This window comes from Lytechinus variegatus, chromosome 5 (assembly GCF_018143015.1).
Source record: "Lytechinus variegatus isolate NC3 chromosome 5, Lvar_3.0, whole genome shotgun sequence".
Lineage (NCBI taxonomy): Eukaryota > Metazoa > Echinodermata > Echinoidea > Temnopleuroida > Toxopneustidae > Lytechinus > Lytechinus variegatus.
This window is the reverse complement of record NC_054744.1, coordinates 12,110,005-12,182,093: the sequence shown is the minus strand read 5'-3', so window position 1 is coordinate 12,182,093 and position 72,089 is coordinate 12,110,005. Positions and strand designations below refer to the sequence as shown.

The 72,089-nt window shown below is 35.4% G+C and overlaps 2 protein-coding genes and 1 long non-coding RNA gene across 3 annotated transcripts in view; 1 reads left to right on the top strand and 2 right to left on the bottom strand.

Moving 5' to 3' along the window:
• LOC121415363 (homeotic protein spalt-major-like) overlaps positions 1 to 1,842 on the bottom strand; it is a 17,216-nt gene extending 15,374 nt beyond the window's left edge. Inside the window, exon 1 of the mRNA XM_041608545.1 lies at positions 1,731 to 1,842. The gene's annotated coding sequence lies outside the window, so the exon portion shown is untranslated. The remainder of the gene's footprint in view (positions 1 to 1,730) is intronic.
• Positions 1,843 to 15,526: 13,684 nt separating this feature from the next.
• Positions 15,527 to 56,060, bottom strand: LOC121415361 (deleted in malignant brain tumors 1 protein-like). The gene is made up of 32 exons (XM_041608544.1): positions 55,875 to 56,060; positions 52,488 to 52,556; positions 51,710 to 51,830; positions 46,093 to 46,297; positions 43,053 to 43,237; positions 42,660 to 42,827; positions 42,070 to 42,488; positions 41,769 to 41,904; positions 41,082 to 41,219; positions 39,251 to 39,292; positions 34,383 to 34,525; positions 32,712 to 32,864; positions 31,688 to 31,876; positions 30,354 to 30,494; positions 29,540 to 29,627; positions 28,863 to 29,042; positions 28,006 to 28,299; positions 26,951 to 27,167; positions 26,331 to 26,449; positions 25,634 to 25,883; positions 25,041 to 25,218; positions 24,323 to 24,618; positions 23,701 to 23,960; positions 22,942 to 23,129; positions 22,307 to 22,493; positions 21,499 to 21,678; positions 20,873 to 21,178; positions 19,949 to 20,215; positions 19,306 to 19,447; positions 18,478 to 18,605; positions 17,705 to 17,971; positions 15,527 to 17,218 (listed from the first exon to the last, which is right to left on the bottom strand). Exons 3-32 carry the CDS (start codon positions 51,798 to 51,800, stop codon positions 16,875 to 16,877), a joined length of 5,901 nt encoding a protein of 1,966 aa, XP_041464478.1. The 5' UTR covers positions 51,801 to 51,830; positions 52,488 to 52,556; positions 55,875 to 56,060; the 3' UTR covers positions 15,527 to 16,874.
• LOC121415362 lies at positions 47,416 to 48,645 on the top strand. The gene is made up of 2 exons (XR_005970003.1): positions 47,416 to 48,138; positions 48,586 to 48,645. It is a non-coding gene; the product is annotated as an uncharacterized LOC121415362 (long non-coding RNA).
• Positions 56,061 to 72,089: the final 16,029 nt, after the last annotated feature.

Genomic DNA, 72,089 nt, shown 5'->3' with positions numbered 1-72,089 from the left:
ATCTCGAGAGACTGCCGAAAGATCATAGAAAGACTAATAAGAACTTTGAAAGTTCATTGAAAGACCACTGAAAGGCCAGCAAAAACAATTTTCCTGTAAGACCGCTGAAAGACTGTTTTGAACCGTTTCAAAAGGTTTTGGACTCACGAGGATCACAAAGACCATTGAAAGATCTATCAGGAATCGTGAAAGACATCAGAGATCTTTAAAAGTTCGTTGAAAGATCAAGCAAGTTTTATGGTCTTACAGCAGTCTTTCAGAGCTCTTGGTCTCTTTGGAATGAGGGTTTAACTGTTTGTATGAGAAAAATACAAATTTCTGGGTTGTTTTTTTCATCAAGGATGCTCATAATTATATATGCAAATGATGTAGATTTATTTACATTTTTTTTATTTGAAGAATTATTAAATTTGTAAAGATTATCATAAACTTCCATTCAATTTATATTGTTTTCCGCACTTGATTTCCAAATTTGGGATTATTTTCCTCATTTGCAAATTTTTATGGCTAATTTGCATAAAATGAAGTTTGTGATTTTCCTATGCTTGTCTATTTAATGGCTTTAATATGGTGTTAACTTCCTGTAACTTAAGGCATTGCCATATTCAAATTTCAATAGATAATCTACTTGCATTTTTTAAGGAATGTATCACCAGTGTGTTTTCTTGAATATTTATTACATACTTATTTGCATAATATGCAAATGACACTACAGAAACTAAGCTTAATATGAATCTATTCAACGTCCTTAGTGATAGCAGCATGTAAATTTCAACATTATTGAAATTTTCAAGCAGTCAATGAGAGAAAACTCACAATATCTTGACAATTTTCCATATAAGGATGCTTATTTGCATATTATGCAAATGAGGTAGATTTTTTTGCACTTTTGATTAAAAACATTGATTAAAGTTATTTATCATGAATTTTTGCTCAAATAAAATTGTTTTGGACACTTAATTTGTAATTTTTGGACTATTTTCCTTATTTTTCTAACTTTTTATGGCTAATTTGCATAATATGCAAATTTCATAAATTTCCAGTGCTTGGATTTCTTGGGACTTTTAGTATGTTGTTCAGGGGACCTTCCTGGAAAGCATTGCAGTGGAATATCCAGTGTTGCAATTAGTGGTGGGTCAAACCCTATATTGACTGGACTAATCTCAAAGACAAAAGTCGAATGTTTTGTTTTTTTAGTCAGAGAGAAATTTATTCTCAATTTCTCACAAAACAGTTTTGCTGGACCTGGTTACAGTCAGTAATAAACTAGATAGGCCTTAGGAGTTAGGTCCATATTACAAGACCGACAGTTGATTCTTATTATTAATTAGGCCTTTCGTAATAATTTAGAATGCAAACTAACTTGGTCAGATCTAAATAGCCTACTTGACTTGACACTCAGTCTCACATTGCACTCACTGCGTCTTCTCGCTGAACCACTGAGTACACAATACACAGCGTGTGTGTATGCGTGTAGAAACAGCATGCATGCATGCACACTCGACTGCAGTCATTCATTTCCGCTTCCACTCCTTTCTCCTCCACCTCTTCTCTATCACATACAAAGAACCCTACGTTCACCACTAGCGTGTGTTAGAAATGGCAATCAGAGAAAGGCAACTAGAGAAGAAGTCGCAGCTTGCATGGATATTTCGACTATTTCTCATCTGCAAACACCAATGCAATACACACCATACGATAGCTTGTTATCATGCTAATTGTAAACTTACCTGCATAATTCTATAAATGAGCTGGATCAAGTGGAAAGACAAATAAATACGCTATGTTGTGATTCTCTCCACTCGGTTTTCTTCCGCCCGACCTGTTAAATTCTTTTTTCTATCTTTCCTCATCGCCAGAGGGCGCCAAAGTTTAACATCGAAATCAAGAGGAATACAAATTATAATTTTTTTTTTGTTTCTTGGGCGTTCCCGGGGGATTGTTTACAGACATAACAGTTAGAGTATGTGCTTTTATGCTATCTTTATCCATATTATGTAATACATACATCCTCCAATTAAAGGGGAAGTTCACCCTGAAGAAAAATTTGTTGTAAAAATAGCAGAAAAAATAGTAAAAAATATTGGTGAAGGTTTGAGGAAAATCCGTTAAAGAGTAAGAAAGTTATTAGAGTTCAAAGTTTTGGATTTGTGACGTCATAAACGAGCAGCTGCCCCATGTGTTATGTATTATAAAATGCATGAATTTCAAATTTTGTATGGTTCCTGATGACTTAATTTTGTTTTCTATTCATGATCGGGTGTGAAATGATTTGTCTATTGACATACAAAAGGTACAGTGAAAACCGGCCATTTTCAATTTTCTGAGAAAATGACATTTCATTGATTTTTTACCATTCGCTATGTAGGATTGCTGCTCGCATATGACGGCACATATCAATTTGTTGTGTACAAAAAACGCTCCTTTTATAAGGCATAGAAATGGGACGTTTAACGCACAGTCACTAATACGCGCCGCTGTCTTCGCATCGTGCAGGCAATCTACGTGTATAGTGGCGGGCTGCTACATTGCGGTGCAGGGGTGTTCAACTTACATATCGTGAGCGCACTGCTCAGCTGCGTGTTTTCACTTCTTCTCCTTTCTCTCCTTTTCTTGTCATTTTTCCTCGCATTACTTGTTTTCATAAATTTCCCTCTCACTTTCCTTGTTTTCTCACTCCCTTCAGTTTTGTAACTCTTCTTGATCACTTGCATTCATTGGCACACCCCCCGGTCAAAAATGGTACGGTCCTATCCAACATACACTCAAGTCGTCGCTGTACGAATAATGAAAACGTGCAAAATTCTTCACGCGCTGCGTTGCCTAGCTATGCGTGTGTACTGTGTACACACAATGCCATCGGCTGAACCCGCCAAACTATAGTGACCAATTATTGCAAAAGCTTTTGCAAATGTGAAAAGTGACAGAGGTTTTTTTTATCCAATCAAAATAATTCTTAGGTATTCGCAATCTACAGCATTTTCTGCAAAATGTCTTTTTTTGATAGGGTCTATTGTGACGTATATATTTTTTTACAACAATGTGAAGTCGCACCAAACGTTTCGTTTCCTGCACTTGCCCATTGGCTCATGTACAAATGGATTTCCAAAATCATCAAGAAAGGTTCCAAAAACCTCAAAAGTGACAGAACTTAATTTGACTAAAATTAAATGAAAATCATATCATGTTCAAGGTGAGAATTTGCTCTATTCTATTCTGTTTTGATAGATCACCTTGTTGACGCGTTTGGGAGATATCTTAGCAAATCCGTCAAAAAAGGCGTATTTTTCTATTATTCTCCATAGGGAAATAATTTAACACGCTACGCACTGCAAAAAAGGAGCGCAAACAAATTGATATGCAAATCAAATAATTGAAATTCTAATAACTTTTTAATTACTTGATGAATTTTTCTCAAACCTTCGGCAATATTTATTATTATTTTTTCTGCTATTTTTACAATAAACTGTTTGTCAGGGTGAACTTCCCCTTTGAGACAGAAATCAAACCACTGTACGGGAACACATCGCAGACAAGTTCAAGTCATTTTTTTTTCAAATTTGCCCACAACAATCCATTTTTTCTTATGGTCCACGGAAACTTACCCCTTGATCCCGTAACTTGGTGTTCTTCTTTGATGATTTAGGATACTCCACCTTTCCTTTAAACCCTTTACTTATATCCTAAGTGGACTTTTGGGTGCTCCAACCAAAAACAAAACAATAGTAGGGATTGTTTAACGGTTTCTGCAAAGAGAAGCGCCCCCCCCCCCCGCCCCGACTCCCTATGCGCAAGCACCAAAATATAAACAAAACTGCACAAATTTGTAGCACTATGTGATTTCAACTTGTTTTTGTTATTGGCCCTTTAGCAAGGACCTACTATGATTTTGTTAGGGCTTGACTCTTTTAGTAGAATCCCAACATAATCGTCAAGTTGAGTATACTGACTGCAATTTTTTTTGCTGGAAGTTGTAGTATAGGGTGTCTACTCCAAGAATCCAATGGGTGCTACCTGGGCACCCTTGGGAATTTTTGTTTTACTGACGTCATAGGCCACGCCCACTTATAACTCTTAAATATGATTTTCATATTTACGGAATAAACATATCGTATTTGGTATCAAATTAAAGCTAATGAAATAACAAATGCAAATATATGGATTAATGGGCATTCAAATCACATAGGTGAGTTAAATGTTATTTAAGGTCAAATTGCCTTACAAAATGTAAGTAACACATATAATGCGGAACATATGCTTTAAATATAAACAAGTTAGGTATTGTATGCATGTTTGCAAAGGTTAATTTTGAGAGTGTGCATATTAAGAATCCGATGGATGCTAACGGCTACGGCATCAGTGAGGATTTTTTTTCTGACGTCATAAATCACACCAATTAACTTTCAGTTACATTCCTCTTAAATGGACTTTTTTCTATTTAGCGGAATAAACATATCCTGTTTGAAATCACATTAAATAAAATGCAAAATAAAATCCACGTAATATAATATGAATCGCTACGCATTTAAGACGTGTCCAGTGCTATTAAAGGACTTAAAAATTTCTAATTGGGTCACAAATGATGTAAGTAATTGTGGAATATATCATGTTTGGAATGCAAACAAGTTGGGCATTGTTTATAGGGGGCGGGTTTGGCTGAAAGTTTTGCTGAGGCCATAATCTGACAAAGGCTACTTTGGCAACCTTCATGGGCAACGTCATTTTCTGACGTTATAAACCACTGTGACACTATCCTTTTCACATAGGTCAACATCTTAATTATGACTTATCTAGTGAACAACATAAACATAAGTAACAAATTAAAGCTCATGGAAAATGGGATGTCCATTTAAAGGTTAGTCAAAAAATGAAGCACATGTAAAGGCGACCTTTAGGTCTTTTACACGCATGAAAGGTTGATGATTGCGCGAGTTTAACAGGACTTTAAACAAAACTCTTACTTTATATATCATTTTGTATCAAATCATTTAATGTGATTCAAAATAATCTACACTGTTTCAACAATTTGCACCATGTATTCCTTTCATAACTACCCTCTGTATCATACTTAATTCTTCGACCAGATGCTCTTAACTATGATTTCCCTTCACATCACCAACAATCTCAACTACAAGCCTCTGCCAGAGCTGTGTTACTTCACAGTTGCAGTATGAACTATATGAAATATATGGTTGGACTACCCACCAGCAACTGCATTACTCCTTAAAAGTTATAGAACAGGGTGACGCTGACTTGTATCGACATGGAAATTCTTTTAATTCCTTGGGAACAACCGCTGTGTCATTGACAGTACGGATAGGCCCAATGCCCTCTTCCATGTACTATCAGCTATCTTCTGAAGATGTAGAAGCATATAATTTTTCTCTGACGACACTGACATTTCTGTTCTACCAGTGTTCCCATTTTGGGTTTACAAGTCTTTTGCATACTAATGGAAAAGTAATTGACGTTAAAGGTACAGCATTGAAGTTTGGAGAAAAATGCCAGCTTTGCACAAATAATTCCCTATCAGGTTGTGACACTATGTTGTGTTAATATGGCAAGGGGAATTTTCCCACTCTAAACTTGCTGCTCGAATAAGATCTTAATCTACAGAGGTTGATCAGAAGAAGTGGACTGGCTCAATAAAAGGTATAATATTTATACTTTTATCTTTCTTAACTAATATAACAAAATGGTCTCTCTAAATAGCACTACACATTATTTAGGAAGAAGACAGCTGCTTCAAAGATCATGAGCCTAGTACCCCCAACTGACAAGTCAGCAAAAGAGCATGATTATCAAAGGTGCTCTTCCTCAGGAGCTTTATCTGATCTGGAGAGCTCCTGATCAGAACGACTCCCCTGTAACTTGCCTCCCCTCACACACTCTTAAAAATTATGGGTAAAAGTGCTCCATGAGGGTAATAATCAGTGGCGTACCGTGGGTCACGGCATTGGGGGGGCACCAGCAAAAATTTTGAGTCACTTAGTGAGCGTGCGACTGAGCGCGCCCAGTTGCCAGGTATACTGACCTAATAGAGACATTTTAAGGACAGTGCCATTAAACGGATATGTATCTCACTTGTCAAATAATGCGAGCGCGAAGCGCGAGCTTAAAATTTTTGATATTCAGACCTAAAAAGGGAAATTATAATCAATCTTTTGTAACCATGATACGTACCTGTCTCGCTAAATAATGCGAGCGCGAAGCGCGAGCCGAAATTTTTGTAAATATTGACCCCCAAACAGGAAGATTTTAAGGACTATATTTTAATTATACTTGCTTATATAGCGCTTAACACTTACTTTGTCAGAAGTCTCTAAGCGCTCTACAGTATATGCAGCATAATTACTTTAGGAATCCAATAAGAGTATACACATCTCACCATAGTCATTCAATGCGATTGCCAATAAGCACTTGCTGATTTTGTTAGAATTATATCTAAATATGCACATAAAGCACTTGCAATCGTGATTAACAAACTAATCAAATCTTGCGAGCGCGAAGCGCGAGCTGAAAATTTAGGAAATTCAGACCTGAGGAGAGGCAATTTAAGGCTTGTTTGTAGGAATTCACGAAGACCATACGTAGTTCATTAACCAAATGATGCGAGCGCGAAGCGCGAGCTGAAAATTTTTGATATTCAGATCAGAAAAGGGAAATTTTAAGGACTGATTCTAGCAATTCTTGGAGAGCAGACATATTTCACCAATCCACTACTGCGAACGTAATCACGGACAGGAAATGTTTTATATTAAGACCTTAAAATAGGGCAATCACTTTAAGCAGTAATGAAAAAGAAGCATACTATTGTACATAAAAAATAACTCGAAGTGCGAGGAAATATATTTGGCAGTTTGGTGTATATGACTTGAAAACGGGAGGTTTTAGTATAACAGGATTATATATCTCGTTAAACAGACAATGCGAGCACCAGGAGCAATGGAGACATAGGCCCTCATAGGCGGATCCAGCTTTTGGCGAAAGGGGGGGCGCACTGCCGAGCGGCGCACATATTTTTGCACTTCACCGGCGCCATAAAAGAAAATGTTGAAAAAGAAAAAGGGGTAATGCCTGACCCTGTCAAAACACGCACACGCACACACACACACACACACACATGCATATCTATATATATATATATGACTCATATCATATAGATATACATGACTCATGAGATAGAGACACATATTTCACCGACAAATTAATGCGAGCGCGAAGCGCGAGCTGAAATTTTTAAAGTATACTGACCTGAAAACAGGAAAAAGGTGCCTGTTTAGGACTGTTTGTAGTAACTCATGAGGAGGATACATATCTCACTACACAGATAATGCGAGTGCCGAGGGCGAGCTGAAATTTACTTATATTCTGACCAGATAGCTTGATATTCTAAGCATTCTTGGTACCAATGATTAAGATGGGTATCTAAAAAAAATGCGAGCGCGAAGCGCGAGCTTAAAATTTTGATATTTCGATCTGAAAACATTACAGTTTAATGTACGTTTTAATAAAGAACAAGATTATATCCAACAAAAGATTATTGCAAATCGAAGCGGGAGTTCTTTTGAGGTTCAGAACTAAAAACGGGACATTCTATTCACCTATTTAATCATGAAAAGTATGGGGTTTTGCTACAGAAATGATGCGAGCGCGAAGCGCGAGCTGAAAATTTTTATGTTCCAATCTGATAATTTGAGCACGATTTTTAATAAAGAACGAGTTGTGTAGCTCAATCTCGTTTGCTGATTTCTGTGTAACATTACCATCTTGTTGTTTTTGCACATGCGGAATTATTGGGGGAGGGCAAAACGATCATTCTTGACCGCGGCGCCGATCTAGATTTGGTTAGCAATAGGCCCTTCTTCATTATTCTACCGGCACTTATTTATTGAAATCAGGGGACGCTGATCATTCTTGACCGGCGCCGATTTAAATTTAGGTGGCGCCGGTTAAGACAAAGGCAGCGCCGATTTGTCTTGACCGGCGCCGATTTAAACAAGTAGTACTGATTATTTTTACCGACGTTACGTAAGATTCAGGCAGCGGCAATCCATAATCGACTGGCGCCGATCTAGAACCAGGAGGCGCCGATTATTCTTGACTGGCGCCGATTTTTAACCAGGTGGTGCTGATTATTCTTGACCAGCCCCGATTTAGATATAGGTGGCGCTGATTATCCTTGATCGGCGCCGGTTAAGAACTCAGGCAGCGCCGATTTTTCTTTACCGGCGCCGATTTATAACTAAATAGCGCTGATTATTCTTGTCCGGCGCCGATTTAGATTAAGGTGGCGCTGATTATTCTTGATTGGCGCCAGTTATATGCAGGCAGCGCACTGCTATACCGGCGAAGTTGTTGGGAAAAGGGTAGTTAAAAGAAAAAATAAGGAAGATGATATGATTACGCTTTGCTGGGGATAGTCTTTCCTTTACTGTTGCTAATGTTATATCAGTGTATAATTTTTTTTAAGCAGCGCCTTTTCCCTTTCTTTCCTTTATTTTTAATTTTTCAAGCGGCGCCTTTTCTTTCTTTTACTTTTTTTTATTTTCTTTATTTTGAGCGGCGCCTTCGGCGCCGCTCAAATATTAGGGGGGGGCGCGCGCACCCTGCGCACCCCCCCTGGATCCGCCGATGGCCCTGAGCAAATTATGTTTCATTAAGTTATGAAAAAAATGTTTCTTATGTAATATAACATAACATAATTATGATATAATATAACATTATAATGAACAATAATGTCTTCTTTCCCACAATGTTTCTCTTCCTTTCTCCCTCTTTTTTTCTCTTTTCCCCGGTTTTTTTTTTTTTTTTGGTCAGCCGATTGGGGGGGCACGTGCCCCCCCGTAGTTACGCCACTGGTAATAATGTATCCAACTAACATTGGGCATTTCTTTTGGGCAATCGGTTGGACAAATTACCCTTGTGGTGGTGAAAATGTTCACTTTATCTCTCTACACAGATAATGCGAGTGCCGAGAGCGAGCTGAATTTTCTTTATATTCTGACATGAAAGCTTGATATTCTAAGTATTTTTAGTACCAATTATTAAGATGGGTATACCTAAAAGAACGCGAAGCGCGCGAACTGAAATTTTTTATATTTCGATCTGAACAAAATTGACAGTTTATTGGACGTTTTTAATAGAGAACAAGATATATGCAGGGGCCGCGGAACGGTTTTCAAATGGGGGGGGGGGGCTGAGCCAAAAGTGGGGGCTGACTATGCAAAAAAATAACAATCATATAGTCGTTTTTACGTGTTTGTACACGGTTTTGGAAATAAGTGGGGGGGGGGGGCTTCCCCTCCCCCAGCCATCCCGCTTCATCGGCCCCTGATAGGCCTATCTAATAAACGATTATTGCAAATCGAAGCGGGAGTTCTTTTGAGGTTTAAAACTGAAAACGGGACATTCTATTCACCTATTTAATCATGAAAAGTATGGGTTTTAGCTAAATGAATGATGCGAGCGCGAAACGCGAGCTGAAAATTTTTTATATTCCACACTAAAAGCAGACATTTTGGGCACGATTTTAAGGAAAGAAGGACTTCTGTATCTCAATTTTACTTGTCGATTTCTGTGTAACATTACAATTTTATTTTTACACATCCGGAATTATTGGGGGGAAAACGATATGTTTGCCCCCCCATATTTTTATTAGTGTCCCCCTTCCCCCCCCCCCAGGATCGACGCCTCTGGGATAGGGATATCAGGCCCCCATATTATATACCCCCTCCCTGTATTTCATGTGGGGAAGACCTGTGTTATCCCCCGACCACGCCCCAATAATTATGACATCATAACAATAATTATGACGATCATGATGATCTGTGCATGGTGATGAAGATGACTATCGATTAGTTTTTTCCGTAATTTCATTACATGTATTGCTATTTTGATATTGAAACCATTCCCTTTGGAAACTGTTAGAAAGAGGATGGAGAAATGAAAACAAATAGATCGACCATCCAAAAGTCTTACGACTAAGAAAAAGGTGAGAAAGGATATAGGAAAAGTTAAGAAAAGGAAAAGAATATTATGTAACATATTAATATGTCACAATCTAATTTTACAAAATCAGATTTTTGTTGTAAAAAAGTTAAAATTTGTACTCGCTTGCTTCGCTTGCTCACTTTTTTTAAGGGTAAATTTGGCCACCTCAAAGTTATGGCTAATTACATCACTGACACCGAACCCCTTGTTACACCCACAAATGTAATAATCGCCCACAAATGTAATAACGCCCACAAATGTAATAACACTTTACCCACAAATGTAATAATTTTTGATCGCCCACAAATGTAATAACGCCCACAAATGTAATAACACTTTACCCACAAATGTAATAATGCACTTTACCCACAAATGTAATAATGACTTTACCTACAAATGTAATAAAGTTGCATTGATTTTGGCGAATTTGTTCTAAACTAATATCCTATAGTAATGCGTTCATATAGCACAAAAGTTCAAAGTCTTTTTTCCAGACCCGGTTAATGAAATATTACAGTACAAGTCCAAGTCTTTTTCCAGACCCGGTTTTTCAAAATTATAATATACGTCCAAAGTCTCTTTACCAGACCCGGTTGTTTCAAAATTATAATATACGTCCAAAGTCTTTTTTCCAGACCCGGTTAATTCAAAAATTATTATGCAAGTCCAAAGTCTTTTTTTCAGACCCGGTCGTTTCAAAAGTTATAATATACGTCGGTGAGGGGTAAAGACAACACTCTAAGCCCAATCATTTTAAGTGGGTTTAATTTTGAAGATTGGTCTCAGCTGTCATTTTTTTCAATATTTCTTTATCTTTTAAATAACCGGGTCCAGACGAAAGACTAAGCATAATACTCGTGTTATTCCACAAGAATAAGAATATGAGTCTTTTGTTTTTAGGATGGTTTAAATCATTTTTAAATCACCGGGTCTGGAATAAAGACAACGCTCTAAACATGTGCTTTTCTACATGCATGGTCTTAATTTGGAGGATTGTTGGTTCTTAGATTCGTTGTTGGGGGTTGAGTTTTATTGATTTTTTATTCCTGAAATAATTGTGTCTGGAGGAAAGTCGATCTTCGACAATCGGTCTTCATGTTGTTCCACAGTAATTAGATTATTGGGTATTCGTTTTAGAATATTTGTAAAAACTGTTTTATTTTTCAAATAATAACCAAGTCTGGAGAAAGGATGTCTGCTTTACCCACGCGTTATTACAATGTTTTGTAGGGGTAGTAGTATTATTTAAAAAAAGACATATTTTTACTGGGTGAAACTTTGGAAATTTGGTCTTAGATTCGAAGTTTTTCAGTTACTTTTTTTTAATAGCCGGGTCTGGAGGAAAGAGTACGTTTTAAAACTCGTGTTATTCCACGAGAATAAGAATATATAAGGTCTTATGTTAGAAGATTTTTTCGTAACTGTTTTAGGTCTGGAATAAAGACAACACTCTAAACCTCTTTTAAAACAGGTTCTTAGGTTGAAGGTTTGTTTGGTCTTAGACTTTGATTTTTTTTAATTCTTACTATTAGCGTTTTTTTTAAGAAAAAAATGGTCGGGCTAAAAGACTACGCTATATCCAGCATTAATAAGATTATGGGGTCTTTACACTGTTTTTAAACTGTTATTCATAATGTTTAAATAACAGGTAACCGGGTCTGGAGAAAAGACTACGCTTGATTCTCAATTTACTCTTAGTGCATATATTCACAATATACACCGTATAAGTTGAAACAACAACAAAGACATTAATTCCACCAGTTTTAATTAACTGGGTCTGGAGAAAAGACTAAGCTCGATTCCCATTTTTTCCACAGGAATATCATTATCGTATCTTAGTTTGGACTTATATTATAAATTTTGAAATAACGGGGTCAGGAAAAAGACTTTGGACTTATTAAAATTCTTGAAACAACCGGGTCTGGAAAAAAGACTTTGGACTTATATCACATTTTTTTAAACAACCGGGTCTGGAAAAAAAGACTTTGGACTTTTAATATATTTTTTTAAACAACCGGGTCTGGAAAAAAGACTTTGGATTTATATTTGTACTTTGATGTTTTATTAACCCGGTCTGAAAAAAAGACTTTGCACTTTTGTGCTATATGAACGCATTACTATAGGATTTTAGTTTAGAACGGATTCGCCAAAAATCCCTTCAAATTTATTACATTTGTGGGTAAAGTCATTATTACATTTGTGGGCGATCAAAAATTATTACATTTGTGGGTAAAGTGTTATTACATTTGTGGGCGTTATTACATTTGTGGGCGTTATTACATTTGTGGGTGCAACACCCCTCCATCTCGAAACTTAAACAAAAATAAACTCCCTCATCAGGCTCACAGGCCTAATTCATTTCCCATAGACTCGTGTGTTAAAGTGGCACTTAAAAAAGAATTCATATAAAATAAGGAGGAAATTCGAGGGTTGAATGTTTACAACCAGTGGATAGGATAAATGTCTGACATTCCATATCTGACCAGAAAAGGGTACCTCGACCGGCTCATTTTAAAACTAAATCAGCATTTATGAAGACTACACCTGACGGGACCAAATTCATCACTTGAGAGAGTAAAATGACCCTAATTCTTCCGCCAGTAAAAATATAGTTCAATAGTGGTGATATATCTTTCCAATTTGGAAAAAGTAAGTTCAGTAGGTACCCTCCCTAGAATCAGTGTTAGATTGTCAGTCATATTCATTCACTTTTGTCAATCAGCAATATCAAATTTAAAAATTGAGCAATGGGTTGGGTCGAATGAATATCTATGGCCTGCCAGTTGTGATAAGGCCTGTGCAACCCTCACAAGGAAAAAAATGTTTTAGGGAGGGGAATCGATGGCGAAATAAAAAATATCATCCACTGTCCCTCTGATTAATGCTAAGGATTCTTGGAGGGGGAGGTTGTCATAAAGACTGAAGTTTATGTCCGTTTTGGTAAGTATGATTACGTAATCGTTTGAGAACTTGATCTAAATTTCATTCTTTTTTTTTCAACACCCTGAATAATATTATGATACTTTTCTTGGTAACTATATTCGTCATTCTTTCTCTCTCTTCATTTCTATTAACAAATTTAGCTATTTTGATTAGTCTAATTTTGATAGATTTCATGATACGAAGGGTCAGTAGATAACTGAGTTTTATACCAATTCTTAAGGCATGCGGGTTCATCATGTCTGGTCATTCCATTTAATCATACATAATAAAATCACTCCAGCAGTAGTTGGGGATGTGTCTTTACTTATTCATTACTTCTGAAAGCCATTTCGCTCGTTAAGATATTATATTTGTTTTCTTCCATAGTAATAGTAATAGGTGCCCTTTAAAAATGCCACTTTGATCATTTTGAAAAGCAGGTTTTTCCTCTTGTAATTACCTATTCCAACCAGAAAAAATGTTAATATTTCACCGAAATTAGTCTTTTGGCGTCTGTAAAGATGGCTCCCCTCCCATGATTCTCTTTTAAGGCTTATTTTTATTTGACTTGGTGAAATTACGAATTCTGATGAGAAATTTGATTGCATTAAAAAAAATCTTTGAGTCTAGCTTTCATCTGGGATTATTCTTCAGATGTGTCTAAAGTGATTGCTTTGTTTATCTGGTATAAATATGGTGAAGGAAACTAATTATTATTGTAGAATTACATTATAAAATGAGCAGATTTGCAGTATCCACATGTTAAGGGAAAATGGTTAGTAAGTCTCAGTAATCTTTTGTCCTTCATATCATTAAATATTTCACATTTATAATATTCACTCCAATATAGTAAGTTAGAATGATATATTTTCATATCTCTATATTAAAAAAAAAAATCAGCTAGCTCAAAACGCTGCATGTACAAATTTCTATTTCAATAATCATTGTAGGCATTCTTTCCATACAATGATTTTTACAGGCAAAACAATCATCCATCTTGATTCTGTATTCACTCAAACTGCATCCATGCACAGATAAGTACAAAACATTCACCTAAAACATACTGTATCAAGTGTATATTAATAATCACCATCTCAACTAAAAGAGAAAACAATATTATATAAATTTCAAAAATAAATAATACAGCGAAGACAAAATTTGTCAAGATATGTGACGATTGCACACCATTTATTTTTTATCAATTTCAGTGATTAGCTTTCATGGTACTACTAACATAATTTGTAAGAGGGTGAGACAATATTACTACATTCTGTACAACTCACTTTATTTCAGAGAACAGTTATGGGGAATTGCATCTATAAAGATGGATGTTCAAAATCTAATCAACGCAATGTTCATTACTGAGTTGATAGAAAAAATGGAAACATAACAGTCACAAGGTGAATGAACAATTCAGCCATAAAATAACATTATCTTCTATTGATGGGTATTCAACCTAACATTACAAACCACCTCTTACTTGCCATCTTTCAGGAGATCAGTACTTATGTCAGCAAAATATATAAGTGAAATGATTTTTGGTGCTCGGATCGGTTTCACCGATATATAATAATGTGCAATTAATCTTATCAACCCACCAATTTCAATATCAATAATTCTTCATTCTTTATATTACAGCAATGTATGATACAGTTTATTTACATATTAATACAATATATGTCCCTCGTGCCTTGCATTGCATTGAAATATCTATATACAATATTCACATAATTTACACTGACGGTAATCAATTGGCATCAATTGAGAGCAATATTCATAATGTAACAAAATATATTTAATTCCAAAATCATTTCAAGTAAGAAAATATGGTTCAAGGACAAGAATGATAAACCAAACATTTCAGTTTGATACTTTATATTTCATCTTCCGCATAGCATTCAAATTGAATTAAAAGAAAAAAAAAGAGAAAGTACAAATAGAATAGATAGATGAAGCAAAGGGAAGGAAAATATAATTTTTACATGAAATTGAGGCTATTGCACATGTACTGTACACTTTATGATCAGTTTTAGCCAACTTTAGTATCAACTGCAATATACAAGTGCTGATAAACCCAGCAAGAATAGTGCATATCGTCCTACTCTATTTTACTCATCCTTTTCTTCTATAATGCAACATAAGAAAAGTCTAAGGCATGTAAACCCGAGGCATTCAGCAGAGATCCTGCTAAGCATCTTTCACACTATGCCAAGTTATCGTAAGCTCATAAGTAGTACAATTCAAAATAAATAATGACCAAGCCAGCCTCCCCCCCCCTCCCATCTTCTCTCCCCCTGTTAAAGTTTTGTTTGATCTCCTCTATCTCCCCATAAGTCAGTGATATCCATGAGACAATTTACTAACTAGTCATTTACTACTACATGTTCCATAGTTCAAATTTAAAACTTATCTTCAAATCAATATTGGATCACAGCCAATTAGTAAATTTATTGCTCTTATGGGCAGGAAGAACGTCATCACAGACAAAGACACACATACAAATTATCATCATGAACGCCAACTTTCCTTTAAATAGAGAAATAAATAATGATTACAATTAAATAAATATATTCTCTCATCATGCCCTTGATAATGATGTTTGTGAATTCTTATGGAAGGCCATGATAAGTTTACATAAATTGTGAAGCACTGATATTCCTATGGAATGCCTAAACGGGTGTAACCTTAAAATGTAATTTTACAATACTGTTTGTGTATCTAACTATTATGGAAGGCCATGACAGAGATTTATATAAACAGTCACCATTGCAAATTACTGAAATCCGACACATGCACATGTTATTAAAAACATATCATCCGATCTTCAATAACTTTTGAAGTTTAAAGTCCATTGCAACGTACAGATAATTAGTACCCATATTTAGTGGAATTTGAAACGAAAAAATTCAGGAAGCTGCCGAAGAATACTTTCCAGATAATTGATTTCAGTATTTGGAAAAAGTCTTGATAATTGTATGTGTACATCTCTCTCAAAAAGAATATAAACAGTTTGTGGGTGAAGAGCACATTTCAAAGGTCAAACTGCATCATGACATCTATGTTTCACATTTTCCTTTCCAGTTTCATTTTATCAGATTTATATTCAAATATTTCCATGTCAAATTTGAAAACATTCTTTAATCTCAAGTACCCCTACTATTACAGCTCATTTAGACACACTAATCAATATGTCTGCATTAAGAATAATATATATACTTTTGAAAATTATGTCCAAAGTGTTTCTGATTCTTATTCAAACTTGGCACTCAGTTCAAACAATATAATTCAATCAACACACCATTTTATTCTTTTAAATAATTATACATGCCCCAAAGGCATGATATATAAGTATATTACATGACATGAAAATCACATTTGAACATTCACAATAGTGCCCAAGGCACATGAATACTACACAAGTCATTTACATGTATTTTGTGCTATATAAAGATTTTGGTATAAAAAGAACAAGCAATAAAGCCTATATTTTTTTACTCCAGTTTAATATAAACCGAGGTCTAAATTAAGATTTAACAAAGGACAGGTAAAATACTGGAATACTCCTAATGGAATATTGGAATATTCCTAATGTCTACCGGACTTGTTCATGCTTTATCAATTAAAAAACTATTGTATTAATCATTTCCAAAGTTATACAATATTTTGGGTAATTAAGTGGCTGATAAAGCAAGAATCCTTTACAGATATTTGTGACATTGGCAACCATAGTTAACTCACAATTGAAACCAGCCTGTTCAATGTTAAATTGGAGTTCAAAATATCGGCTCATATTTCTTGTCCATCTCCTTTGTAATAAGACTAACAAATATATTAAATCTTTTGTCCCATACACAAACATGAAGAAACTTTGTCCAAAACCAGAATTTAAATCTTAAGCAACATTACTAGCAGAAAATACAAAGTTTTACTTATATTTTCTCAAAGACTTTGATAGTAGCTCATAGTTGTTCTTCTAATTCATCTTCAAGTAGTATACCCTGTTTGCTTTTCTTTGGAGAAAATTTTAATTTACTTCTGCTCTTTTTGACTTCTTCACCACTGCTTTCAACATCGCCATCATCACTGAACTGACGATATGCTCCATTGCTTGAAAACACAATGCTGTGAGGATTGGTTGTCCCCTTAAATATAGAATTGGCAGTTATGTTCTTCTGGCCCTGTCGACGTCTATGTCGTACATAGAAGGCAACCGCAACGACAATGACGATTATGACAACGATCAGGATGGCGATAAGAGTTGTGTTAGAGCCTACATGTTTATGTTGGCCTAAACGAACAGGACCTATAAATAAACAATATGAAAATAATGACAACCATTAAAAGTCCAGAATTTATCATTGATGAATACTTTAAATTTGATTCAAGCAAAACAGGAGCTCTTTTGAAGCAGTAAGATATATACATCTAAGGCTGGAAGATTTACTAAGAAATTAATTTTAGTATGATAATGATAATCAAATGATTTCCAATATTATCATCATAAGCATTCTTCTTCCTCCTCCTCCTTTTTATTTGTCTCCTTTTACATCTCTGTCTGGTTCTTTGTTGTCTTATCATCGTCATCATCATTTCTATCATTTTTATTATCATTACTGTTAATACACAAATTCCTTCTTTCAAAAGCAGACCTGCACTAATTCAGCAATAAATACTTCAGAGGACTGGCTTAAAAGTGGTAGATTTGTAAAGGTTATACCGGTGGTATATTGTCCTATGCTACTTAACATTTAAGGTAGTCTTTTTGGTTGATGACAGGAAAGTTGCTTACCGGTAATAGACACATATGCGCTAGCAGAAACAGCTCCCTCTTTGTTGGTAGCTGTGCATTCATACTCCCCACCATCAGTGGGGTCAATATCAGTCACTGTTAGGGTGCCATCGGTCACTAGATGGCGCTCATCAATTATGACATCTTCTCCCTTGTGTTGCCATGTTACAGTGGGGTTGAAGGCTCCGATCACCGTACATGGTAATACCACCGTCTCACCAGTGACGAGTGTCTGGTTTGTAGGTCTTTCAATTATATGAGGGGGTCCTGGGAAATAAATTTGTTTTTAAATAAATACTTTGTATTAGAATTTGTGACAAAGATCTGAACTTCAAGAATTAAGTTCTAATCTTTCAAGGTTGTTTGAAGTAATTACCTCTATAGAAGTCAATTTGACTGGACTTAATCATAAACTTCTCGTTATTATGATACTGCTGTCGTATACTGGGGGCTATCACTATCGTTCTATGCCTAATACTGAATATAGAATTCCACATCACCCCTCACAAAAAAGTAATATAAAAACATTAACAAATATACAACAATTGTACCCTACTTAAAATTCATTACAAATAGAAAATACCAACCATTTTTTTTTCTTTTAGCTTTAAAGATTTTACATTTCTTTAAAATAAAAAATGACACAGAAGTTATTGCCCTTGAATGATGTTAATAGTACTCTTGTATCCCTCAGATTGCTCACTAGGAACCTTGGAACTGTTATGAATAACTGAACTCAAGAACTTGCCAAATTCAGTCACATGACAACTCACCTATGATAAGTAGTCTAGCCAATCTAGTACTGGTCTGAACCTTGTTAGATGCTATGCATGCATACTCAGCCATATCTTCTTTTTGACACTCATGAATCACAAGCGTCTTGTCTTCATGAATGGCAACCCTGAAAAAGACATCAAAAAAGTTTCAATTAGTGCCAATTAAGATCGTATATGATAAGAATATATACTAGTCATATCTTTCTCAAGCTACATAATTTTTGGATAGTGCATCTCTGTTACTTATACTGCAAGAGGCTCTAGTAATAATGATTGTGGTCCTTAAAAAAATACTACTGTTGTCTAACGTTTCCCCAAACTTGACCATACTGTACAAGTCCAAGAACAGACTTAAATCACAGAAGGATCTGTTTTCCAAACACAAGTCTCAAACTTTTACACATTCAATTTTACAAAAAAAGTTGACAGTCAGCACTATCTATCTAACACCTAACTAAATCCACATTGAGGTACCTACTTCTCATGATATCTCAAGGTAATACAAGCTTTATAATATTCAATATTGTAGTATATGGATAGTGTATTATTTGGATTTTATGCCTTTTGGGAAAAGTTTTAGACATTTTGATAAGAATTGCACAATTTCACTGGTATCTAGACAGGTTCCTAGTATGAAAATGAGAAGAAAAATTTCACTTTTGAAGTAAACATGTACATTTTCCTCTTTGAGACCTTAGGCTTGTAGAAAGGATAAAGACTACGACATACCACACAACAGTCTCTTCATAAACTTTATTTTGTTACATCTTGAAGCTTTCAGTGCTATTTATTTGATTCAAACTACATAACGTAACCCAAACCTACCTCCCGTTAAGAGATATCATCTGACCATCTTTCTTCCATGTAATACTAGGCTCGGGGACACCAGACGCCACACAGGGTATCCGGACATCAGAACCTATCTTGATTTCCATCTCTTCAGGACCTTCCAAGAATGTTGGCACTTCTGCAGGACAGGCACAAGAGAAATATAATCTTGTTATTAAGATGTTTTCATGTATGGAACCACTGCACATATCATCAGATTGAACCATACACAACTTCCAACAAAGTTACTCCTAACCTACCCCCAAAAAAACACTGGCCCACCAGGGCAAATTACCTGACACGGGGCATTTACACACTCACATAATTAGCTTTCTGGGACTTATAATAGTTCAAAGACGCATGAAAACAGCATCAAAATTGTGTGGGGAACATATTTTGTACAATTTAACCCCCCCCCCAAAAAAAAAAAAAAATCAACATAGTAGCCTTTTCTGTATTGTTTCATAGTGGCTTCCCAATCTCCCAATGCTTTGAACAAACACAAAATCCAGGATCAGAAAAGAGAACAGGGCTGGCCCTAATCCTCACTACAAGTAACTCAGACTGTACCAAATTATCTCATTCAAGATTAAGTATAACTGATTCAATGTCTTTATGGTTCGATAGATCCCCAACTCACCATAAACAGTCAGCTTCACAGATGCTGTATCATTACCGAGTTGATTTACAGCCACACACTCGTACATCCCATTATCCTCATGTCGTACATCCCTGATGAATAGCGTTCCGTTGTCACTGAAGCTCTGGAATCTATCACCCATTGCAGGTTGTCCATTGTGTCTCCAGGAAACGTTGGATTCTGGGAGACCTACCACGGTGCATCGTAGCTCAGCAGTCTCGCCGAGGACGCGCTCATCAGGCTTAGTAGACATGATGTGGGGTCGTTCTGATTAAGAGTATAAACAAGAAGGAAAGAGATAAGTGATTTATCAACAATCATGAAATATATATTTCTTAGAAATTTTTGTATTAATGTATATACAAGGTTAAACAAAACAATAATGAAAACCAATAAAGCAATAAAGTTAGGTTTTACATTTTAAAATGTACAGAGATATAAATAGAATTTTGAATAAAACAGGCAATTCTGTTGAGCAAAGTCATTGTGATAACGTTACTAAACATCTCTACTCTGAGTGGGCCTCATACATGAACATCGGTAGGAGAAATATATTATATTGATTACACATTTCTAAAGTAAATGTCTCAAAAATAAGATTGAGTATTTATGCAAAGTTCATACAAACAATATGATGCCACTTTAAAAATCATCATATTGGAGAGAAAGAATAGAATTTAAAAGAATTATCAATCTCAAGATCTATTATCAACTACGAACTATCATATCAATGGTATGATTTAAATGACTGAGTCACTCACATTCAAGTTGGTGTTTGAAACATTTATTAAGCAGGTGGAATCGATAAGAAGAATGAAATAACTTAATGATAAGTTTTGGTATAAAACCTAGAAGCAATATCACATTTTGGTAAGTCTCTTTATGCTCCTCAAATGAAATCTCAGTAATTTCCCCGCAACACACCTTTAACAACAAGGAAAGCACTTGAGGAGTTCACACCCTGTGTGTTCTTGATAACGCAGGTATAGTTCCCGGAATCCTGTCGGTGAGTCCTGACAAACTGGAGAGAGCCGGAGGAGGTGTAGACCTTGAGGCGTCCGCTATTCAAATCTAGCTGGGACAACGGTTGACCATCCTTGAGCCAGCTCCTGACCGTAACCCTTGGAGAAGGTCGACCATCGGCTCTGCAACGGAAGATGGCCCCTGAGCCAGCATTGACCGTCCGGTTCTTTGGTTCATCAGAGAATGATGGTGGGTAACTGGACACCACTGAGAATTTTAAACAAAAAAAGAAACATAAATGAGTTTTATAAAAATGCTGATCAACAAGACAAGGAATACAAATAAATCTCATTAACTGCTTCTTGGGAATAACTATAAATGCAATAGAATTTTTAATAGGCATCCCAATTCAAAGTTATGCTTCAAATATTACTTTCAAATATAATCATTTCCCTATGAGCCAGGAAAATGTTAATTCAAGGTAAAAATATATCAGATCAAGAGAATATAGAGAAATTCTCAAGACACACTGTACTATGTGACACAATTTTTTCCAATGCCTTACGTTTTGCACATTTCAAACTAACCTGTGCATTCATTCCCACTGCCAACCTGTCCCTCCGGGCATTCTAAGCAAACAGATTGGTCATCACTCACTGCTACACAGTCTACCCCTCTGCTACAAGGCATGCTGTCACATGAAGCTGAAGTAACCTGTCTGCAAATGTTGCCTCTTTGTTGGTCATTCACTCCACTGCATCGGATGGCTATGAGCGGAACAAACATAGGATACACTATTTAAATGAAAATTAAGAAAAGAGTGTAGATATTCATCTGCTAAGTTCTATATAGCAAAGAACATTCATTTTCCAGGCCTTAAAATAATGCAAGGCAATTGAAGGTCATGTCTGAGGATGTCCTGTTGACTGGTCTCAGTGGCGGACCATGACCCAGAGGAGACAAAGCATTGGAGGGGCACGGCATTGTTCACAAACAATACAGTGCTCCTCCAATGCTTTGTCTCCTCCAGGTTACGGTCCGCCACTGACTGGTCTTGATGACCCTCTCGTTGACCTTGAGATTTTTGTGCCCTTTTTCCCCCATTTGTGCTGTAATAAAGAAATATACTCTATGACAAAAGTGACTTTGCCATAAAAATAACAAAATCTAAGGCCTGATATTCTTTCCTCATATCCTATCTTCTAAATTTGTCATGAGTGAGCATACTCAATATCCAACACATTCTCTAACATGTGATGTTATACAGACATTTTGGCGATAACATATGCACCTTCACAAGGTTCCTACAGCAACTGCTAAAACGATGATTCTGAACTTTGGGACTTTTCTGTTAATGAATCATACAAGAAACGTTAAGACTGACAGTAGACATACCAACATCACTATAATGTGAGCAGCCAGTGTTGCCCCATCCACTGTTAATGCACTGGGATAGACCCAGCTCCCATCCTTTACAGTCCACTCCAGTCAACCAGATTGGCATGTCTGAGGAAGCCTGGCCAAAGACACTTCCGGTGATGATCTCTACCGCACTTCCCTGGCCAAGCTGATGACATACAACCTGAAATATGGAAGAAAAAAATAGAATCAATAATGATGGAAGGATATTTTTTATTTCATTTATGAGATGACCATATACCCATTTGATTACTTGGGACAACTAATCATTTATAGGTATCATCTTGGCTCTCTTTCATGACATCAGAAGCTAGTACTACTACATACACTTGGGCCTGATAGTAAGTTTTCAATCTAATGGTAAATACTGTGGTAACAACGTTGAATAGCCAATGAAAATAAAGGATTCCATGAAACACCATATGATCGAAAAAGTTACCAGTACTACAAGAGTAACTTTTTTTTATAATAGAGCACAGATCAGGAACAACATTGATTAATGGGTTGCCTTATTGGCTTATTTCCAGAATAACAGCCATAAAGCTCAAGCATGGGAAACAAATCAGTCTGCTCTTTGAAATCAATGGGAAAAGGACTAACACATTACTTACATTTGCATCTACCAAGTCCCAGTTGTTGTTACAGATGGTTCCCCACTGGCCATCGTGGGAGATTTCAACACGCCCTTCCCTGGGGTTGGATCCTCCCACCAGACGGACGGCTTCACTCTGTCCTAGCATGAGAAGGACATCACTCAACGGCTGGTAGCCATCAGAACATTCAGAAACGCAGGACCAACCTGGAACACAAAAATGTAACATTTCCAGATCGGTTATCAACAATGACTGAAAGAGTCTTCAACCAAGGATCATAGAAGAAGTTGAGATTCATCATTTAGTATTTGCAGAATGAATACTCTCTACCATCATCATTATCATTGAAGAGTATCTCTTTCTAACGATTCAAACGAAATACTAAATGAAACTGGGCATTGTGGTGTGCACCTGTAACAATACAAACTACATGTACAAGGGGGAGTTAAGAATTGATGCAGATTATAGTTTGAACCCTGGTAGGTGTTTCATAAAGCTGTTCATAAGTTAAGAGCGACTTAAGGAACGACTGGTGATCCTTTCTTCTGGTAAATGATATTCACCATTGAATGTTTATTGGTGATCACCAGTCATTCTTAAAGTCACTCTTAATTTACGAACAGCTTTATGAAACGGCCCCTGGTCATGTTTTTTGGATGGGCATTGAAGGTCAGTCCCAGATGTAATATTCATTTGTTCCATGTTGGTAATATTAAGCTCAACAACAGGCACACACACATTCACAAGAATGAAATGTTAGAAAAAGCTAGACATTACCTTGAAGGAAGAAGTCAGACTTGCACATCTTGCACATATCATTGGTTTGTCCATCGAAGCATTCCTCACAAGCATCATGACAAGGTTCACAGGTATGGGTGTTGATGTTCCCATACTCGCCCCTAGGACAGGAGTCAACACACTTGGTCCCATTGAGGAAGTAAGGAGCAACACAACTGGTACATGTATCGGCAGTACCTTCACAGGTTGGGCAGGCATCACTACACATCTCACACTCGGAGTCAGCATTAGCAAAGAAGCTGATTATGATTGAGAAGAAAAAAAGTGAAAGTAAAAAGTAAAAATCTGTATGCTTCATCAGCGTTATTATATACTTATTGTGCTCAAGTACTGGTTCAATTAAATCAACTGATCAAAGAATAACAGATCAAACTTGAACGAGATAACCCCCAAAACATTGAAAGCTTATTCCTGTGGGGTCCTCTGTAACATTCAACCAAATTAGGATTTTCGTCAGATTAAGAGCGAGTGCAGGGAAAATCTTCTATTAAATAATTTGTCAATCTTACAAAGATATTGTTTTCAAATCCTACAATAGAACAAATCCATAATTTTTCTGATAACCAAGAAATGAAAAGATGCAGATATACCCAATACTTACCCATCTTCACAGCTAGACACACACTTGAGGGACGTATCTGGTCCAGAGCATGCCACACCTATATCCTCATTATGACTACAGTCATGTCTCTTGATACCGCCATGCATACACTCAAATAGGTTGGCTTCTTCACCAGTGCACTGGAGTTCATCGAGAAGGATCGGACCAGATCCCGGATTCGAACCAAGGAAGAATCCCACCGCGTTGCCAAGGTCAAGCTGACTGCAAACCACTTGAGCGTCCAGATTGTCAAATTCGTCGTCACAGACGGTCCCCCACTCATTGTTGTGAAAAATCTGGGTTTGACAAAAGAAAAACCATTTAAAATAGGGTTGTTAATAGGATAAGAGCAATTGATTCAGAGGCAAGTTATGTCCTGGACCCCCCTAAACATATTAAGCTTGACTTAGTGATTAATTGTAAGACCCATTTCTATGATTGATTGCATTTATTCTTGTGTATAATCAATCATAAAAATTAGCCCCTTGAACAATGGCCAAGTTGCATCCTGTCACAAGACGGTTTAGATGGTCCATGTGAGTCCACTGTTTTTATTCATGAGTCCACTCCTCAATCAGCATTGGACATGTTTTATACACGTGCCCGATAGGCGCTAAATTAAGTGTAATTTATACAGGAAATCTGCATAAACCATGGACTCAACCGTGGGTTTTTCAAAACCACCTTTGTGAATTTGGGCCAATGTTTCTATTATTACCTCAACCCTGCCTTCCAATGATGTCGCACCATCACGAAGACGGATGTTACGGTTTCCTCGCATGACAAGCCCACTGGTACAAGATGAATCACAGCTTTGGGTCTCGGTGTTTAGGTAGAATAAAGGAGGGCATCTTGTGCACTGAGAGGCATGGCCGGTACATTCAAAACACTGCTCACTACAAAAAAAGAAAAGGGAGAAAAATAGGGAAAATTATATGACTTTGCGATATTCCAACTGGACACTCATCGTGAACAGCCTTCTTTGTTTTTTTTTGGAGATCCATTCAGTTTTCACAAATTATTACTAACTGTAATAAAAAGATAAAGTTAGATGACTACAACTCCAAAATTACAAAGGTAATCAATCTACTGTTCAAGAATTGCAAGGAACATTTTCCTATTTAATGCATTTTACTAATCACTGTATAATGGAAATGTATCTTACTTTTACCACTTTGCATTCAGGTAAAAATTGATTATTACGCCCTTTACTATAACAACTCAACTACAAACTAAATGCAATGCAATAAAGCTAGGGTTTATGCACACTGTATACAGCATAGATATAATCAAGATCACTATGTACATTACCTGCATTTCTGACATATATTGTCCTCATCTGCATAGCTCCCTTCCTCGCACTCATCGGCACAGATGAAGTCACCCCTAAGGACAAGCCCAGGAGGACAGGAAGTGCAGTGGTCGGCGGTATGAGAACAAGAGGCACAATTGATATCACATACTCCGCAGCTGATACCACCAGCAGTCACATACTTTCCATTGTTACACTGAGCCCTGCTGATACACATGTTGGAAGCATCAGGACCAGAGCATACAACTCCTAAAGAGAATAAGAAAATTTAGTTTTAGTTCAGAACTATCCTAAAAAACAGGGGAAAAGTTCCTTCCAATTGGGTCTAAGATATATATCATGAAGATGAACCTTCTATAAATTTATTCCAAAACACAAACTTCTTGTTGGATGCAACATCATTATTTTTGGAGTGTGTATTTAATCATTTAAGACCAAGAGTATGTTTGATTTGTTTTGAGATGTTTGTTAACATGAACAATTGATTTCTTGTTTCCCTTTCCAATTCCCTTTCGTTCCTTCATGCGAAATGTATCTAGATGTATTGTCAACCAATCCTAAGGCTCCTCCAGTTATTCTTTAATGTTTATTCAAAGGTAAATTTCACTCTTTCATTGGAAATACCTTCTATGCAAAAGAGAAATCTGGTACCTATCAATCACAACAGAATTGGTCGTTATCATTTAAATACTGTACCTGCATCTTCCCTGTGTGTACAGTCATTATCTGAAGTATGCTGACAGGCTAGGAGATTAGATTCTTCACCAGTACAGGAAAGATTGTCCAAAGCTATGGTGCCCTGCCCAGACCCAAACCTGCAAATCAATCAAAACAGTAGCTGATTAGCCAAACAGGAATAATGCTTGAACAGCACGATACTTGCCACAATATCGATGAAGTTACTTGTAATTGAACAGCTTTATGAAACACCATTCTGGGCCCTGTCTTACAAAGAGTTACGATTGATCCAATCGATCGTAACTCTATGGAAATCCATCAGTGTCATAATTATTTCTACAGGAAATTTGCACAATGTCTTCTGTAAACAAAGAGAACCACAGCAAATTTTCAAGAAAACATTGAATGCATGAATAAACATAGTTAGAAAATATTTTGAACAAACATGCATAGTAGATGGTGACTTTGCTGGCTGTCCATAGTTGCGATTGATCAGATTAATCGCAACTCTTTGTAAGATGGGGCCTTGATGTATTTTAAAAAGACTTACATAACAGCCCTGATTTACCCTTCCTAGTATAGGACTTCAGGGAGCAATGACAAGGTACAAGATAATTATATAGTATAGCCATTCTTACTTTGCTTCGATGCTGGCTTCTAACGCTACTCCTAGTCCAAGCTGCTTGCAGACAACATGAGCATCGACGATATCCCATTCATCATCACACACAGTCCCATAACTGCCATCGATTTTGACCTCTACACGTCCTTCGAGAGGAGTGGCGCCCCCTACCAGCCGGATGGAGTCAGTCTTCTCAAGCTTGTAGCCACTACAGGTATCAACACATGTGTTTCCTGAAAGTTGATGAGTATAAAGAGATGTGAAGTTAATATTATTACTTTATTCATTACTAATGCATACCATTTGTAGCATATACAACCTAATATGATCATTTGTCTTGTAGACGTGTAGTTCAACCCAATGAATGAAGTAAAAGGACTACCAAGATGGTTGCTTAATGGATTTAAATCAGTAACTGAGAAGAGGCTTTGGTGGGAATCAAGGGCCACAAATGGAAAGCTATATGGGACAGAATTTGACAAAGCCTGTAAAGCATATATAATGCTAGGTTTAACTTCTGAAGGTTTCCATGGCGAAGAAGAATAGTGTAATAGGTTTCACACTACACCATGTATCTTTCTTGGGCAAGTGTTGGTCCTGAAAAGGACCCCCAATCTGAGGACGACAAGTGAAGAACACACTTGTTGAAACATCGAGATTGGGTTGTCCTTTTCAAGACCAACACTTGCCCATGAAAGATACATGGTGTACCGTGAAACCTACTACACTGATGCTAGGTTTCCTCTTTGATCAAGTAGTCTACATATCTTTACAATATGATGCCTAAAAGAATACAGAGATGATCAGCCTAGAAGTGCTGTGATTAAATGAAAATACAAATTATGTCCGTACAATTACAGTTCTAAAATGGAAAAAAAAACTCACAATACCTATTTCAAACAAAAGAAGTGCTGTGATTTATATATATTATATCCATACAGTTCTAGTTTTAAAATGGAAAAAAAAATCACAATACCTATTTCAAACAAAAGAAACTTCATACAGACTCTTGTATCACTTTCACAATTTATAAATGCCAATTAAATGCAAAGGGAGTTATCAATTGAGTACCTTCCAAAAATTGAGAGCCAGTACAGCTTGTGCAGTGTGTGGAATCCATGTCACAGGTAGCGCAGTTATCGCTGCAGGGAGCACACACCCCGTTACTGGTGAAGTACCCTGATCCACAGTCCTCTACGCACTCTATCCCTAGGAGGTGGGTTCCTGGAATACAGGAGGTGCAGGAGTAGTCTGGACCAGCCTGACAGGTCTGGCAGTGGAGCCTGCAGGGTTGGCAGGACCGGTCTGAGTGGCTGGTATAGAAACCCTCGGGACATTCCGGTGTGCACTCACGAATTCCAGGACCTGTCAGAAAGAATGTGGCCAAAGAAACCTTGATCAACCTGAAGCTATCAAGTGATTAACATGCCACTTAGAATTAACTTGGAATGAATAGAATTAAATACAGGAGCTGAACATAATCACAAGATAATGCTAATTATTCAATTTGTTTTGAAGTCCAGTCTTTTCTTGATATCATCGATCTTGAGACTCTCATCTCTATTTTCATAGCCAGATTGCTTTATACAACACAAAAACCATATCCTTGACGAATCATGAATACCCACACACACATATATATATATATATATATGTATATATATATCTCCCACACTTTATTCAATACCATTGGTGTTGAGTACATACTTTTAAATACAACATAATTTATTCAATGATATGCATTATGCATTGCATGAGATTAGTAATGACTTAAATGCCAGCCTAATAAGTATTCCTCATGACAGTACTTATGTTTACCATAATGTACACGATTACAGACTACATGCTAAAAGAAATAAACGGATAAAATTATTCATATATATTTGCACCATGGTATTAAAGAGCACTCCACGGACAAATTCACTTACCTGAGCACTGTATGGCAGCATCTAAAGTGTGATCACAGTTATGTTTACCCCATTCAGTATGGAGACAATCTTCTAGTCTATCTTCTGTGCCATCGCATAGAAGGTCATCAAGCCAGATCAATCCATCGCCAGAGGGTATGCCAGATTCGGGACCAACCGCCAACAGGCCTTCAGCATTTCCTGAATGGTGAATAACATGAATATCATAAATGCCTTCATTTACATTTTCAAGCAGATGCTCGAGCATTTAACCCAATTACCAATAAGGTTTCCACTGTCCCTGTTGAAGCCTATTGAAATTCAGACATTCGGTGCTCAACAAGTTATGCAAACAAAATCATTCATACCAATTTTCTGTTTGATATTGTTTACACAAAGAATGTTATACATTCAAAGGAATTTGTGGATTATCAAACTTTTTTTCCTTTGCATCCATCAAGTTATTAGCTACACTGTTCCTCATTGAAGAGGCATTGAACAAAGTGTGAATACAACTTTAGACAAGCTGCAGTCAGTTTATTTATATTCCTTCTTTTTCATGTTTGCTTTATTATTCCCAAAACAGATATGAAAAACTGAATTAAACAACAGTGTGTGGTTATTGAAAGGGGTTCATTAAGGAATCCAAATGTTTGTGATTGGTAATAGCAAGTTTATCTTCCTGAGAATATACCTACCTAATCCTAGACTCTGGCAGGTAATATTGGCTGCGTTTTTGTTGAAGAATTCTCCACAGATAGTTCCCCATTGGTTATCATGAAAAATCTATTGAACAACAATAAAAAAAAAAAAACACCAATCATTCATCATCTCAAGTTGTTCATCTTCTAGAATCAGCAATAGCCATTCTGAGAATATACATTTCTTAGCAGCAGCAAAAATAGCCTGTGAATTTTTCTCTTACTTTTACTATTGCATTACTACATGTATATACTTATTCTTTTACTATTGCATTACTACATGTATATACTTATTATCATGTAATGATACTGTGTTGCAACAATATCAAGACAACCTTCCCAAAACCCTTGTTAACATATGCTCACCAACCTCTCACTGAAATGCATAGAAATAAATTTAGATTAGATGGCACTTGGCTTGATGTTTTGTGAAAAGAACTCCCAAAAAGTCACTGACAAACGAATCCGAATCCACATAATATATCAAAAGCTCAGAAATGTTCATTTTTACCATCAGTCTTTAAAAAGAAATATCAGTTTTACTTTAAGCATTTGGCATTATTATCATGTTTATATAAAACTAAAATCATACAACTTCATAGTTTTCTTTGCTTCTATGTATCCATGACAACAATGAGAAAACATCTTTGTCATCAATCCTTTGAATAGCATTTGCCAGTACTTTAAATCTCAAATGCTTGCAAATCATCCTCTTTACAAATCACCTCTTTCTTATTTCTCATTTTAGAAGTATTAATAACAATATCAAATCTCAAGTAGACAACATAGAATTCCAGTGGTGAGAACTAACCTCTACTCTGCCTCGTAGATGGGTATGTCCCTCAACCAGACGGACAGTTTGATGTGGCATGACAAATGATGGGTCTAAGATGAAAGAATACTGACCGGCTGGACACTGATCAACACAGTCTCCTGATGTCGGGTCCAAGATCTGATGAGAAACAAAAGTTTTACTGCAATTTTTCCCTTATTATTTATGGCAGAAGGCTGTACATATAATACATTCTTAAAGTTGAGTGCAAAATCTTTTGAAATTAAATAATCAATGAAAACAAAGTGTTTATATTGAGATGTTGCAATTTTTTTTTTACTTGAAATTCAGTTGTCATTCAAAAATGATTTCAAAAAAATATATAATACACAGTGTACCATGCATATGACAAATTTTATGATAAAATTTGGGAAATGATTATTATTACCCTGCTTGTTACATGCCACGGTGATACATGTAGTTTTTACTATTTCACTGCAAATAAGTATATATTTGAACTATTTTCCAGGAGAACCATTGTAAAGCAGCAATGGGACTTTAGACAGATATGAGCATTAAGCTTGCAGGGGTAACATATCTACAAAATTCCTTCAGATTTTGCACACATGGTTTGGAACTAGACCAGGACCAAGACCCGTCTTAAATCCATCTCTACTCTGTAACTGTTTCACGTTCAAGTTTATTTAAACCAATTAAAAAACAAGAGACATATTACATAGTTTAACAAGAAATGAGAATACATGATAGGTTTGGGACCACATAGAAGCAGAGCTTGTAAGAGGGGCCCCATATACAGAACATTACAGCAAGAATGAGATGAAAAATATATGCAATGATAATCTAGAGAGTAAATGAGAAAAAAACATACAAAAATCCACACTCGTATACACACAAACACATACACGCACACATATGGTTTGTCAAGATTCAATTAAAGACACTTTGTAATCTTTCAAATAAATATTTTTGACATGAATTTTTCAATATGGGCAGTGTTGGACTGGATCTAAAGCTTTGTGGTAACTTATTCCATTCTTTGATACAAACAATCACAAAAGACTTCAAAGCAGTATTTGTTCTAGCAAGTGGTTGGTGGATAAGATTTTTCTGCCGTGTATTGTACAAATGGACATTCTAATTATTATCATTATTATTATTTATTCGGCCATAAAAAACATACAAAAATTGTACAATGTACATACAAACATACAATTTGAAATGGAATAATTAAATATGAAAAGTAGAAATGAAAACAAAGAAGAAAAGAGTAACAAATGCATCTTTTAAAAATGAACAGTTTTGAGAGGATTGTGATTTGTACATAAATATAAAAAAATATCCTGGTAACCTACCTTTGGGGGCTTGCAGGTGATGCACTGGACGTTAGGTGTGTCCATATAACCGCAGGACAGGCACTGGGATTCACAAGGCTCACAGGTAAACATGTTAGGATTGGAGTAGTTTCCTACACCACAGACTTCAACACACATGTTTTCTTGTAGGTACATGTCTGGTCCACAGTTCAAAACACATTCTGTACCCTATGTGGATAAAAAAAAATATATATATATTTCTGTCATAGATGAAAGATGAAAGGTTGTACTTACATATGAATAACAAGAACCCATAATTGACATCACAGTTTGAGAACAATTACATATATACATACTAAAATACATTTTAGATCACTTTTACCATAAAGTGACAGTCATCTCAAAAACTTGAACATGATGCTCATAATAATGGACATAATCATAATGCCCATAATCTTTCCCTTGAATAAAACTTTGGACATTAAATATTTTCATGAAGGTTATGATGTCTCGACTGCAAATATGTTTTGATAAAATTAATGCTATTTTATTTCTATATTTTGTATATTCATCAGGGCCATGTACAAGTTTCAAACAAACATATCAGTTTATCATATGCTAGTTGGATCACTTGGATCAACTTGCTATTACTATCATACAATCATGATTGACTTTAAAGGACAAGTCCATCCTAACAAAAAGTTGATTTTAATAAAAAGAGAACAATCCAACAGCGTTATGCTAGATTAATTTTTCTCTATTTATTCAAATCCACATTTTTCTGGGGTGGACTTGACCTATAACTTTAAAATAGCAATTTTTTCCAATCTAAAAAAACAATCCTCAATATTTGAATGATCAACAGGAAGGAACATGTTCTGGGCCCTGTTGCATAAAAGTTTCCATTATGGTAACTTTGCCATCCAAGGGTATCTTGCATGGAATCCTTGATTTTGATTGGCCGTTGAGCCTTGTTACCATAGTAGTTAGCATTGTTACCATAAATAGTAACTTTTATGCAATGGGGCCCTGGAAAGGTTTGGAAGCATTATTAGATCATTACCTTCATATATCTGCCCTGTGGACAGGAGGTACAGATGTTGTTCCTATCACCATCGGCACAAGAATCACAAACATCTCTGTCACAAGCCTCGCATCGAGAGGTCAACGTGTTGCCAAACTGACCACTACCGCATTGACTGACACAAGATGAACCCTGTGGAAGAAGGGAATGTAGCGCTATTTTCTATCTGAATATCAGTTGGCTGATGGATTTGAAAGTGTTTGTTTACAAATCTTAGCTTGGCTATTAAAACAAAGGAAAATCAACATATTTCATACTCTCTAAAATCTGGGAAAGAAGACACAGAAATTAACAAATAAAGAAACAAGTAATAGGAAGGAATAAAGAAATTAAGAGAGAAAGAAAATAAAGGACAGGCAGACATACAGAGAGATGATAGATAGATAGATAGATCTAGATCATATAGGATTAAAATAAATAAGTAAACTAATAAAGAAAAAAACAGAATCGACAGTCAGAGACAAAAAGAAAAAAAATTAATGGAAGAGAAAAGCAAATCTATGAAATAGAGGAAAACAGACAAGGAGATCTAATGACAATTCTAATTCATACATGCATCTCACTGACATATATGGGACCCAACAATGCTGACCTCAAATTTTGTCATGTGACATAAGATCTTGTGTCACTCGTTTTTATTTCAACAAGGACATTTCCTCATGCCTGATTAGTAATGCTACATTTGCATTTCATCTATATATCTGCCTTGACAAAGAACAAAATTTTCTCAGAATACATACAACAAAACAAATATTAAAACGGTTCTGGTATCTATCTAATCACCAATCTTGCTTCCAAATCTTGCCAGTCAAAACATAATTGAATTTCTTTCATTCCATTGCTTCTTTTCGTCACAATAAATGATTTCAATGACGTCAAGCATTCCAAGTTTGTCTGCCAATTTGGGTGTTGGCAAACCATACTTCAGACAATATTTATCAACAAAACATCCCTCAGATAGGGCGTTGGTGACAAATATTCCTCGCGAACAGTCCGCTAACACTTTTACATCCTCCGTCTAAACTCTTTCTGGGAAACTGCAGACGCAAATTACCATCAGCGCAAAAACAAATACAACAGATGGTTTGAAGTGTTCCCTGCTTAACCCCCATAGTGTCACGAATCACACTTTCAACTGCAGCCTGCACCAGAATCATCCATTTGAAAGGGAAAGTCTTAATTTGATGGAAATTAGCATATGGTTGCATTGATCTGTCTGCAACCCAATATGACATCAGCTGGTTCATTGATTAATAACGGTGAAGGGCATTTTACTCTGTGCAATTTATTCAGCTTTAAAAGGTCAAGAAGAGCTCAATCTTACAATGTCCTTTGTTAATAGTGCTAAGAGTCTACAACTCTGCATTTGAGTAGTATGCATAAATGACGTGACATTTGATTTAGCAAAATTATTCTTAAAATTTAGTAATAAATCTAATGTGTAAAAATATATGTTTTCATATGAAAATGACATTTTCAATAGAAATACAAGAAAAAATAGGCCATTCTTTAAAAACAGAATGCACACTTTACCTAAATATTTTACTCTTAAATAGTGGAGCAGATTATCCTTTTTAAAAAAAAGTAGTATATTGTGCATTTTGAACACTGGATAGAGAATTTTACACTTTTCATAAATTTTCCGTTTACCTGAAGGAAAGAGGGTGCTTTACAAGCTGTACATTGGTTTGGTGCACCCACACACTCTAGACAGTCAGCGTCACATGCAAGGCATTGTGGGCCGATGGCGTAATATCCCACTTCGCAGCTCTCTTTACACGCACCTGTTGCTCCTGTTGACGTGAAATGAAAGAAAACAAAATCACTTGAATCTGCATTTTTGTTAATTAGTGACAAAATTCATTTTATAATTCCAATACCTTACCATATGACATTACTTACAAAGTATATGTTGAAGTATATGACTGAAATGTAACCAAACCTCCCATACTCTTACTGAAGTTTTCTATTTGTGACATGTGAGAAATTGAATTTTTGTTATTCTTAGTTTTGGATACAAATATAAAATGGAAATTTCTCTTCTCAAAAACTTGTATCTGTGCTTAGAAATCTTCTAAAATCCTTTCGTTTTACTTCTTCATTCTCTCTTCTTCGGCACTCTTCAAATTGGACTTTATAAATCACATTACTCTTATAATCATTATTATTATCATCATTATTATTATTATCATTATTATTATCATCATTATTATTATTATTAATATTATTAGTATTATGATTATTCATTATTATTATCGTTATCATTATTATTGTTATTATCAGTAGTAGTAGTAGTAGTAGTAGTAGCATCATTATTATTATTATTATCTACATTATCACTATTATTATCATTGAAAATTTTAAATATCTGATTCTAATGGTAGTTTTGAGCAAGCCTGACACTAGGTTGAGAAAATTGTTTCTCTCAAATTACCAGCTCAAATGATAGATAGTCTTATAACAATAATAATAATATGATTTATAAAGCACTTTTTCCAGAGCATACAAAGCCCTGATGTGATGAGCATTAAACAGATTTAATTAGGATACCACACCCCAAATTTGCACTGATATCAGCAAAACACAAGATCGAAATTAAGTACATTAATCTATCCTTTATTATCTATCATTTTTTTTCTCTCTGGAGAAACAAACAAAAATCAAATAACTGAATGAGAATTTGATGCATATTAAAACAAAGTCACTACATGACTTAACAAATTTACAATTGCCTTTGCCTGGAAATGATTATAGACAAGAAATAAGACATACTCGCATCACAGGAAATAATTTACACACTCATCTAAGATAGAAGAGAAGTAATAGTAAAGTTTTGCAGAAATTAAAGCAGCACAATATCAAACTTTCATTTCTCACTTTTTATTGAGTCAATGAAAAATTAATCCTCAGTCAGATATAAAAATAAAGCCTAAAGAAGTCTGATTAAAGTTCAAAGACACTTTACATGATGTGAAAAAATATTTGATTAAAAGGAGTTATTGAAAGAAAACTAATCAAACAATGAATGATTGAAGCATTTTCTGTGATTGTTCTTTTTTAGTAGCTATTTTGTATATTGTCTGCACAAAACGTGGTTTCCGTGCATAGAGTTTAAGGTGTGTCTGTGACGGGTGTTTCATCATCCAATAGCACGGGCCCCCTCATTATGAATGGAATAGCCCGGTGTGAAACTGAATGGGTGGTTTGTATACAAACAGTACTTCACTACTATACTGCAGACATACTGCTCTCTCCCTCCCGAATAGTCATCACATTATTACAAGGTGAATTTCACTGGTGCATGAGTGTGTGCTCAAAATTGAACTGCGAGTGAACCTTCCATTTTTTTTCTCTCTTTCACAGACAAGAAAACAGAAAAGAAAAACGCACCCTGATGGCGATACTACATCATGCTCCTGCAATAGTGATTACTCTTCTTTTTTTTCTTCTAAAGAGATCTTGAGGAGTAACAGAAGACAGTTTAGAATATGCTTGCATGCAAATGGGGAGGAAAAAGTCTGAATAGTGAAATGATAATTTGACTGGAAAAAAAAATACCAGGCTGACTCATATTAGTGCCCCTATTTTCTACAATTAGGCCTCAATGTAATTCTAATGTTAAAGGAGCGTATGATGACATATTTAAAGTGCATAAAATGGTACAGTGTATGTATGAATGTATTACTGTCAATTTCTCATAAAAATAAACAGTATAGTTTCCTTATTAGTTTCCAAGCATTTGCCTGGGCCTCTTAGAATGCATTTCAATTAAGTATTGAAAGTATAAACTCTTTTTGCCTAAAGACACAATATTCTACACTTACATTTTGGGTTAACCACATTTTATCGTTTAGAACCCTCAAATGAAAGGACATCCTGCTAAAGTGAAAGTGGTTGATGAAGATTCCTTGAGATTTGAAACTTTTTAAAGCTTTTCTTAAGTAAATAACATCTCAATCATTAGTACTAACCAATAAAAGAAGTGGTGTTAAGAAGTTTTTCATTTCCTGTTTGAATATATGACTAAGCAGCTTTTTTTTTGCAGAAAACGTGCATGAGTTTGCAATTTTTCAGAGTGAGTGTGGAACAAAACCAAACAAATATAAAACGTAAATAAGCTATATAAACAATGACAATTGTCATGATTTTATACTACATGTAAAATGAATTGTATCTATATGCTCCTTTAAAGGAACACTAATAATAAATCATTGATTCAACAATAATAATTGATCTATTATTTCCAAGAAATAGGTAATACAAAACCCTCACAATACCACACCATTTCAAAAATAGGTCTATTCACAATTTGGTGAATGGTAGTGCATAAATCACAAAAAATAACAATGCAATAATATATAGATCTCGGCATATTTAAACAGTTTGCTGAATATGGGTAGTGTGCAATCCTTTTGTGTTTCATTGTGTATACTATCTACGCTAATATATACTCCACCCGGTCCTAATTTCACATTTCTGCGAAACCAGTTCTAGATGATGAACCCACAAAGACCGTGCGGTAACTGAGGTATTTGAATTGGAGACTGGATGGAGCTTTCTATACAAAGAACGCTTTTCCCGCCAGCCACAAGCTAATGGCTGAACCATTAGGGCGAGTTCTCACACATCTTGGAATGCTTTGTAAACAATAAATGGTCTTGTGTTTCCACCCCTCCATTCTGTCTGGGTCTACATGGACCTCCTGTGAAGCAACACAAAAGCCCTTTTTATCCACTTCCTCATTTTAAACCATTGAAAAGTGTTCTCCAGCATACTGCATTTCCTTGGCAAGTTTTTGTTATGACCAATGATGTCAAGGTAGCAAGTAAATATTAAATAGTTTTACTACAAAAGTAGACAGAAGAAATGAAAATCTTTATAATTGTATGTTTTATTTGCAATTTACTAGAATTCAAAATATTATTGGGAATATTTTATAAATTCAAAGTAAGATTTTGAATCAAATTTCATACACTTTTGAAGAGCAATATGAAAGTCTTTTGGCTTTTAGATGCTTCCAATTAATATACTGGGTTTCATCATTTTGATTGCAGAAAATGCAATTAAACTTAAAATATGGAAGAGGTCAAGAGGAACATTTTACGGGAAGTCCCCTTTCCAAACCATGCCACACAGAAATCAATCTTTCGCATAAGAATTCAGGAAGTTTCAGGATATTGCTTTGTTGCAGTTTCAACACATTTTTTTTTATCATTACTCTCATTACTTGCTCTGGTGGCAGGGATGTTTATTTTGAGGTGAAGAAAAATGTAATATATACTGGTATGCCCACTATTTGGATCGCTATAGAACGCATACCAGAACCTTTTCAGGTTTTAATACAACCCTGAAGAGGGGCGGCATTACTTTGGAATACTGCCAAGCTGTGCATGCATATGGAAAGAAACAATGAATGTGAAGGCATTTTAAATATTCATCTTGTGATTGCATTCCTGACAAGCCCAGGTCACAGACAAAAAAAAACATTCAGATACTCCACAAATCTAACCACAAAAAATCAAAGTTCTGCAGTAAATATTTCACTGGGTTTCTAAAAAGTGATTTGTAAATGTCAAAACTTGCTTTTAGAAATCTATCACTGGGCCCAAGAAGAATATATACAAAGGATTAAAAAAAATCTATATTTAAGCTGTCTGATCTGTTTGATAAAAGATCTCACCCTTTCTAACTTTCTGCTCCACTAGACCATGAGCAGAGTCCTAAACAGTTGCTATCATGGCTGACCTACCATCATTATAAAAGTATCTTAGTTTATTTCTGGGTTAATTAAAATTTGGCGAGGGAGTTACCTTACATACCTTATCATTGTTGTTATTATTGATGTTATTCTTGTATTTGTTCATTTGTACTATCACTACTTCTATTCAAAAACCTACAGTTGTAGGTAAATACTAAAATAACTTTAAAAATAACTATTACCATAAGCACAATTATTCTTGCTGAACTAATACTACTAAGTTCTATTTCTACTACTACTGATAATAATAATGATAATTTAACGATAATAATCATAATAACAATAATAATAATAACAATGACAACAATGAAAATAATAATGTTTTTATCAAATAAAAATGATATTGTTATCATTACTAGACCTACTACTACAACTACTATTGCTGCTGCTGCTGCTGCTGATACTCCTTCTCTGAACGTTACCTTCATTAAACTGCTACCAATGATACCTTAATCCTTCCCCCCCAGAAAAAAAAATCATTCAATAAAATAAATAAATAAATGCAAAATTTATGGTGCAATGAAAATGAAATCAAATGATGCAGTTGATAAAAGTTATAAAGAAAAAAATCATTTCCCCCATATGTATGCAACAATATGCAAAAATGAGACAGGCATAGAATAGTGCAAATTACATTTAAAAAAAAAAAGATGCCCAAATGCATGCCCGAGGACCATATGTGTTAAATGAAGCAAAAGAGTAACAAGCAGAGGAGGATGTGCGAGAAATTGAAAATGGAAGGAAACTCATGCAGACTTACCAGGGTGAACAATAGTTCTTGTAGAAGAGCCATAATTTAAAACTGCACGAGAACAGGCAAGGGTTTCAAAAGCACACAGATAATTTTATGGAAATAATAGACACCTTTAAGCATTGGGAGTTCAAATGAATTTGGCACCTCACATGTTTAACAGTTTAATATCATAATCTAAGGACCATGGAATGTTGGTTTCGGGAAAGTGAACTTAGTAAAGTAATGACTGCAAAATGCTCTATCAAGTTATTCAACATTTATAGATGGGGTATTTTGAAACCAAAGAAATATGGGGAAAACATTAGAAAAATATAGAATTTAAAATGATTTTCTCTATTATTGTACAGCCTGAGCCAAATCTATGATCCTCAGATCAACTGGCTTCATTAAGTAAATAGAACACTAAATGGTTTTGAACATTTTATCAATGTCTCAGCTGTACTACACCACTGAATGCTGAGGCAGGATGCAGGGGATATGCAAAGCTTGTTCAATCATACTAATATCAAATGTATTCAATCAGTACTTTCATTTCCACATTATCAAGAAAAAAATAGGTACAGAGTGGTAATGAATTTGTATCAGCCCCGAAAATGTCATGAAGCAAAGGCAAATATTGGGATATTTTCAACTTTAGGCCGAGGGATCAAGCTTCAGCTTCTCGATGATGGACTTCAAATTTTACAAGGTTACATGTAAATTCCTTGCCAACCCCTTGTTAGTGAAGCACATCGATATTGTGTTCATTTTTTATCCATGCAAACATTGGAAATTGATTAGAAATCATGTGCATCGCATAAACCCAGGATTAATCGAACAGAAGAAAATCAGCAACAAGGCGACAAAAGGTATATTCAAATAAGCAAAACTCCCGATTGAAATCCATTCCATAACAACTGAAATCAATACTCGGAATAATTATACAAAGAATTTCAATCACCACAAAGATGTCAAATATGGATCAATTTACACACCAAATAAAATGACTTTTAAATTAGTGTCATGCAAATGGAAAGAGTCAAGATCATCATCATTGTCAGATCATCATTTTCGTCATCTCGTCATACCCAGAAACAATCACTATTATCATGAATGACACCAAGAGCATTAACCTTTTAATATACTAAATCATCATTGCCACAACCTTTATGATCACTATCCACTCATTAACCATTACCGTTATCTGTGCATGCAGATCTATTATGCACACATATTGTAAACATAGGGATATCATACTTTGAATACAGAAATTGGATTGCACATGAGCTACATACGTGTGCATCAATGGCTATAGTTCTGTGTGAAATCACCGTCACATTAGCATCACTAGCATCATCACCATATTATCACAACCACCACCACAATCACTATCAAAATAATCACCATTTACCAACTCCTTCTCCATCACGACGACACTCATCACCATCCTTATCACATTTTTTTACCATCAACAACATAAAATATCTTCACCACAAACACAATCATCGTCATAGTCATCATCAACATCCCCACCATCACGACCATCCTAATCACCACCATAATTGTAACCTCCTCAACCACCTCCATCCTCATCATGGATACGAGTACCACCACTATCATCATCACCACCACCACTATCCTAATCATCACCATCACAACCATAATCGTCATATCCACAAACGTCCTTAACCTGACCACCACTACATGTACCATCGGCCATCCCCATCTTCATCAACACCGTTTCCATCATTCCAACCTCCATTATCACCTCCATCTTTATCATCCATGCATTACCACATTACCTTCTCCATCATCTAACAAACGAATGAAATATTGAATAATCTCTTTCTGTACTCACCAATAGATAATGACCCGGAGCACTCGACGCCTGCATCTTCGTGGTGGTAGCAATTGTTTTGACTGAAGGGACTTTGAACACAGTTTACCAATTCATCCTCTGTACCATTGCATCTTAAGTCAGACATCAAGATTTTACCTAATTCCAATATAAGAAATAATCGAATGCTAATGCACTTGGCCCAGCAAGTAATATGAAAAAATCTACCATACACCTTGATATATTAATCAAAATGTAAAAACAACTAAACAATATCACAATTCATGTATTTTGGATTGCAATTTAATTGCTAGTGTTTTCAGCTTTTGGGATGCTCTATAAATCTACAACAATGCCATACTTTCATTTAAATATTTATCAGTAAAATTGTACATAAATTTGGTTTTATAATACCTACACTTCATCTCATGGTCAAATGGTTAAATAAAAAACCATACTTACATGGAAGAAATGAGATAAGTATAAAATTACAACAAAAATATATTCTTCGAAAATCATGTGCACAAATTGCCTGTTAGTCAAAACACTAAAAAGGAAATAGATCTCTTCTAATTTGCCATATCAAACTTAAATTATTTAAGTTCATTAATGATTAATCAATTGGAAAGAATCATTAACTGCTCAGCTAAAAAAAAATAGCCTCAGGTCTGATGATTGAGATTACAAAATAAAGAGAAATCAACATACCTTGGCCTGGTCCAAATCCTGGAGCTCTAACTGCAGCCACAGCCTCTCCAAAACCAAGTTGCCTGCAGACAACTTCTGCATCATGAATATCAAAATCGTCATCACATACCGTTCCCCAATCTCCATTGACGTAAACCTGGCATTGGAAAAGAAAAACAAACATGATTTGCAACGAATGGGACTGTTATTACAAATTGTCATGTCTGCTACGGCCATATCCATGAAATGAGTGGGTTTTTTAACTTGAATGACGTTTAAAATGAAAATGCATATTGCTGAAATAATCAGCATTGCAACTTACCTCAACTCTTCCTTCAAAAGGCGTCGTTCCATCCACAATTCTGATCGGCAAATGCTTGGAAAGCAGCGGCTCCGTACAAGTCGTCACGCACCTTCCGTTCTGTAGAAAAGTACCGTCCAAACAGCTGGAGCATACGTCATTCGTATCCCCATCCATGCAGTTCTTGCAGTATGGGCTGCACGGCTGACAGGTGCGCGTTCGAATATCGCCATAGAAGCCAAATCCACAGTCCTCCAGACATTGGTCGGAGCGGAGAAAGCGTGGCGCGTCGCAGGTCATACACCTGTCGGAGCGCTCCGAGCATGTTTTACAAGTGACGTCACAAAGTTGACATTCCGATGTACTAGGTACCTGGTAGAAACCATCACCGCATTCGCTCACACAAAGACGGGAAACATCTGGACCAGAGCAACGAACTCCTACAAAAATAATTTATAAAAAAAGAAATAGAAACGATTATCAGAATAGTAAGAGTAGTAATTTGTCAGTGAAAAATAAAGGAAGCATTTTTATAAAGATGGATGATCTTTTCAATAAGAATAAATGCAAAATATTATGAAAATGAACGAAATTAAATGCATCATGATTACCTGCATCTTCAAAATGACCGCATCCGCTGGTATACCAGTTGCCATGACTGCAAGATTGGATGCTGCTCTCATCACCGCGACAAGTGATGCCATCCAGCAAGATTGGAGTGCGAAGAGAAACAGGGGTGAAACCAGCATCAGCAGCATTAACAGCTTCTATAGCATCACCTGAATGAGCAATATAAAATTATAACAATCATAACTGGACTAGATAAGAATGATATTCAGTGTGAACATATGAGACAAAAATGATACATGCCACATTCCTCTTCCTCCTCCTATAAACCGCTGACATCTGTTTGAGATGTGTACACGAAAATATGGGCCGCCCAGTGCACCCCTCTCCCGCTCAAATCGAACAGTATAATAATTGGTGATTATTTATGGACATACCAAGTTGGAGCTCTCGACAAATCACCCTCGCTGCATTCATATTCCACTCATCATCACAGACAGTTCCAAAGACGCCGTCGTGCAGGATTTGGACCAAACCTTCGAAATCGTTACGACCACCGGTCAATCGAATTCGACCACGCGCTGGACCTCGGGAGAGCAGAGTACCACAGCTCTCTTCACATCTGAAATAGGGATGGATTAGTGGTGAAATATGTAAGGATTCCAGGTCATTATTATTGTGAAATATATCGAAATATATCATTTTCTGAATATTATGTCAAATCTATCTCACAAAAATTAAGTTTTGTAATAAAAGAGTGTCGAAAGTTTTGCTCGCTCGCAGGAAGCTTTTCATAGATTTCGCCCGATATACGCCACTTTCTGGACCCCTTAAACATTTTTACTCATTTCGCCACTGAATTGGCAAAGCTGTTGTAAAATGTGATATTTTTTTCTTGCTTCTAACATTATCGTTTCTTATTTGGGATTTGGCTATCAAATATTTTTTTCCCATGTAAACCACAGATAGACGGATCGATGAGCGACGATATAAAGCAACATCAATCTAAATTAACAGAGGAACGCAGTCAACGATTTTCAGAACGTTGACGTCTCTAAATCGCAAATAAACTTTTCCTCAAGACAAAAATAACATTTCTCAGATAATTGAATTCATATTTCCTTCGCTAGAAACAATGCCACTCATGCAGGGAACGCAAATAAAGACAAAGACGACATAAATATTTGCCGCAATTATAAACAATCTCGCCTGCATTACACAATTCGATATAGCAGCAGTGCTGCCTTTGAATACGGCTAATAAAAAGATCTTCAGAGAAGAAAACACTAATATGATAATAAAATATATCCATTGACCCAAAATGACCTTTGACCATGATCATGTGACCTAAAATGTGCAAAATAATAATTCATACTTAAGACATACTGTGCAAAACAATAATTACCCATAATTCGTGAGCTAGATCCATAAACTTTCTAAGTTATGATGCCAATTCAACACATATTCCCAACACGGCCAGAGTTCATTTTACCCTTTAAATGACCTATGATCTTGGCCAAGTTCCTGAAATACACACAGGATATTTAGGGATACATGGTTACTGTTTTGTCCAAGTTTCATGAACTAGATCCATAAAACTTTTAAAGTTATGACAATTCCCAAAAAAAAACATGGTCAAAGTTCGTTGACCCTAAGTGACCTTTGGCCTTAGTCATGTGACCTGAAATTCGCACAGGATCTTCAGTGATACACTATTACCCTTATGTCTAAGTTTTATAAACTAGGTCTACATACTTTTGAAGTTATGACAACATTTCAAAAACTTAACCTTGGTTAATATTTCGATTTTGATTCCTCCAACATGGTCTAAGTTCATTGACCCTAAATGACCTTTGACCTTGGTCATGTGGTCTGAAACTCTCGGCAGAATGTTCAGTAATACTTGATTATCCTTATGTTTAAGTTTCATGAACTAGGTTCATATACTTTCTAAGTTATGACATTTCAAAAACTTAACCTTGGTTAAATTTTCAATTCTGACGACGTCGCCGTCGTCGCGCCGCCGTCGTTGGAAAAGCGGCGCCTATAGTCTCGATCTGCTATGCAAGCGAGACAAAAATGCATGGATGATGGTAATGATACAAAATGGAAAATGGTTACCCTTTTTAAAATCAAGCAACCGATTGTTATTTTATTACAAGTCTATTATGTGAGACAAATTTCACATCCCGGGTTCACATCATAAACTGTTGACATTTCCCTATTATCTTTATTCCTTTTTTACTGTCGTATACGACCAAATATCCAATCAATCCATTAGGTGAAGGCTCTTAAAGGATTGGGGGAAATATTTTCACACCAAGATGGCTGAAAAGAATTTGACCGAATTTCTTTCATCCAGAATCCAGTCTGGATTAAGCAGCGTTCATAAAAGAAACTTCGCACCCTCTGGTAGATCAAGTGCACCCAGCGGTCAAAACCCTGGGAGGATATTTTTATTACAAAATAGAATAGTCCAAGCCTACTTCGTGTAATAAATAGGTCATTTGTTGCATGGTGTAGATATAATCTAAAACGAACACACGCTGCGGGACATCATATACAACGGAAGTTTGGGGGTAAATAACAGCTCTTCCACAATAGGGATTTACAAAGACTTGGGGGTTCAAGGACGGTTTCTATATTTCTAGGTCAAAAACGTGATTAAAAGTTATGTAAATCAACTTAATTTCCTCACTCTTTCATAGAATATATCAACTGGCTAGTTTTGCTTGACTTTCTGATTACTGCTCAACATTCGAGTTTATGAAAAAAGTACATCTCGATTTATAACCTACTAGTATATACACCCGTTGCAACTTCTCTATCTCTCTTCCTCTTCCCTCCCTCTGACTTTATTATTAATTTCTTTTTTCGTTTTCACCTTTACCATTAAGATCACTATCATACCATCACCATTAACATTATTATCATCATCACCATCATCATCGTCATCAATTTCATCATCATCATCATCATCGTCGTCGTCATCATCTTAATCGTCACCATTATCATCCTCGTCACCATCATCATCGTCGTCATCATCATCATCGTCATCATCATCAACACAATCATCGTCCTACTTATCTTCAGAATAACCACTCACACCACCATCTACGGTATCTTTCTCCTCTTCATCATTAATACGTCTATAAGGTTCAGGGTTTACATGCCTCTCAAAGCAGATACAAAATCACCTACATGCCCTACCTACAGTGGTATTAATGTGAACTTCGCTGTTGTATCTTATTTATAGAAATGCAAACTCAATGTTAACAGTTTAGACAGTACATCATTGTAATTTAATTACCATGACCATTAAACTAATCATTTTATAAAAATACAAGAAATGGAAGGCAAAATACTATATCAATCCATATTCCTCAAATTGATATGCACATTGTGTTCTCCCAGAAGTGATGTAGTGTTCTACTTCAATAATGTGATTTTTTAGCTTAATATTTCTTCATCACTTACTTGTTCCCCAGCAAATAAAATGGGTCAGGACAACTTGTGCACCTGTCTGCACTTCCAAGACACGTCTTGCAAGAAGGGACACAAGTTTCACACCTTCTTGTGACATCATCACCGTACAATCCTGGACTGCAGTCCGGGGTACACTGTCCAGATTCCATGTATGGTTTCTCGTCCGGGCAGTGTGATGAAGCACCTCTTCTTGTAACTGTATCATCAAAAACCATACAAAAGAATCAGTTATTATTATTACTACCTAGGTTTGGCAGTGCTATGTCGATCGATCTGTTAAAGTGTTTTACATCCATGTTATAATCCTAGTGTATGATTGGTCAAAAGTTGTCAATTTAAATGTATTATACGATTTTTGAATAAAAACATGAATATTAAAAAAATTGTCAAGTGAAATTTAAAAAAAATGTTTTCTCATTTTTTATCTGTGTTGGTAAGAAATTGATTATTATCAGCATAATTCGATGTTAATTGATGAAATACATGTATAAGATGGGTCGAACTCATAAGCCCAATTCCAGACAAGATGATCGTCAGGTTAACAGCAAGCATTTCATTTGCATATTCCCACAATCCAACTTTCTCTCTCTATACATATATATATATATATTCCTTTCTTCCCCCTCTCTTTTCCATTATCTCTTTCTCCCCCCCCCCTCTTCTTCCCTCTCTATCTACTCCTAAATTCTCTCATGAGCTGTAATTACAAGTTGGTGACGCACATCATGTGAATATAAAAAGGTTTTCTTTGCGATGTTTCCATAATGTAGGACTTCATTAATAATTAAATCAATATAATGCTGAAATGAAGCAACATTTTCATTTTACAAAAGGAATGGTGAATAAAAAAAAGAAAACGGAATCACGTATTTTGTTCGATGATTTTCTATGTTTATCATAATCATATCTAAGTAATTGGAAGCGATAGAGACGTATAATGATAATGTGATATGCGCTCATAGAGATATACATCTCTATGTATGCGATATACAAGAGCTGTTTATCACTTTTATTATCATTATTATGATTGTGATGATAAAACTTCCTTTTCTCGGGGAGCTGTAATGGCATGAAAAAATAATGGCAATGTACTCCGTGAGCTGACAACTTTATGCTAAGGCACCATCTTCACTCCAGCACTATACAGATGACACAATGATAGATAGATAGATAGATAGATAAAATGGTTTATTAAAAGATCATCGCAGCCAAAGGCCGAATTGTGATCAATTTTACAAACATGCAAGTTACATACAAAGTTCTCATACAAAGTATCGTAATATTCTCTTAAAATGATACACGAACCTGTTATGTATACTATGTGATCTTAGAGAAGAAAAAAAGTCAGTGGAGAAAAAAGAATGCAGTGGTAGGTGAGCGAAAAGAAAGAAGGAAACTAGAAAAATGTAAATGGAAGTTGTGAAGGTGTAAGGGAATAAATGGAGAGAATGGAAAAGAGAGGAGACAGAAAAAGGAGGAGAAACCAGAAGGAGGAAAAGAGGAGAAAAGATTAGATCACGTTCATCACATCTTGACATGTACACACCATATCCTATCGCAGATGGTATACAGTAAGAAAATTGCAGTGAGATTTGAATAAAAAATAAACTATAAAAACGTTCAATATATTAACATAGTAAAAAGGTAACATGATAACAAACGATGTAATTGAACTGTGGAATCGTCAAAATACAAAGTAAAACAAAATTAGATTGATTACATGTTATTTAAAAGATTAACAAAGTATGGAAGAGAACTACATTGGAAACGTTTAGTTTTGCATTTATATTGTTGATATTTCAATTGTGATCTTAAAACATAATTACATTGCTGCCTAAGAGGTAAACTATTTGTAAATTGTGGATGTTTGGCAAGAGAACTGGCAAAGTCAAAACATAACTGTTTACGTCTTGCCTCTAACGAAGAAATATTGCACGTTTCCAATGCGTTAGCATAGTCTTCATACTGGAATCCAAGCATTATCTTGCAAGCACGTTTCTGGATATTTTCCAAGGCAAGTACATGGCTTTTAGATAGGTTACCATTGTAAACCGGTACTCCGTAGTCTAAAATTGGGCGAATGTATCCTTTATATATTAAAATAAGGTCATCCAAAGGTAGTCTATACTTTTTAAGGCAACGAAGCATGTACAATTTTCTATTACATCTTTTTATAAGATCTGATACCTGGCTATCCCACTTAAGATTAGATTGTATGAGAATACCTAGTATTTTTGCTTCGTGAACAAAATTTAAATTATTATTTCCAATGAAAAATTGACTTTCTTCAACATAATTTTTCATAAATGTTATAACCATAGAAAAACATTTAGATGGGTTTAAGGTCATGTGATTTTTCAAAGACCATTGATGCAAGTCGTTGATTGCATTTTGTATATTAGACTGAGATGAAACTTTACGGCTTTCAACAATAGTCAAATCATCAACATATTTATAATAAGGTAATTCAAAATTATTGCATAGGTTACCATTGTAAACCGGTACTCCGTAGTCTAAAATTGGGCGAATGTATCCTTTATATATTGAATTGAATAAGGGATTAATAATGTTTTATGTAATCCTCTGTTCACTCTTCATGTTTTGAAGTTTCTTTGATATCGTCTGAAACTAGACACAAGTTGCAAGCGTTGCTAAGGGATTTTGATAATGGATTCCAAGGGGACATTTTCAGAGAATCGTGCCTACGTCAGCCACCACGTAAGCTTATTATAGTCAAAAATGATATTGATATGCTATATCAATACTTCATTTTTAAAAAAAGGAACAATGTAACGTATCAATTATGGTCAATATCTTCCACAGAAGCCAAATTCATAACACCATAGGAAGAGTAGACATTGCTTTTTTAAATTAGATTTGAAAGAAAATGATATGAATCTAAATTCTACAATATTCATTTGGTAAATCAGACGCCCGTTATACAACATAGTGTTTTACCCCAGTAACAACCAACGATGCGTGGGAGTGATGGATAATGGTCATATTTGTATGACTATTTCAGAAAAAATTTTACATAACTGTATAGCCATTTTTATCTCCCATTCTCTCTTTCTCTCTTTTTTCTCCCTCTCTATATTATTATCTATCTATCTATCCAGTTCTCTCAAACACACACACACATACATACACACCCCGGTCATTCTTCTTCCTTCTCTCTCCCACTCACCTCATCATTCACATCACATCCTCGAAACATCCTCGTCCATCAGACGTACATAGTATGGCCTCATCTACTATGTCTACATCTACCCATGATAGAACGTGGGCGACGAGAAATCGTCAGCATATGTTTTATTTACCGTTTGATGGGGGTAATGGCAAGACGCGCTTGTTTTATGTCAGACAAATTGGGCCTAGTAATGTTGTGTTTTATATCAAACGGTGCTGTCTAGGTTGGATGAGGGAAAATACTATCAAGATTCACTTTAAAGTGCTTTACCACTTGCCCGAGAGTATGCACTTGCATTTACTTTAATTCTGAACGACCACACCCTAAATTGCACCAGATATAAGGATGAAGTGACAATGTTTGAATATGTTTGATTATGTTTCCAATCAACAGAAAAAAGATACTATTCCAATGTCTTCACAAGGCTACATTTCCTTTGGCACATTCATAGCTCGCATAATGCAATTGTATTTCTCTATCCCTCTCTCTCTCCCTCTAGCTTTAGAATGATGCAGGACCGATGACGCACATGCAAATGTGATGACGTTGCGTAGACAACCCATACCCCGTCACTCTGTTCACCATTAAAGATTGTATGCCACCCCCCCCCCCCCATCTCTTCCGAGAGTCCCATATCTTGGCCGACTCCCTTCAAATTAGATGTACACCATTTACATCATAAAATCAAGTGTTACCAACCAGGGAAAGTGCACTGTATACTTTATTAATATATCCAATGATTACTTTTCTTTTCTTTTCTTTTTTTTCTCAATATTTTACGTACCATTATGAATTATTTCTAATTTCAAATAGCACAACATTGAAGCAATTCAGTTTGTATACATGCAATTGGGTATAAAACATTTGAAAATAATGAAAATCCTTTATTTGACCCTCGGTTTTAGAAAATGCACTCGATTCGAGAGAACATAATTTCTTAACCCTTTCTCATCTACTTGCCTTCGTCATTCTCTCCCTCCCCTCTCTATCTATGTCTCTTTATTTTTTTCCTATTTTTCTCTGTCCGTCTCTCCCCCTATAGCTCCATATATAACAAACATTTATTTTCTACCTAGACCCACCCCCTCCCCTCTCTCCCTCTCTATCATTACTGAAACAGTGAACCATACGTAAGTTCGAGAAATAACGTTTTCCGAGAACTTGTGATATTTTTGCTTTCCATACAAGCTCTTAAATCCGTAAATCCGTAGTACCCATGGCAACCGCCGTTCTGATTTAATGTCATGGTGGAATAAAAAGAAAAGATATACTACAAGTAATCAGCATTGGGTCATGAGTTTGAAACAAATACTCAGATTCAGTTTATCATATTTTCCAAAGCCGATTTTATTATGATGATAGAATGAATATTATCATCAGTTATAATTACCTTATTTCCCGATACAATCCCAATCTACTTATATTAAGGGGGACTTTTATTACCTTGGCTAAAATATTGTGAGTTTATCTGAAAATCGCTTCTCTTTTTTATTCGCATGCAGAAATGGCGCGAATATTCTACTGAGTTGACAATAAGATATCATAACCCATTGTATAGGCCTATCAACCCCGGCACTCATCAAAACTCATCTAAGTGAAATATAATATAATTGTCTGTTTCCACAAAAATTTATCGTTCCAAAATCTCAAATAATCAATGAAAAGGGGGGAACAAGCGGTCATCGGGGATTGTAAATGATCGATGTATTGACCGAACTATTTGATTCGAAGCATGCTCTAAGGTAAAATCGAACATGATGCAACTATCCCATTGTAGTCGTGCATTCTCAGGCGGTACAGACAGCTAGACATACTTGTGGTTTCGATTAACAAAGCATTTTCCGGATGGTATGTATTTGCTATTCAGTCGCTTGCACGACAGGGGACGACCACATAGACATATTTGGCGCTGCCGTGCATCTCGAGCTAAGTTTCGTTTTGATGCATTTATTTACGCGCCAAGCTCGCTTCGCGCGCGAAATACCTTCGTGGAAAATGCAGACGACACGCTTGTGTGTGGCAGTTCGATTGTTTGTATACAAAAACGACCTTCTCATCTTGAAAGTCAAGCCAAAGCAGAGGCATGGCAACGTCCGGAGGGGGGGGGGGGTAAGTTTCCGCGCCAACTTCACAAAACCAGGATGCAAACCACGTGGCTTTTAATAAACTTAAGGATGTGAATTCCAATATGAAAGGCATAATTCTGTGCTTCCCCTGCGTAGTAGAATATTATTTGGTCAATTTATTTGTCCGTATCCGCACAGGATACAATTATATTTTTTTTAGCATCGAATGTGTTTTTTTTTGTCTCGATGTTTTTGGTCGGTGACGACGAGTTATCTCAAGATAATGGTTTGACTGGGATTTTTTGGCGTTCACATAATTATATATTAATTCTTATAATGAAGAAAAACTTACCAGCACATAGTGTCATCTCGAATTCTCCTACAATCCCAATTATTATTAGTATTCTTGTTACAAAACTTGCCCTATGAAATAGCAACGCCATGTTAAAAGCACTCCTCCACGCTTCAAGCCACTGAAACAAAACAGAAAATAAATATCATTGTTATAATAATTTTTATCTTATATAATTTTTTTCATATTGTAATTTGGATTGTATCACAATTTTGAAATAGAACATTATAATTGATGGTCCCCAAGTGTTGGGAAATGGTTGGGAAATTATCTCGGTGATGAATGAGGCCATAAATTATGATAAATTGATTTGCGAAACTTAATGACAATGAAATAATATATTAGGTCTCTATATATTGAGAGGAACGTTTCCTTTATTTGCTTTTCTGTTCACACTTCTAATTTTCGATCTAAATTTTCCAATTCAAACATTTGGGCTAGACCTATATAATTCCAAATACATCAGTAAGTTGAAGGCCCTACTCGCCCCCACCCCTTCTCCCCTAAAAAGAGAAGAAGAAAAAAACACATAGAGAAATAGATAGAAAAAATAGAGAAAAACAATTAATAAAATAGAATGTGATTAAAATGAACGTCAAAACATATAATAAGCCTACGTCGGTCGACTCCAGATGTTCTACGAATCGCCTAACAACATGCTTTATGAGAACTTTGTCCATAATCTAACAGCATTCATGATTTTTATTAACTGATTATAAACTGTAGCAACATTTCCTAAACAAACTTTACAATAAATGCGAATAAATTTTATTCTTACCTGTAACGTATTCTGTCACTCGGCAAGGCACTGGAAATGTTATCCGTATCTTGTCCGCTCTTGTCTTCTCTATATAAACGGGATTAATAAAAGAACAATCTGTCGACAATCTAATATCCCCTAAAACAACTTTTTTATATTAAAAAAATATGGACAGAAGAGAAATTGATAGTAGTCTGTGAGAAAATCAGAGAGATTTAGAGCAACGTGGATACCAAATCAATACGTCTTCTCGGCGTGATCGAAATGTTTTGTTTTGAAGCACCACGAGAACCGGCGGAATTTCACCGGCGAAATTTGTAGTAGTATAGTGCGTACTATCATTTGTTATTATTTACACCCATTCCATTGACTGGGTTAGCGAACGTCGTAGAGAAACCGGCTCATTTGCATTCGCTCCGCCTACGCTGGACGCGTCTATTGTGAAAGGGGAAATATGATTTTCGTAATCGGCTGTGAATATACAACATGCATCACCTATTCACGATTATTTGTATTTGAAAAAGGGTATATAAATTAATGCCAATCCTCTTTATTATCTATCCAGCCTTATTTTGCTTTTGGGACCGGTTAAAATATTCCTTTATTACCCCTATTTCTATAATGAATGTTCCATCGCTCTTCCCCATTCAAGAACGTCTGATGCAACAATTAAATTCTCACGATGGGGCTAGATTGCTTCGTACGGTACTACTGCACGTACTACACACTAAGCATTTTGCAGTCCCTTGTTCAAGCTTGTCTGGCGAGAGGCCATGGTATTTCGTTGGGGTCAGCAAACTTTTCAGCAAGTGTTATTGTTTATTTCTGAATGTGTCCCTATGTTTATTCGCATGAAATAAATTATTGCGCTGTGCAATATTATTCGACATGGTCTGGAAAGTTCTACTCAGACGATGTTTGAGTAGGTCAACCAGGCTGGGCATAAAAATTCAGATTCTCTCTTTATTTTTTCTTTTGGACGTGACGGTAACAGGATGAGGAATCCATAGAAATAATTAGAATAAATTTCTTGGAGACTTCCGTATATAAGTATGTTGAAATACATGTAGAATATAAATCCCTTGACGAAATCAGAAAGTGCATCTGACCTTTTTCACTACTAGAGCTGCACATAAATCAAATGATGGTTTCGCTACAGACCATCAAAAGTAAATAAATTCAAGATCGAATACTTTGACAACTAAAGCACGATTAAAGCGATAAAGATATGAACAATTATTATTGCAGTGCGCTATATATAATGTTATCCAAGCCCCATTCACCAAAGTTTTTTTTATTATGAAATGTTATAGAATATTTGTTATGAAATGTTTGTTTTGAAATATTTTTAATGAAATTTTATAGAACTGTATGTATTATATTGAGTATATAATATTTTGAACATGTATTTACGCTGTTATTTGGATTATTGGATTTGTTTGAACGGAAATACATAAATCTAATCTATATCTCATTTATCTATAAATGTAATAACATAATCATGCTACCTTTCTTGTTGTTTTTTTTTGGGGGGTCGAACACAATGTATGTTTTTGCTTTCAGAATTAGTGCTTCTTTTTCTGTTTATCTTATGTTTTATGCTGTATATATTTCTACAGCTTTTATTTTCCTTTTTTTTTCATAGGCTATGAAAAAAATCTTTGTATCAAGAGAGAGTATCAGTTCCATTTTCTTTCATCACACATATTTGTGAAAAGTAAATCACTTGTTACGACAATGGGGACAAAATACTTGACCAGTTCTCTTTTTATAAACCACACGACGTCCAAGTCCAAAAAAAGCATGAATGCCTTGAGAGGGTTATCACCTTTTTTCACTGAAAATAGAATTATGCACTATTTCAATGATTATTTACTGGAGCGCTGTCATTGATATTTCTAACAAATCATATAGAGTTATTATGTAGATATATGAAAGATAAGCATGACAAAATGCGTTTTTCGTGGAAGAGCGGTAGTAAAGAGATTCTCCGGGTATATCATGCGGGTTTGTTTTGGGGGCTATATATAAGCACTATACTCTGTTCTATAGTGATTTCTGTTTCACCTGGATTGACTTTTACTGGTCTTTATATAATCATCCATCTCTAGTTTTCAACAATGGTTGACACAAAGATCAAGTTAATTAAAATAGTAATGCAGGGTGGCCGAATGCTCGTAGATAAACCTCACAAAAATCATCCATAAACAAGCAAACTCAAATCAAATTAAACAGCTATAGAAATCGCCAAATTAATAATAATTATGAAAAACGTAATTGCGGCTGAACTGAATAATTCAAAATAAAGATGTCGAAAGAAGAAGTCCAGTGATGCTCTGATCCATTGGCCTGAAATCCATAACTCACTTGGCATTGGTTTTAAACATTATGTTCAAGTACCTGTATATTCACAAACAGTGTCACATGATCAATCTAAACAATAGAGAAAGAGGGAATAGAAGAAGGCGAAAAGGCGGAAGAACCAAGAGTGCAAAAAAAGGTGAAAAATTATTATATAGGATAACATGAGTGAAGGGAAATGTTCTGGATATAAATAAAAATGAGACATTAGAAACATTGATCAAAGATATACTTTGATTAACTATTTATTGCAGCGCAGGGAACCCATACTATAACAAGCCGCTTCGCTTTCCAGTGGGTTCCCTTTTTTCATTTCTGTATAATTTTTGTGTGTTCTGCTATACATTGTAACTTTTGTTAAATTTTGGAATGAAAAGAGAATAAATGCAATCAATCAATCAAACATTTTGAGCTGCATGGAGTTGGAATGGTAATGGCAATGTCCGAGATATAGAAACAAGTGTGACAATGGCATAGAAATGGAAATTTAAGAGAAGTATGGGGAGCAAAGCAAAAATAGTCGATTAGATTAAACACAGCAAAATTGAATACTTTCAGTTGTATCATGCAGAGAACTGAAGAAAATGCGAAAAAAAAATATGAAAGCTACCCTAATGACAGGTGTTATCTGCACGTATAAACTGCATACTTTTTATTTCAAAAATAAATATATTAACCAAACAGGTGAAACATGATCCAATGTACAGATATTAAAAGAAAACTCGAAAAACATGAGAAATGTTTTGAATAATCAAATGAAAATGTTTTTTTCCTTTAAAGGTCGATAAAAAAATGAAGCAATAAACTTCCTTATACACCCATGCTTCTATAAGTACCTCAAGATAATTACATATAATAAACTAATTAATGTCTGTATAAGAAGACCTATCATCTACCAATTCTAAAGCGAAAGTTCATTTCCACTGAAAATAGTCGTTCATTTTTTTTATTTTCATTACTTGCCTAAAACTGAAGCTAACGCCAAATCGATAAATCATCTTATATGAACATGACTTAGATGTATTACGTTAATCTCATACCTACCTTCCTTCCAATACCGACAAAATATCACGATGACTTCCAGATTTAAACTTGGAGGTAGAAATCAAGATTGGGTGTCCCATATATGCCTGTCACTGCTCACAGCGATCTGCAGCACGCATCACATTTAGTGCAGGTGTTACACCATGTAAAAGGAACCCTCGAATGATCATCAAGGGCCTTTCATGTTACGTAATGCTACAGGCACGATCGCGACACAAACGCGGGCCAATCAAAGCTATGAGGTTATTTGCCATTGGCGGCGGAAGCAAACAAATTTAGGGGAGGTCCACCTGAAATTTTGGGATGGACGCAGGTAAAAATTTGACAAGTAAAAAAAAGAAAAGTTATCAACCTAAATTTTAGGAGTGGATCAACAAGAAAATTTTGACAAGCAAAAAAAAAAGGTCATCAACCTAAATTTTAGGGGGGAACCACAAACTTTTCAGGGGGGTCCACGTGAATTTTGGGGGACGCAGAAAACAAAATTGACAAGCAAAAAAAAAAGTTCTCAAAAAAAAATTTAGGGGGGACCAACCAACGTCCCCCCACCTCAAATTTAGGGGGGGCACGTCCCCCCCCCCCCCGCCTAATATGTTATTTGCAATGACTTACGATCATTCGGCTTGGATTCGGATTTGTTGGACTGTGCATGAACCTGGAACAAATTTTACCCACTCCTCGATCCTCTTGGGTCAAGGGATGGTCATGGGTGACTGCTGCAATCAGGTATACAGGCAAGGGATACCCCCCACCCCTTCATTACATCCCGCATTACATCAATAGGGAAGACGTGTTCAACAGATAAATAAATGCGTCTGTAACAATTGGTGTATTGTGATTAACTATTCGAACTATTCTATTCACCCCATTGTAAAAAGGAACCCAATTAATTTGTAAACATTGTTGTTATGGGACGGCGCGCCGATCCCAGGGTAAAATTAGGAGCAAGTCATTGGGCATGATCGAAGCAGGATCGAAGATGATATCGAAAGGGTCCTTTGTATATTGGGGATTTACTTTGGTGGGTTGACTTGTTAATCAACAATAGTTGAGATTAACCAGGTGAATGGCATCGCACCAGAGTCGAACCATCAACTAGCGACAAATCGAAGAAAGGGTACTAAGATGACCCCCTGTTGCCGTCAGAAGGAGTTGAGAGGGGGAGTGAAACGGATGTATTGATTTTGATTTTTGAAAACTCCGTGGGTAACGTTGTTTAACAAACTTTATGGTCTTGAATTGATATCATTCACAGAAGTCCAAGCAAGGGGCTCCATAAAGGCACTTGACCATCGTACGGTAGACCCATACCAATAGTGCATGGTAAGAGGAGGACTAGGTGGCGTACAGATGGGGACCTTGGGGTCGCTTCCCCCCCCCCCCCAAAAAAAAAAAAATCACGACCAAGAAAAAAGAAATTAAAGGAAAGGAAAGAGAAAAGGGCGAAATATATTTTTCAAAATATTCTGTCAAAATTTATCACAAAATTGGATTTGGGTAATTTTTGCTGGCTCGCTTCGTTCACTCATCTTTAAAAAAAAATCACGATACGCCATATGCCCCCTCAATAATCTTGGCTCATTACGCCACAGACTGGTTGCCATGGTGTTGTGACAAGATCCCCAGTGTTCTGTGTTTTTTTTAATCCATGTTCTCCAGTATGTAAAATCAAAATTCATTTTTCATGGATGACATTGCATAAAAACATGACAAAAAAAAAAGCAAAGTCTGTTTTGGAACAAACTCGCCCTAAATTCATTGTGCATTCGACATACTCTATCGAATTCAAACATTGCAAAGATGTTTGCTGATGCACGTTCTTGTGTTATTGGTTTTTCGTTGTTTATTGTAATTTTGCTGTATTTTGGTAATTAACCTTTTATGATCCTCCCTTAAAAGTGTTTCAGTGAAGTTCAGGGGATGTCGTCAAGGTAACCTCTTTGAATGATATCAATTCAATACCATAAAATTTGTTAAACAACGAAACCCAAGGAGTTTTCAAAAATCAAAATTTTTCCCTTAGTTTTTCATGACATGTTTATAAAGAATCAAACTATTCATAAATTTCACACTAGACAGTCTGAAGAATTACATTTACCTTTACTAAAACACTTTCGCCACAAAATACATTCATTTTTGAAGGTCCTAAACTTTGGAATACTTTGCTCGATGGATTTGAAAAACTCCCCTTCACTCGCAGTCTTCAAAAGAAAACTTGAGACATTTTTATTGGCTACGTATAAAACCTGGCTCTCCTTGCTGTACTTAGATTGTTCCCTGTTTTTGGTTATTAGTATCATGATTACTATTATTATTGTGATTATCAATATCATTATCATTATCTCTATTATTACTGACATTGTTATTATTGTTGGTATCCGAAGAAATCGTCACCACTTCTAAACCAGGCATAAACTTCGATCCGTTTCCTCTGCGCGTTTACTTCATACTCGTCATACATCACCTGTAAAACATTTTCTTATTTTAGCCCACATGCAGATATATTCTCCTCATCGTCTCTCCTCCTTATTCTTCGTAAATTACTCATTTCATGCATTATGTTATTGTTTATTTAACATTTTTCTTCCCCTCTTTTGGCCACTATCATTATTTTAATTATGTAATTTTAGTATTAATGAATAATTTTAATTTGAGGGGTCCACGATTTACAAGCACAGCTTCACAGTGGACCTCTCAATTTCCAGTATGTTATTTTCAGCCACAAATATTTCATGATCTATATTAAGTTTCAAAATATAATTTAGATAAAAAAATATATATATTATGTTACATGTTTCTTTATTACATTTCAATTGTTATAACTGTATTTGTGATGGATTTTTGTCTACTGTTTTGTTGGAAATGAGAAAAAATAAAACTGAAACTGAAAACGGTATTATTATTTTTCAATTGATTAGATGATGTATCGAGTTCCAAAACACAAAAGGTATATGATATGGTTTAATAGTTAATTTGATATTGGAGTTTCATTAATTATCATAATTATGAATCTATAAAATCAAGCCTAAGAGTGCACCAGACATCAAATGATAGTGATACAACGCTTTTCTAATTCCTGGAAAAAAATCAACCACTTTAACCGAAACTTTATTCTACTTAATTAGAAAGAAAATCAAAGTATACTTGGCACGCAAAAATGAACCATGAAAACGCACATACATTACACTGAAAGTAGATATAGAGAGGGTACTGTTAAGAGTTTAAACAAAAATTAACTTTTTTTTAATCTGATGAAGTCATTGTACAACGTTTGGTCTATATGCTGCTGTCAATGATTACATACCTACAAATACAATAAAAATTATGAAGACAAATAAAATGAACGAATAAAACGAAATGAACAAATGGAGAAAAAAATCCATATTTTCCTCTAGAGCGTGGGCGTGGTAGGCGTATGATGTCGAAATATAAATAGATACTGGTATCTATAATGCTTTATGATTAAATTAAAACATCAACAGCTTGCTTATGTTGTGAAACCCGTGTGAAACCCATATGGTTCAATCTTAACAAGCATAGTCGAGACATATTCAACAGCCAAATATTGTCTGAACCATTTTACAATGACACCACAATGACATTCTTCTGTTATATAGCATCACGCTGATAATTATGTAGCAATTTATATGATAAAAAATACCAACATGCTTATATATATATATATATATATATCACCGCCAAATGCGTCCCTATGCGCTCAATTGGATATCATTACCCTGTCTTTAGCCCCGCAGCCTTTTACAGCGCGATGGCACTTCAAAGACTAAATTCCTGCCAGGTACCCATTTCCTTACCTGTGTCGAGAGCAGCACAATGTGGATAAATTTGTTGCTGAAGGAAATTACGGCATGGCTGGGATTCGAACCCACGATCCTCTGTTTCAAAGTTCGAAGACTAATCCACTGGGCCATATAACGCTCCACATTTATGAAATATATATAAAAATATATGAAATATATTACATGATTTTAACTGAAAATTAATTCTAAAGGACAAATATGACTGATCACTGGATATCCTCCGTTTTTTTAGACCATAAAGGTAGTCAAAGTTTGTAGTCATAAAAAAGGGTCATGAAAGAAAACGAGGCAGTTAGATATTCGTTTGTTTGAATTCTTATAAATTACTCAAACAAAATTAGTGACAGTTAAGTAACTGTGATCAAAGATGGCAAAGACATCAGATAGTGATTCCGAAAAAGTGAGAAAAAAATATAGGTCAATATTTCTCTACCCTCGATTGTAATTAATGTGTCACTGTACTGTATTATACAAACGAGTATTGATCATGATTTGTATCTTGAGTTTGAAAACGATTTTCGAACATGTTGACATCCCTTTCTTTCTTTTTATCACTTCTTGCAATTTGTCCCCTTTATTTCCCTGTTCCTCTCTTTCTCTTACAATTATTGATAGATTGATAGAAATTATGAAAATGAATCCCATGCATCTATACCTGAAACTGTACATAGTATTCGAACTCGTAGTGCACAAAGCACAGGTTTGATTTTACCCAGAGTTCGAACAGAAATGGGCAAACAAAATATTTTCTTTTGCTTGTGCATTCATTTGGAACAATCTACCTAATTTTTTAAAGAAATGCCCATTCTGAATCCTTTAGTATTTTATTTTGGCGTTATAATAGTCTTAATTTATAAACTGGCCCCTTGTGTTGTTCTTTCCTTTACAGTTTTTTTTCTTTTCAACTTACATTATACAATTTTTTTACCCATATTTGTTATATGTTTGTATTTTTGTTCCAAGGACAACAGTATATCAATTACTGATGGAGCCACCCTACTAAAAAAAAGACTTCTAAATATACTTGCGGTCGCATCGTATCCAGTTGCTGATATTACAACCTAATGTTTTCCCTTTCAGTACTGCATGTAATCATGAAGAGAGAAGTGGGATATACAAGGTAAGGTGGGGAATTAATTAGCTTTCCCGCTCTCTCATTCAATTTCTTTTTAATAGCAACATGTCTTTCGTTTCCCTTTTCAGTCCTCACCTTTGAAAAAAAGTACGATGCACAACATAAATCACAGTGTGTAATCGCGTCGCGATGACGTCAACACGCCCTGAATGAATGATGCAATTCGGTTTTATGACTGATTCATAATTATTTCCAATTTACAACTAACATTTTTATTATAATCATGCTCATGTTAGGTTGCCGTATTTACAATTGAGGAAGTGTTTAATGTTATTTTTTTCTCCCGGATCATGTAGATATGATACACAAAAACTTATATTAATGTGTTTATAATTGATATGATGTAGGCCAGTGATATAAGATCATGCCCAGCGCATGAGCGTAGATCATCCGTATGTGACACCGTTATGGAAAAGAAATCGATATCTGTCGATTTGTATTAAATCATTTCCTTGTCGTTTCTCACCTCACTAATATTATGTTATGATATTGATGACATTCATTATCCATAATAATAGGCCTATCAGATTTAATATTGTCATGACTGTGGTCGAAATTATTCCCGATATTTGCCCACGCTCTAGAGATTGGCCCCAACCCAATATTCATCAAATTAGTGCATGTATGAATATTTATTTTTCTTTTCCTTTTTTTCTAATATTTACCACAACTTTGTCTGTTATTATTAGTTCACATACTCATTTTTTTAAAGATATGTTATATGTTTATTTTATGTACCTGTTACATCGAAATTATACATAACGTTTTATACTACTGCCCTGCATCGACATGCGTCATGACCTGGGCTTATCTTAATATTTATTATGTTTTGTATCCTTTATTGTGTTTTCAATAAATTGATATCAAATCAAAATAGAAGAGAAAGCTTCTCTGAAAACCAGTGGCGGATCCGAGGGGGGGGGGGGGGCTGGGTGAATCGCTAATGCACTTCATCCTGAATAGAAGGCAATGCATGAGCCCCGCCATCGGGATCCAAGATTACCTTATTTTTGTATTTTGCTCGAAAGATTTCTGGGAAGATATCATGTAAAGAGGGCAATAGTATTTCCGTATTATGGCATTCTACCCGGACTAACTATTGGCTTTCGGTTTCGTACTTAATTGTGGTCTACAAATACATCGAAACAACAATTAGCAAGAAAAGAACATCGCTAAAGTAATTTTTGTTGATGCTGGTTGAATGTTCGAAACTAGAAATTTTTTTTACACTGCGTATTAAATAGATTTATCATCGTGGTCGTAAGCAGCGAGGGGGGCAGAACTACCCCTGCGCCTAGACAGTGCACCAAAAGTGTCCACGAAATCCTGCTGTTTCACCTTAAAAAATGCAGAAAGCATCCCCATGACAAAGCTCGGTTGCTTCACTCACTCGCTTTCGAGTTTTTATTTTTCTTATACGCGTCCCCCCCCCCCCCGACCAAAATTTCTGGGTACGGCCACGGTTCTCAGTAGAACTATACGCGCACAAAATAAACACAATTTCCAAGGAAGAAAGAGAAAAGTGATATTAAAGAGGATATGAACCAGGATGTAAAAGTGGTTGATACTTCCTATTCATGTCCTCACTGTACTGTTTAGCAAATATTAGTTGATAAAGTGAGTGATCATCCGTAATGTCATTGTGAATAGAGGATTCTTCAGTGAAATAGAGTATGTGTGAAAAAGATAAATGAGAAGAAGAAAAAGTAACAGACGTCATGTAGAAAATAAAGAGAGAGAAAGTGAACAAAATAAAATGACACTTTGGTAACATTTTCTCTTTCTGCCTTTTTCACATCGAACGTTCGTATCCAGTTAACATGGTTAAGTCTTTCTGATCGTGGCGTCTATAATACCGTACACTGTTAAAAATAATTTAAACAACGCTACGATGTTTACTATGTGAATCGCACAGTAGTTATTTAAACATTTTGATCAAGTGTTTAAAATCTTCAACAGCAAAATTTAAATTCAAATATTTGATTATCAAATAATTTAAGCATGGCTGCTTAAGATTTTAAACACTTGTTTAAACTGTTATAACAACTACTGTGCGATTCACATAGTAAACAGCGTTGTCTGTATCATTTTAACAGTGTATTATAAGAAGAAATCACTTCTTAAATAGAGTCTATCTCCAACAAAAAGCTTATTTGAATAATAAGAGAAAAACAAACACAATACTAAAAAAAAACTTAGAGTAATGTTTTACTTAATTCAACAAAACATTATGAGTGAACATTAGGCGGTGTGCAAATAAGAGAGACGATGATGACACACACAATTAAAACAAAAACTCTTACTATGTAGAAATGTGGTTGTAAATTATGTATATTATTTTCTACTCACCGAAAAGAATTTGTCCAAATTTCCAAAACTCCAGAAAGAAAGAAAAAAGACATGTGCTATGATTGATTCAGCAGAAGAGAATTATGTTTTGAATGTACCAATCATGATAAGTAAACTGAAAAATTCCAAAGACTGTGGTAAAGATCACATAAAAATGCGAAATGAGTTTTTTAAGCAATGCACCAGGGGAATGTTCGATGTAACAGTAAGTATCTAATGCTTTTAATACTTGAGAGTGGTTTCGTTCCAACTGAATGTTGCGTTGGAATTATCATCCCAGTCTATGAGAACAAAGGTCAAGATACAAACCCTGAAAATTACCGGGGTATCACATTATTAAGTTGTTTTGGGAAACTTTTTACCTTTATCCTAAATTAAAGAATTACCCAATATTTCAGGATGGAGAACTGATTGGTGAAGTATGATAATGATGCAAATTGTTCAGACCCCCCCAAAAAAAAAATTAATTAATTAAAAAAAAATAATGATAAATGTGAAGAAAGAATGTCATTTTACAAAATGTAGGAGAGATAAAATTATTTATACTCGTAGTGGTAGAGTAATTAAACAGTCAGAAAGGCTAGGCATGTGAATTGAATTGAATTTATTACAGAACATCACTGGCAATTGCCAACATTTTGTTCAAAAAAAAAAATATATATATAAACATACATGTGAAGATGTTACTGTCATAATTATATTCCATTGTGTGTCATTTTGTTACACTCTCATTCCTCGAGAGGGGGTCAATAGGTCAATAATAAATATTATCTTATCATATCTTACGAATCCAAGAACGATATAATATTCTAGTTGATAAATAATGAAAACGAAATATATCACATAAACACGTGGAACTATCGCAACTGAGCTTTTAGAGCAAGTGTCAGATTAATCGATCATGTTAAAAAACCGAAATCAGAAAATCGGTTACCAAGTCGAGAAATAATGTTCATTGACTGATCTAATTAATGCAGTGGCAGCACCAAGGTTTTTAAACCAGGGGGAAAATACGGGGATAGTAGGGCATGAATATTTTTGACTGTTTCACAAAATCGAGAGCGAAGCACGAACTAAAATTTTTGATATCGGCCCAACTGACTTGAAAATGGACCTGGTAAGGACTGTTTGCAGTGACTCGTGATGATATTTAACCAAATAAATAATGGATGCGCGAAGCGCGATCTGAATTCTTTTCATAACTGAATGATAACTGGACGTTCTATGCACTTTTTGTAACGATGGACAGGATGTGTATCTAACAAAATAATAATTGATGTGAACGCCTAGCGCGAGCTGAAAATTGTTGATTGAAAATTGCTTTTCTTTTGTAGCCTTGATCGTTGCAAAATGGTTATCTCGCTTAAAAAGAAATAACGAAAACTCGAATCGCGAGAAAAAATGATTTGTGCATACTAACTGGAACACTGGGTTTTAAGCTCCATGTTATCCTATTGAACAGATCATTTATTTATCTAAATCAAAATCCACTCCCAGCACGAAGCGCGAGCGAAATTTTAAATTATATATAATGACCTGAAAGATTTACGTTAGTGTCTTATATGATTATTGGGAGCTACAGGTAATGGATAATAACATTTTTCAAAATTCGAAGAGTGAAAATGCTGTTTTGGAGCACTTTACAGCTTGAGTAGCATGCTTATGACAGTATTTTTTTTTTCAGTCTTCAAAATTTCGGGGGGGGGGGCAAGAGAGGGGCATCGATCCTGACAAATGACCCCGTGCCCCCCCCCCCCATCTAGGTGCCGCCACTGAATAATGACATGGAATAGTGCTACACGCTGATTGGCTCAGTTAATTGTGAAGATGAGCTCCGATTGGTTTAAGCATGCTCACCAAAGTACTGTAATCACATGTAATTGTCATGCGGTAAGATGAAGAAAAAAAAAGCACGAGGAATGTTTAAAACAGAGGTTAAGAATGTCTGCACATGCATAAAAATGATCTTAGACAAAATAAACAAAGTGGAAGGAGCTAGGTTGTCTGACCTATTGGTGCAATTCGATAAAAATTTCTTGTTTTGAAGAAAGTTTATGTGATAAAACACTTCAAAAAAAACGGCGGGTGACTATACACTTGTTTTAAAATATCAATATTTTCCCCGTAAGTTTTATTACATTGATTACTTTCCATACAGTTACACAATTATCATAAACAATGTTATTGTTAACAGAATATAGACCCCCTACAGAAATAAAAGAATATACATAGGTTTCATACATCAATAAGATTAATATCAAATTAATTCTTAAAATCTTCTGAGAAGTAAGACTTGTAGTTTGCTACCCTCTAAAAAAGAAAGAAAAATTATTCGTAAAGTGTCATATAATGTAAAGTACAGAGTATTCTATAGTGAACAAGTAAATTGTATTTTTACTGCTCCATGAACATGTGAAATCACTGTTATTGTAACTTATGGTTAAACCAAACGCGTATTGATTATCAAATGTAAAAAAGTTACATATTTCAAGAATATGAATAGAGAATGCATGGCATCATTTATCTCTTTCTTTTTTATACGAATCACCCATGTCCTTCAATTAAATGAAATTAAAGAAAATCTTGAAAATTTCATAACTTCATTTTTAAGTAGAATTAAGTTTAATTTCATGTAATAGCTACGAAAGACCCACGCCATTACCGAACTGATATCTCATGTAACTTTGAAATCAAATTTTACCTACGCAGGCTACACTCGACAAATTAATACTCTGATCACAGGTACACCATCATTTCAATTACTGACTCGAACCATCTGCACATAATATTATTGATTTGTTGAATGTTATGTCTGCTGTCTCAGACATTTTGAAATTGTGCCAAAATAATTCAAAAGCTTGGAATTTTACCAAACTAACCACAGGGACAAACGTAGCTGAGGTGTAGATCAATACACCTGCAGTCACGTGAAATGCAACGTTCAGAAAAAAAAGCCCAGCGGGGGGGGGGGGGGGCACTTTACTGATTATACAATATATTCATTTGAATTGACCCGTATGAACAAAAGGTCAATAGGTCTTCATTTCTTGCATTTCCCTTCAATATTATAGATAAGCTATTAATATTGAAAACTTCGAACAAAAGTAATATTGTAAAATTTCATTCACCTTCAAGAATAATGACAAGTGAAATCTGTTTATGTTTTATATACCACCCCCAGTAGAAAAAAAATCATGCCATCATCAGTAAGAGCAATAAAAACAAATGAACAGGATTTTTCAAGAATTCATCCATATAATTTCGAAGTTGAATTGCAACTGAACTGGCATAAATCTACCAAAGTTCATTAACAAAAATCAAAGTAGAAGTAGTAGTAGTAGTAGTAGTAGTAGTAGTAGTAGTAGTAGTAGTAGTAGTAGTAGTAGTAGTAGTAGTAGTCGTAATAGTCGAAGTAGAAGTAGTAGTAGTAGGAGTAGGAGTAGTAGTAGTAGTAGTAGTAGTAGTAGTAGTAGTAGTAGTAGTAGTAGTAGTAGTAGTAGTAGTAGTAGTAGTAGTAGTAGTAGTAGTAGTAGTAGTAGTAGTAGTAGTAGTAGTAGTAGTAGTAGTTGTAGTTGTAGTAGTAGTAGTAGTTGTTGTTGTTGTTGTTGTTGATGTGCAGCAGTAGAAGTAGTAGTATTTTATTACTTTCGATTCTCACTAAATATGTTTTAATTCCCTGGCCCCTTACCCCTGCCGTCCTCTCTCAGTATACCTGTTGAGATAGGATGACATCATAGTCTCGTTTTTAGATGGGGTACATTATACATACTGTCATCACGTGATGAGAACAAGAGCAGATACTCCCCTTACCTGCATTAGTCATTACTGAGTCAGAATAGTCCACTCTGGAGAAAGTGTACCATCATATTACACTAACAGAAGTGATGTTCTTGAATCAACATTGGGCCCCAAAAAAGGTTTCGTTGGAATGAGGGGATATTACAGGGTCTCCCAACTTCATTCGAGAGTAAAAATTATTTTGTTCAGGGAGCAATGTATTGCTGTTATTGTTGTTCTTATCCTATCATTATGATTATTATTAACAATTATATTGTCGTGATCATGATTTTGATAATAATCATTGTCATTGCTCTTATCATCATTGTCATCATTATTTTTTTTATAATAGTAATATTAATTGGTAATAGTAGTAGTAGTAGTAGTAGTTATTAGTAGTAGTAGTAGTAGTAGTCGTCGTCGTTGTCGTCGTCATTGTCGTCGTCGTCGTCGTAGTAGTAGTAGTAGTAGTGGAGGTGGTGGTGGTGGTAGCAGTAGTAGTAGTAGTAGTAGTAGTAGTAGTAGTAGTAGTAGTAGTAGTAGTGGAGGTGGTGGTGGTGGTAGTAGTAGTAGTAGTAGTAGTAGTAGTAGTAGTAGTAGTAGTAGTAGTGGTAGTAGTAGTAGTAGTAGTAGTAGTAGTAGTGGAGGTGGTGGTAGTAGTAGTAGTAGTAGTAGTAGTAGTAGTAGTAGTAGTAGTAGTAGTAGTAGTAGTAGTAGTAGTAGTAGTAGTAGTAGTAGTAGTAGTAGTAGTATTTTTGTTCACTTTAGTCTGCCTTAAAGGGATGGTCCGGGCTGAAAATATTTATATCTTAACACATAGAGTAGAATTCACTGAGCAAAATGCCGAAAATTTCATCAAAATTGGATAACAAATAATAAAGTTATTTAAGTTTAAAGTTTAGCAATATTTTGTGATAACAGTTGTCATGAATATTCATTCGGTAGGCTGATGATATCACATCTCCACTTTCCGTTTTCTTATGTTACTACATAAAATCCTATTTTTTTAATCATTTCATACTTGTGTGAATAATATGTCTCCCTTATAATGAAATAAGATGCAGAAATGAATATCTAATGTACTAGTTTTTGGAGGAAATAAATTGAATAAACCTAATTTCATATAATAAAATACAAAATAACAAGTGGAGGTGTGACATCATCAGCCCACCTAATGAATATTCATGACGACTTTTTTTTTTTTTTTACAAAATATTACTATAGTTTAAAAGTCAATAACGTTGTTATTTATTGTCCGATTTTGATGAAATTTTCGGCAATTAGCTCAGTGAATCCTACTCTATTTATTAAGCTAGAAATACTTTCAGCCCGGCCCATCCCTTTAACATTAATTGGGATTCTCTTTTTTCTGGATTTGTATACAATTTTGCAGATCATTATTTTCAGAGGGTCACCAAAAGTTCACGATCTTGGAGGTAGCCCTATGATAAATGATTAATATCATATCATTATGTCTGTGGTAAGCCAAAGAACAATGAGTAATTAATATGATGGATAGTAACACCCGTATACTTTGTACCCCCTTCCCTCTTGGTCCCAATTCTTAATACAATAGAATCGTGTTAAACACCCTTCATAAATTCAAAACAACTAAAATAATAAGAGATTATGAATAATCAAGTGTGAACGGAAAATACAAGTCTAGCTTTTTTTTAGCAATTTTCTTCATTTTTTTGGGGGGGGGTACATTTGATTTATAAATAAGTTTAAAAAAAATAAATAGTTTCTATTTCGTACCGATGTGATTTGATGCTTCATGTTGAAAATTGGAAGTTTGATAGGCTATAAGTTACACGAAAATGAGTAGTAATAGATATTTTCTATAATTATTATTTTTTGCTATTATCAATATTTTGTTTACGAGCAGTTTTGTCTCAGAGGATCTACTTTCTTTCTTGTACAAAGTTGTTATGAATATACACACACACTCTCTTCTCTCCCTCTCTTTCTTCTTTCTATTTTAATCATCTTAAATAGATGAAAGAATTGATGAAAAAATACAATTATATATGTATAAATCAATAAAACGGAATTACACAAAAAAAATGTACATGATTTTAATTAAACTGAAGATTCGACTTGGAAAATGCATTACTAATCAAATTACATAATGTGTTAAAACGACGTAAGTAAATCCGATATCTATTGTGTTTAATAATGTTCCCATCATTTCCATCACCTTACACCTTTCGATTTCGATCATTCTCCCTCTCTAATTATAATTTTTCTCTCCCTCCCGCTCTTTCAACATCCGTCTTCACTAATGATAACAACGAAGTGTACTTGCAGCAATAACTTCCTCTGTCGATAATATTACACAAGAAAATTTGGCATTTATCCAGTATACATAACAAAAGAAGGAATTTTCCCACCATAAATATCATTACTCGGCAGAAATGTGTATTGTGAATGCACACCAGACCAGTGCATGTGCGTTTTTTTATCCTTGGACTTCAATTTAATTTATTGAATTCTGGATGATGGACTATCAGCCACAGGGAGTCAAAGTCACGGGGTTGGTTACTGGCCTATACACACCCAAGAATACGGACCCTGAAAATTCATGTGCCCACAAAGAATTATTACGTATAGGAACTGTGAAATTATGGGGGGATCCGCGTGATTTTTCTTTCTTCACCAAATGAAGGACATGCACACTAGAATGCCTAAAAGCCACTAGCGTACCTAAGGGGGGCAGACTGCCCCCCCCCCCCCCCTGACGAGTCACAACTCATGCAAGGGATGTACCCGTGCCCCCTGACGAGTCACAACTGAACCCTGATGAGCCACAAATGGCCCCCCTCTTTTGAACTTGAAGACCTTTATTTGCGGTTGAAGACCTTTTTTTTGCTTGTAATTTTTTTTTCTGGTACGAAATCCTTTATTTGTGGTTTAAGACCTTTTTTTATTTTTTATTTTGCTTGTCAAATTTTTGGCGGACGAATTTGCACCCCCTTTGGAAAATCCTGGGTACGCCACTAAAAGCATTTTTATTTATTCGATGTCTGATAAAACAAAAGAATTGGTGTATTGAGCCAAACATTGTAAAGGTGCTAAACATGGTGTATGACGCAAAATTTCTTTAAAGTCGCGAGAGAGCGAAGTGACATTAAAGCGAGCAGAAATTCGGACCCTCTTAAAACGGTAAAGTTGATTTTGTGATAGATTTTCACAATAGATTTAGAAAACATTATCAAATTTCACCCTTTTCATTTCCTTTCTTTCTTTTTTATTTTTTTCTTGATTTAATGAGGACATTTGTATGGGCCATGCCCCCATTCCTTATCTATACACCGGTGTTAAAGTTAAAGAGTGACGCAGACAGAATTCTTTGCTTAATCGAACAATGCTCAATCAATCGACTTTCAATGTGTGAAGTCAGGGAAGCGAGTGTTTCATCAATATTTTCATCCGACAAGTTGTTAGATCTGACAACTTTCCTTGATTTTCATTGGCTGAGAAGCACCGTTACTACGATAAATGTTGGGTAAAACAGGACTTGTCAGATAAAATATCAGACAGGTCCTTTACCCAGAGCAAAAAAAACCTCCCTCCCCCCCTTTCTACAAAATCATTGACATGTCACCATAGGCGGCGGAAGCGGGGGGACGTGTCCCCCCTAAATTTTAGGTGGGGGGGGACGGTCCCCCCCTAAATTTTGTTTTGATAACTTTTTTTTTTTTTTTTTTTTGCTTGTCAATTTTTTTTCCTGCGTCCCCCCCTAAATTCACGTGGACCCCCTTGACACGTGTGTTGTCCCCCCTAAAATTTAGGTTGATGACCTTTTTTTTTTTTTTTTTTTTTTTTTTGCTTCTCAAAAATTTTTGGGGCGCTTGTCCTATTTTTTACATGTGTCCATCCCAAAATTTCAGGTGGACACCCCCTAAATTTATTGGCTTCCGCCGCCAATGCATGTCACAGGGCCATGGGAATGATTTTTTTTTCACTGGGGGTGCTGATGTAAATTTGACAAGCAAAAAAAAAGGGTTTTCACAACAAAGTGAACATTGTTTCGGTACCGAGAAATTTGACAAGGAAGCAAGCAAGCAAGAAAAAAAAACCTTGGGTTTTACTACAAGATATAGGTCATTTTGCTTTCATTTGTAATTTTTTAACACCTATACCCGAATTTCTGGGGGTGCTGCCTTTGGAGAATAATACACGCAGCACACCCGCTTTCCAGGGTAATGAGATGTCATACGTCATAGACTCGAGGTGCTTGGCATGGGGTTCTTGTTAGTAGGGGGAAGGCAACCCCACCAGAGAATTTAACAACCCAAGACATTTCTTTAATCAGTCAATTATCACATATGAATAACGTAATAAAAACAATTATGTTGTCAGGTGGCAACTATTGATTTTTCTTTACTGAAGCAGCAGTGGGAGTGGATTTTTCAATCATATTCCTTTGTATTTACCGTGTAACCATTGTGCAACTTGGGTACATGATTCAAAGGATTATCATCACAGGAGTCCAATATCAACTATATATCAGTGTCATTGTGCATTCAGTCATATAATATTCAATGGTTTGTGATCTAGATCACTGCTTTTTAATATGTCCCTCTCCCTTCGTTTATAATTTTCTTCCCTTTTACTTCATTTTGTCGCCCCTTTTGTACTGGATTCTATATCCTTTTCTTTTTAACCCATTTCCATTCCATCCGCTCACCCCCTCCCCCAATTTACTTTCTACTGTCTCATTCTCATTTTCCTTGCTCTTTTCATCGATTCTTGTTTGCATTTTTTTTTCAATCCTCTGTATACCACTGTTATTCTCAAATAAACTTTCTCTTTCTTGTACTATTCCATTGCAATTATGCCCACATTTAATACTTGCTTCAACATTCTTTGTGCTCATATCTTTCCTTCTCTCTCTGCAACTTTTCTTCTTCTCTTACTTTTCAATTTCCTCTCCTATTTTAATAAAACAAAAATGAAATTCATCTAAGTCCATACAAAACCAAATAGCACAACACTTTTCATGTGATTAAAGCAACATTTAGATAAAAAGAACAATGAAGTTTTGTAAATGGGGGTGAGTTCCATATGAAATAATCCGACTACTTTTCTGCCACAAGATTCCAATGTACACTTCGCAGACGCCACCAA

Bases quoted from the DNA above. Each gene is read 5' to 3' on its own strand.
- LOC121415361 (XM_041608544.1), bottom strand. From the start codon at position 51,800: ATGGCGTTGCTATTTCATAGGGCAAGTTTTGTAACAAGAATACTAATA. The intron at 21,679-22,306 runs GTATGTCTACTG...TTCCGCTCATAG, and splicing joins CTCACATTATAGTGATGTTG to CCATCCGATGCAGTGGAGTG. The intron at 19,448-19,948 runs GTGAGTTGGGGA...CCTGTCCTGCAG, and splicing joins TGTGAAGCTGACTGTTTATG to AAGTGCCAACATTCTTGGAA.